The sequence below is a fragment of the Melanerpes formicivorus genome, unplaced genomic scaffold (genome assembly GCF_026170545.1).
Source record: "Melanerpes formicivorus ecotype bairdi unplaced genomic scaffold, bMelFor1.0.p_v2 SCAF_2, whole genome shotgun sequence".
NCBI lineage: Eukaryota > Metazoa > Chordata > Aves > Piciformes > Picidae > Melanerpes > Melanerpes formicivorus.
The window spans coordinates 2,502,745-2,574,833 of record NW_027142354.1 but is presented as its reverse complement, the minus strand read 5'-3'; positions in this window follow the sequence as shown (position 1 = coordinate 2,574,833).

Below are 72,089 nucleotides of genomic sequence, written 5' to 3'. Positions count from 1 at the left end.
TTTTTCCCTGAGTAATGACTCTAATATCCTGATTTTGCTCCAGTAAAGGGTTTGCTGTTGGTTTTACCAGGCACAGTATACCAGGCACATGCATACCATGTAGGCTGTCATAGAATCATAGAAGCATAGAATCAGTAAGGTTGGAAAAGACCTAAGGGATCCTCGAGTACTGTGTCCAGTTCTGGGCCCCTCAGTTTAGGAAGGAGGTTGACTTGCTGGAACGAGTCCAGAGAAGGGCAACAAAGTTGGTGAGGGGTTTGGAACACAAGCCCTATGAGGAAAGACTGAGGGAGCTGGGGTTGCTCAGCCTGGAGAAGAGGAGACTCAGGGGTGACCTTATTGCTCTCTACAACTACCTGAAGGGAGGTTGTAGACAGGCGGATGATGGTCTCTTCTCCCAGGCACCCAGTACCAGAACAAGAGGACACAGTCTCAGGCTGCGCCAGGGGAGGTTCAGGTTGGATGTTAGGAAGAAGTTCTATACAGAGAGAGTGATTGCCCATTGGAATGGGCTGCCTGGGGAGGTGGTGGAGTCGCCGTCATTGAAGGTGTTCAGGAGGAGACTTGATGGCTTGCTTGGTGCCATGGGTTAGTTGTTTAGGTGGGTTGGATTGGTTGAAGGGTTGGACATGATGATCTTGAAGGTCTCTTCCAACCTGGTTTGGTTTATTCTAATAAAGGTTTATTCTATCCTGTCACCCAGCACCTCATGACTACTAAACCTTGGCTTCAAGTGCCATGTCCGATCCCCTCTTGAACACCTCCAGGGATGGTGACTCCACCACCTCCCTGGGCAGCCCATTCCAATGGCTAACAACTCTCTCTGTGAAGAACTTTCTCCTCACCTCAAGCCTAAACTTCCCCTGGTGCAGCTTGAGATTGTGTCCTCTTGTTCTGCTGCTGGTTGCCTGGTAAATGAGACCCACCCCCACCAAGCTACACCCTCCCTTCAGGTAGTTGTAGACAGCAATAAGGTCTCCCCTGAGCCTCCTCTTCTCCAGGCTAAACAATCCCAGCTCCCTCAGCCTGTCCTCGGAGGACTTGTGCTCAAGGCCTCTCCCCAGCCTCATTGCACTTCTCTGGACGCATTCAAGTATCTCAATGTCCTTCTTAAACTGAGGGGCCCAGAACTGGACGCAGGACTCAAGGTGTGGCCTAACCAGTGCTGAGTGCAGGGGCAGAATGACCTCCCTGCTCCCACCGGCCACACTATTTCTGATGCAGGCCAGGATGCCATTGGCCTTCTTGGCCGCCTTTGCAAACTGCTGGAAGTGATGTTTCAATCATTCACTGAACGGTAGATCAAAGTCTTTTAAGTTTGGGGTTGTGTTTTCTAGGTCAAAAAAAAACAAGAAAAGAAGAAAACCCAAACCAGAAATATTGCTCAAGGAACTTCTTGATGCCTCAAGGACATCCGGGTTAAAGTCTGTGACAGGTGAACCAGGAGCATGACTAAGTAGCTGCAGACAGAGAAATTAAGGCTTTGAATAACAATCCTTGCTATCCTTATGGAAAAAAAACCCACACTTCTGCATATTGATGTATTTGCTGCAGTCTTCCAGAGCTTGGAAGAAATTGCAAGCCATGGCATTTGTTTTGACTTAAAGCTATCTGCAGTACATTTTACATCATAGGGTCTTGTATCCTAAATGGCAACTCTACTTCTATTTTCTCATACAAAGATTCAGAGAAAGAGTAATGTGAGTATTGGTCCATAATGTCATAATGCCAGCATGTCAGTCCTGGTAACATTGAGGCAGGTGAGCACACAGCAGGAGAAGGAGCTGGATAAGGTTGTTCACAACCCTGCTCAGCTTTTGTGATGGGTTAATGCCCATCCTGGAAGCAGTGGGGTAGGGCTTGCAAGTGCTTTGCCCTCCCTGCAGGTCATTTTCCCCCTGGGAAACTGAGTCTGTTCCACTCCCCCTCCCTGCCCAGATAGGGTGTAAAAGGGAGGACATTGCAGCCATTAGCTCTCTTTTTGGCTCCTGCCTTTCCTGGACAAGAACTACTGCAGCTGCCTTCCTGCTTCTCTGCCATGTGGTCGGGCCTGATCCTTCTCCCTGCTACATCCACAAGGACTTCAAAGGACTGGTTTTGTATTTCATACTTTTTTTTCCCCATCCATCCTTATCCCTTACCCTTGTGAACCCTACCTGTTATTGTTACAGAGATAGATAGATAGATAGATAGATAGATAGATAGATAGATAGATAGATAGATAGATAGATAGATAGAGGAAAATTCTTTACCTCTCTACTTCCAAGCTGACTCCAAATTATTTCGTGGTGGATTTGCTCCTTCCCTTTCTTTTCCCTCTCTATAGGGAAGGAGGAGGGGGGAGAGCGGGTGGGATTCTCAGCCTTGCCCCCATCTGAGCTCTTAAGTCCCAGTTAAGGCTCAAACCACCACACCTTTGTTGCTAATAGGAAGGGCTGGTTGTTACATAGCCTGTTAAAGCCTGGGACATCAGCATGTTTTGAGGGCACTATCATCTGGCCATGGGATTTGACATTTGACACCCAGCAGGGCTGTGTTCCAATCTGTAAACATCATTGATACTCATTGTGCTGCTTTAAGATGCTAGAGAACAGAAGTTAAAACCCAACCTTAAGGTGAAACAAGTGGAGTCTTTCAGCAAAAGACAGAGTCATAGAAACATAGCATTGTTTTGTTATGAAAAGACCTGGAAGATCATTGAGTCTAATCATTGACCTAACACCACTGTGGTTCTTGAACCATCTCCTGAAGCCTAGTATGATATCCGCAAGAAAGACCCTATGGTCTCTAGCTGAAAGGGTGACTATTTTTATGAACAGTTACATTTATCCCCTGAAGAGTTCTGTTTCACTTGAACACACTTGGGAGTGAGTGTCTTGAGGCTGTATTTAGTTTAAAAGATTTATCTCATGATGAAATGAATCTCATCTGCTGTCGCCCCTAATACAAACGACTTTATTTTTCCTGATACAGGCAAATTGTAAGTCAGGCAGAATGTCCTTTCCATTCATCTTATGACCTATGGTAACTGAAGATTACTTTCTGGGAGCCTTTTTTGATTAAAGCCCTGATGTGGATTAACCCCCAGCCAGCAACTAAGCACCACGCAGCTGCTCGCTCGCTGCCACCCTGCAGAGAGGTGCAGGAGACAAAGGGGGAAAAGAAAAAGTAAAACTCGTGGGTTGAGAAAAATGCAGTTTACTAGGACAGAAAAGGAAGAAAATAATGATAATTATTATAATAATAATGGTTAAAAAATATAAAAATATCTATACAGAACATGTGTTGCACATAGCAATTGCTCAGCACCTGCTGACTGATCCCCAGCCAGTTCTCAAACAGCTTCCCTTCTAGTGTATACACTGGGCCATCATATGGTCACTTTGGGTCAGCTGCCCTGCTGTGTCCTCTCCAACATCTTGTGCCCCACCAGTCTTCTCACTGACAGCACAAGGACCTGCAAAGTCTTTGACTTAGTATCATAGTTTCATAGTTTCATTCAGGGTTGGAAGGGACCACAAGGATCATCTAGTTCCAACCCCCCTGCCATGGCAGGGACACCCCACACTAGATCAGGCTGGACAGAGCCTCATCTAGCCTGGTCTTAAACACCCCCAGGGACGGGGCCTCGACCACCTCCCTGGACAACACATTCCAGGGTTTCACCACTCTCATGGGGAAGAACCTCCTCCTCACATCTAGCCTGAATCTCCCCATCTCCAGCTTCATTCCATTCTCCCTAGTCCTATCACTACCTGAGATCCTAAGAAGTCCTTCCCCAGCCTTCCTGTAGGCGCCCTTCAGATACTGGAAGGCCACAATTAGGTCACCTCGGAGCCTTCTCTTCTCCAGACTGAACAGCCCCAACTCCCTCAGTCTGTCCTCATAGGAGAGGTGCTCCAGCCCTCTGATCATCCCTGTGGCCCTTCTCTGGACACGTTCCAGCACCTCCAGATCCCTCTTGTAATAGGGGCTCCAGAACTGGACACAGTACTCCAGGTGGGGTCTCACCAGGGCTGAGTATAAACATGCATCAGGAATAGTGTGGCCAGCAGGAGCAGGGAAATCATTCTGCCCCTGTACTCAGCACTGGTTAGGCCACACCTTGAGTGCTGTGTCCAGTTCTGGGTCCAGAAGTTTAAGAAGAACATTGGGACACTTGGACGTGTCCAGAGAAGGGCAACAAGGCTGGGGAGAGGCCTTGAGAACAAGCCCTATGAAGAGAGGCTGAGGGAGCTGGGGTTGCTTAGCCTGGAGAAGAGAAGACTCAGGGGTGACCTTATTACTCTCTACAACTCTCTGAAGGGAGGTTGTAGACAGGAGGGGGTTGGTCTCTTCTCCCAGGCAACCAGCACCAGAACAAGAAGACACACTCTCAAGCTGTGCCAGTGGAAGTTTAGGCTTGAGGTGTGTTGTTAAATAGATGTTCTAATCACCCTGAGCAATGCTTCCAGGACAAGGTGTAAGCAGGCGAAGACCTTTGTTACGTTATGCAGAGGGTAAGGAGAAAGTTCTTCACAGAGAGAGTCGTTAGCCATTGGAATGTGCTGCCCAGGGACATCGTGGAGTCTCCCTCTCTGGAGATACTCAAAACTCGCCTGGATGCATTCCTGCGTGATCCTGCTCTGGCAGGAGGCTTGGACTGGGTATCTTTCAAGGTCCCTTCTAGACACTGAAATTCTCTGATTCTGTGAAAACAAATAAAGGTATCTCATAAAGGTATCTCTTTATAGACATTCAGTCCTTAGGTTAGGTTAGGTCAGAATGGAATGGAATGGAATGGAATGGAATGGAATGGAATGGAATGGAATAGACCAGGTTGGAAGAGACGTTCAAGATCATCGTGTCCAACCCATCATCCAATACCACCTAATCAACTAACCCATGGCACCAAGCACCCCATCAAGTCTCCTCCTGAACACCTCCAGTGATGGTGACTCCACCACCTCCTCGGGCAGCCCATTCCAATGGGCAATCACTCTCTCAGTGTAGAACTTCCTCCTAACCTCCAGCCTAAACCTCCCCTGGCGCAGCCTGAGACTGTGTCCTCTTGTTCTGGTGCTGGTTGCCATCAGCAGAGTTATTGCTAATTTTTATTAAACTTGCATGCATGACAGCACTTGTGGCCAGGTTAGAATTGTAAAAATGTAAAGAGGAAAGTGGATCTTGGATATACAGCAGCACAGGGCTCCTGCTCCACCTGTGCCTTCCTGCTAAAGAAATGTTTCATGTGGTTGCCAATAAAAGCACTCAGCTCCCCGGGAAGGATTATTTCTTCTTTGTAACTATCAACAAAAATTTAATGCAATATTGATACCTCTTTATGTCTTTAGTGTCATAGGATAAGAGAAATCACCAGAGCTAAATTAGTGCAGTTCAAATGGCCTGATTCAGAAAAATTGTTTCCTTTTTTTTCTGCTGACTTTTCCTCTTTTCATGCTTTATGATCTCTCTGTTGTAGTACCACTGACTCACAGATCACTCATGGATCTGCCACCAAGATGTTTATAACCTAAGAAACAGAGCTGTTTGTGTAATTCTCTCTGCCATGCATCAGCTGGACTATGTCCAGACTGCCCTCTTTAAGGGCAAACACATTGAAAAGAAGGATGAAGAGAAGAGAGAGAAGAGAAGAGAAGAGAGAGAAGAGAAGAGAAGAGAAGAGAAGAGAAGAGAAGAGAAGAGAAGAGAAGAGAAGAGGAAGAGAAGAGAAGAGAAGAGAAGAGAAGAGAAGAGAAGAGAGAGAAGAAGAGAAGAGAAGAGAAGAGAAGAGAAGAGAAGAGAAGAGAAGAGAAGAGAAGAGAAGAGAAGAGAAATGAAATTGAATTGACCAGACCAGGTTGGAAAAGACCTTTAAGATCATCAAGTCCAACCTATCACCCAACACCATCTAATCAACCTAAACCATGGCACCAAGCACCCCATCCAGTCTCTTCCTAAATACCTCCAGTGATGGTGACTTCACCACCTCCCTGGGCAGCCCATTCCAATGGCCAATCACTCTTTCTCTGAAGAACTTCATCCTAACATCCAGCCTAAACCTCCCCTGGTGCAGCTTGAGACTGTGTCCTCTTGTTCTGGTGCTGGTTGACAAGTGGAAACACATTGGAAGGAAATGCTGACAATACAAGTAAAAACAGAGAGGGAACAAAAGTCACAGGCATCAAACACTTTGCCTACAAATGCTCATTTTTAGTAAATACTCTTTCAGTTTGACTCATTTAAGAGATCCCAGCTGAGCCACAGATTGCAGCAGGAGCTTTAATTGTCAGCAAGCCTCTGGACACCAATGTGGACAAGGTAAAAAACTACCTGAACTACACCTTGAACTAGATTCAGCCCCCCAAAGATGGGTGAGATGAATCCAACCCCTACAAATTAAATTTTGTTCCTTTTGTGACCTAATTTGGTAGTAAAATCAGGTTCCTTGGCTTTTGTCACATTTTCTGTCTGAACAACATTTCTTGAAACATACAAAGTGGATTTGTTCACGCTTCTCTGTTTCTGGAGTACTATGGAAAGTGAGGTTATACCTTAAATCTCGGAAGAAGAAGGTGTCTTCCTTAAATGTTTGAAACAAGTTCATAGAATCATAGAATCAATAAGGTTGGAAAATACTTCGAAGATCATCAAGTCCAACCTGTCACCCCTGGACTAAACCATGAACTAACCCATGACTTCCAGTGCACGTCCAGTGCCATGTCACCTCCAAGGATGGTGACTCCACCACCACCCTGGGCAAGCCCATTCCAACAGCTAACAACTCTCTCCGTAAAGAACTTTCTCCTCATCTTGAGCCTAAATTCACCTGGTGCAACTTGAGACTGTGTCCTCTTGTTCTGGTGCTGGTTGCCTGGGAGAAGATACCAACCCCCACCTGGCTACAACCTCCCTTCCAGGTAGTTGTAGAGAGTAAGAAGGTCTCTTCTGAGCCTCCTCTTCTCCAGGCTAAGCAACCCCAGCTTCCTCAGCCTCTCCTCATAGGGCTGTGCTCCAGACCCCTCCCCAGCCTTGTTGCCCTTCTCTGGCCACGTTCCAGCAGCTCAACATCTTTCCTAAACTGAGGGGCCCAGAACTGGACACAGAACTCAAGGTGTGGCCTAACCAGTGCTGACTACAGTGGCACAATGACCTCCTGTTCCTGCTGGTTACACTATTTCTGATACTGGCTAGGATGCCATTGGCCTTCTTGGCCACCTGGGCATACTGCTGGCTCATGTTCAGGCCTACTATCAACCACTAACCCCAGGTCCTTTTCTGCCTGGCTGCTCTCCAGCCACTTTGACCCCAGCCTGTAGCACTGCATGGGGTTGTTGTGGCCAATGTGTAGAACCCAGCACTTAGATGTGTTAAATCTCATGCACTTGGACTCTGCCCATCTGTCCAGCCTGCCAAGGTCCCTCTGCAGAGCTCTCCTACCCTCGAACATCAATACCTGCCCCCAGCTTGATGTCATCTGCAATTTACTGATGACTGACTCAATTATCCTTAGAACACGTTTGACTTGAGAGGGACAGTGTTTTCATAGTCATTACAATTAAATTCTGCCCAGTTCTGCTATCAGTTGCAGATGGCAAAGCAAAGTATAACCCTTAGCATGTGTTTGAATGTCTTAAAAATTCTTCACAGTCACTATCTCTGCAAGAATTTGTCCTTTAGTGCATGGTGACCCAGCAGCATTTTTACATCTCTATCATTTCAGAACAGCTGAAGTGAAATGGTTGGATTTGATTGTAAATAGAATAGAACAGAACAGAAGATTAGAAATAGAAATAGAAATAGAAATAATAGAAATAGAAATAGAAATAGAAATAGAAATAGAAATAGAAATAGAAATAGAAATAGAAATAGAAATAGAAATAGAAATAGAAATAGAAATAGAAATAGAAATAGATAGAAATAGAGTAGAATAGAATAGAATAGACCAGGTTGGAAGAGACCTGAGATCATCGTGTCCAACCCATCATCCAACACCACCTAATCAACTAAACCATGCAACCAAGCACTCTATCAAGTCTCCTTCTGAACACCTCCAGTGATGGCGACTCCACCACCTCCTTGGGTAGCACATTCCAATGGGCAATCACTCTCTGTGTAGAACTTACTCCTCACCTCCATCCTAAACCTCCCCTGGAGCAGCCTGAGACTGTGTCCTCTTGTTCTGGTGCTGGTTGCCTGGGAGAAGAGACCAACCTCTGCCTGTCTACAACCTCCCTTAAGGTAAATATATAAGCTAAAATCTTCTAGGGAAATCCTGAACTTTGCACTTGAGAATAGCTATGTTTTGAGCATCAAAGTTCTACATTTGAGGTTGCCTGCAAGAGAAATTTGCAGTTCTAATTAAGGCTGATGAAAACGACAGAGATACTACACAGCACAAAGAAACTTGGCTCCAGATGGTTTTAAGAAGAAATTAGGCAATTAGTAGAGAAGACAGAGTTTGCTCCTGATGCAGGGAAACAAACCACACAGTACATCTGTAACTTTAAAGCAGATAAATATTAAAGTTAAGGAAAGACATATCAAAAGAGAAAAGCAATGGTTTGAAGAAAAGCAAGACCCATTCCTCTGCCAAAGCCTACCCCTGCCTGGTAGTCTAATTAAAAAGCATTCCTTGACTTGAACACTTTCTTAAATGGAACATTGTGGGATCTTTCTTTTTCTTTCAGTAGAATACAGTCAGAAAAAGGGATTAGAATGTTTTAATCAATGCTTGAAAGAGTCCAACAGAGGGTGGAATGGAATGGAATGGAATGGAATGGAATGGAATGGAATGGAATGGAATGGAATGGAATGGAATGGAATGGAATAGAATAGAATAGAATAGAATAGAATGGAATAGAATAGAATAGAATAGAATAGAATAGAATAGAATAGACCAGGTTGGAAGAAACCATCATTGAGTCCAACCTATCATCCAACACTATCTAATATAAGGATGATGAAGTGACTGGAGCAGTGTCCTGTGAGGAGAGACTGAGAACCCTGGGGCTTTTCAGTCTGGAGAAGAGAAGACTGAGAGGGGATCTAATAAGTGTTTATAAATATCTGAGGGCTGAATGTCAAGAGAGAGGGGACAGACTCTGCACAGTTGCACCCTGTGATAGAACAAGGGGTAATGGATATAAACTACAACAGAGGAGGTTCCACCTCAAAATGAGGAGGAACTTCTTCACTGTGAGGGTCCCAGAGCACTGGAATAGACTCCCCAGAGAGGTTGTGGAGTCTCCTTCTCTGGAGACTTTCAAGACCCATCTGGATGTGTCCCTGTGTGACCTGTGCTAGATTCTATGGTCCTGCTCTGGCAAGGGACTTGGCCATGAAGATCTTTGGAGGTCCCTTCCAACCTCTAAAGTCCTGTGATCCTGTGAGGAGACATCAGCCACAGAGGGCCATGGCTGCAAAGTGACCCTTCCCTTTTCTCTCCATGTGTCTACTTGGCCTGATGCTGCCACTTTAATGGCACCACTAGATTCCATGGTTCTGCTCTAGAAAGGGGCTGGACTTGATGATCTCCAGAGGTCCCAGACATCCTATGATCCTGTGATCCTGTGCATGCACTACAAAGTCCTTACCATTTTTGTCCAACATTAGGTTGCAAATAGAAACTGTGGTGTCTTTCACATCACACCATGCTTCACCAATACCACAATACCACATTGCTCTGTGTCAAAGGATGACAACAAAATAGGAGAAACCTCTAAAAACTTAAATGAAAATTTGAAAGTCTGAATTTAGAAATGCCCCAAAAAATTGTCCAGAAATTGAGCTTGAAAATTTCAGAACATCAAAGTGAAAATAACATTTGACATCCAGCCAACATGGATTTAGGAAGGGCAGATCCTGCCTCTCCAACCTAATTGCCTTCTATGATCAGGTGACCCGCCTGGTGGACGTGGGGAGGCCTGTGGATGTGGTCTACATGGACTTCAGCAAGGCCTTTGACACCATCCCCCATAGCAAACTGTTGTCTAAGCTGTCAGCTCGTGGCTTGGACCACAACACTCTGTTCTGGGTTAGGAACTGGCTGGAGGGCCAAGCCCAGAGAGTGGTGGTGAATGGTGCCACATCCAGCTGGCGGCCAGTCACCAGTGGCATCCCCCAGGGATCAGTGCTGAGCCCTGTCCTCTTTAACATCTTCATTGATGATCTGGATGAGGGGATTCAGACAGTCATCAGCAAATTTGCAGATGACACCAAGTTGGGAGCAGATGTTGGTCAGTTAGAGGGTAGAAAGGCTCTGCAGAGGGACCTCGACCGACTGGACAGGTGGGCAGAGTCCAACAGGATGGGATTCAACAAGTCCAAGTGCGGGGTTCTGCACTTTGGCCACGGCAACCCCATGCAGAGCTACAGACTGGGGTCAGAGTGGCTGGAGAGCTCCCAAACAGAGAGGGACCTGGGGGTGCTGATTGACAGCCGCCTAAACATGAGCCATCAGTGTGCCCAGGTGACCAGGAAGGCCAACAACATCCTGGCCTGCATTAGGAATAGTGTGGCCAGCAGGAGCAGGGAAGTCATTGTGCCCTGTACTCTGCATTGGTTAGGCTGCACCTTGAGTCCTGTGTCCAGTTCTGGGCCCCTCAGTTTAAGAAGGACATCGAAACACTTGAACGTGTCCAGAGAAGGGCAACAAGGCTGGGGAGAGGCCTTGAGCACAAGCCCTACGAGAAGAGGCTGAGGGAGCTGGGATTGTTTAGCCTGGAGAAGTGGAGACTCAGGGGTAACCTCATTGCATTCTACAACTACCTGAAACGTGGTTGTAGCCAGGAAGGGGTTGGTCTCTTCTCCCAGGCAACCAGCACCAGAACAAGAGGACACAGTCTCAGGCTGTGCCAGGGGAAGTTTAAGCTCGAGGTGAGGAGAAAGTTCTTCACTTCATTGGCCATTGGAATGGGCTGCCCAGGGACGTGGTGGGGTCACCGTCCCTGGAGGTGTTCAAGAGGGCATTGGACATGGCACTTGGTGCCATGGTCTAGTCATGAGGTCTGCGGTGACAGGTTGGAGTCAATGATCTTTGAGGTCTCTTCCAACCTTAGTGATACTGTGATACTGTGATGCTGTGATACTGTGAAAATGTCAGGATTGCTTGTGAGAAGGGAGTGGATGTGACTAACCTGAGATGAGCAATGACCACTTGGAAATTTCTATTTCTTTCTTTTTGTTTGTTTGTTTTGTTTTATTTATGAGGCCACAATTTGTAACTATTCAAATATATTATAGAAACTGTTGTGTTTGTTTTTTTTATAACCAGTAGTAAACCAAGGTGGGTTTTTGACTTTTTGGAATTCATTTTAAGCAAGAGTAAAAGTTGCTTCAAGTGCATAGTCCTGTTTCTGCTCTGTAACTGGACAATAGCAGTCATGCTTGGTAGAGGAGGACTCATTTTGAGAGGAAGAGAGTTGATGTGAAATAAAAGAGACAAGTGCAACTCTCCACGGCTGTTTGCCCTTGGGTTTGTCCTTTTCTCCTTCTTATGAACAATGTGACTCAGCTTAGCCCAGAGGTTTCCCAGCCTCAGGCCAGCTGACAATTCAAAATTAAGACAAATCAGCAGTAACATGGGTAAAATCGACAGGAATAACTTACTTACTGCTTTTCCTCACATAAGAACACATGCACATACAGTCAGTTATCATCAGGGTTCAACAAAAGGAGTATTTCTTTCACAGTGTGTGTAATTATATAATTGTAATAGCTGAAAAGGTGAAAAGTATAAATGAGTGCATGAAAAAAAAATCAAACACATCACATCTTGAAGCATGATTTCACACCATCCATACCCTATTAACTCATGATGCTCCTAGCATGCATATTGCTCAAAGAAAATCTTGGAGAGGAGTACATCCTTCTTGCTCTGTTATCTTTCCCCAGGGTTTCACAGAATCACAGAGTGTTAGGGTTTGGAAGGGACCTCAAAAGATCATCCAGTCCAAACACCCAGTTGGAGCAGGATCACCTAAACCAGATCATAGAATCACAGAATTGTTAGGGTTGGAAGGGACCTCGAGCATCAGCCAGTTCCAACTCCCCTGCCATGGGCAGGAACACCTCACACTACATCAGGTTGCTCAGAACGTACATTTATAACAGTGAGAAACTGCATACTCACAGTCATGAAAGTGCCTGAACTGCAGGTTAACTGTCAGTCATCACACAAGGGAGGGATGAAGTCAAACTCCCATCCCTGGAGGTGTTTAAGAAGAGACTGGATGGGGTGCTTAGTGGGGTTTAGTTGATTGGATGGTGTTAGTTAATAGGTTGGACTTGATGGTCTTGGAGGTCTTTTCCAACCTGGTTAATTCTATGATTCTGTGTGATTCTGTGAAGTAGTCACCAGAGCTTCAGGTATGTCAGTTGGGGCTTTCAATTAACACAAATGTCAACCAGAGAGAGGCTCAGCTGCCAGCTCTGACCCCAAATGCCCAGTGTAACTCATGATGAGTCTGTCCTGGAAAATCTTTTGCTGATGGGGAAGATTTAAAATGTCCTTATTGTGCATCAAGCCAGTCCAGCAGGCCACAAGTCTTCCCTTCTACCTTATATGTTCCAAATCATCTAGGTGAAGGGGTCCCTCACCTGAGGAGATGCAATGAGCTCCTGCCTCAGAAGAAAGCAAGCAGCAGTCTACCTGTCGTGCAAGACTGAGTCACTATCCAGCTTTAGATCCTAGCTAAACATGGGGGCTTTTGAAGTCGGATCACAGCCAGATCCTGTAGCAGTGAAGCTTTCCTTATAATGCTGGGTTTGATTACCTGCAGTTTTCCATTTGTGTTTTTTTTTTCCCAAAGTCTTTCAGATATACAGCTGTATTTTAGATCAGTCAGTGGTTTGCTCCATTAGTCTGCAGGGTTTATATAAAACCCAATTCATCTCTAATTATAAATGCCAAACTCCTGTTTTTATGAAGCTTGGTTCAAAGCTGGGTCTCTTGGTGCAATTAGAAGATAAAAAAACCCTGAGCCTCTGCTAGGAAATGTTGGAACAACATTTAACTGCACATGGGGGAGCCTACATTCTTTCCCACTCAGCACTTTTGCACACAAGTACTCTGTAAAAGTGTTTGTGAATGTTCTTATTCAAAGCTTCGTGGGTTTTTTAGTGGTCAGGAGCACTATGAGATAGCTTGGCCACCTCAAACTTCAAATAGATGTGTGAGAAATGATAATAAACAAAATCAGAGGGGAAAAAAAAAAAAAGAAAGAGTTTGGAAGGGTCCTCTGAAGAGAGAAGAGAAGAGGAGAGGAGACTCGAGGAGAGGAGACTCGAGGAGAGGAGACTCGGGGAGGGGAGGGGAGGGGAGGGGAGGGGAGGGGAGGGGAGGGGAGGAGACTCGAGGAGAGGAGACTCAAGGAGAGGAGAGGAGACTCGAGGAGAGGAGAGGAGACTCAAGGAGAGGAGACTCAAGGAGAGGAGACTCAAGGAGAGGAGAGGAGAGGAGACTCAAGGAGAGGAGACTCAAGGAGAGGAGACTCAAGGAGAGGAGAGGAGACTCAAGGAGAGGAGACTCAAGGAGACTCGAGGAGACTCGAGGAGACTCGAGGAGACTCGAGGAGACTCGAGGAGAGGAGAGGAGAGGAGAGGAGAGGAGAGGAGAGGAGAGGAGAGGAGAGGAGAGGAGAGGAGAGGAGAGGAGAGGAGAGGAGAGGAGAGGAGAGGAGAGGAGAGGAGAGGAGAGGAGAGGAGAGGAGAGGAGAGGAGAGGAGAGGAGAGGAGAGGAGAGGAGAGGAGAGGAGAGGAGAGGAGAGGAGAGGAGAGGAGACTCGAGGAGAGGAGAGGAGAGGAGAGGAGAGGAGAGGAGAGGAGAGGAGAGGAGACTCGAGGAGAGGAGAGGAGAGGAGAGGAGAGGAGAGGAGAGGAGAGGAGAGGAGAGGAGAGGAGAGGAGAGGAGAGGAGAGGAGAGGAGAGGAGAGGAGAGGAGAGGAGAGGAGAGGAGAGGAGAGGAGAGGAGAGGAGAGGAGAGGAGAGGAGAGGAGAGGAGAGGAGAGGAGAGGAGAGGAGAGGAGATATTAACCAGGTTGGAAAAGACCTTTGAGATCATCAAGTCCAACCTATCACCCAACACTGTCTAATAAACTAAACCATGGCACCAAGCGCCCCATCTAGTCTCTTCCTAAACACCTCCAGTGATGGTGACTCCACCACCTCCTTGTCAGCACATTCCAATGGCCAATCTCTCTTTCTCTGAAGAACTTCTTCCTAACATCCAGCCTAAACCTCCTCTGGTGCTGCTTGAGGCTGTGTCCTCTTGTTCTGTTGCAGATTGCCTGGGACAAGAGACCAACTGCTCATGCAGATTCGACTCTCACAGTTGTTCAGGGCTGTTTCAAGTCAGCTTTCAAATATCTCTAAGGATGAATACTTCATAGCCTCTCTGAAGCAAACACCAGGATGTCCCTCCTTGGTTATCAAACCCTACAGACATCAAAATGAAGCTGAAATTCAGATGCTTCAACAACTCATGCAGATGATTAACAGGAGAAGAGTCCTAAATGTCTAGAAGCATTTAATCAGTCATCTTTAAGATTATTTATTTTGATTTTGGGAGATGCAGACTACCTGTTTATAGTTTGTTGCAAAAAAAGAATTCATAGTGTTTGCATTCTTTACTGTGCTACTCTGTTCAACATTCCAGGACTATGTCTGGGTGAAAAACCAAAGCCAACAAGAAGCAGCATCAGCATTATTATTTTTGGAAACAAGTAGAAATCAGAAAGTAGGATCAGGAATGTCACACCAAACCTCAGAAATACACTTTCAACCCATTTTCCATCAGATACTTGCAAACATAGAATCATAGAATCAATAAGATTGGAAAAGACCTCAAAGATCATCAAGTGCAGCCTGTCACCCAACACCTCATGACTACTAAAGCATGGCACCAAGTGCCACGTCCAATCCCCTCTTGAACACCTCCAAGGGTGGTGACTCCACCACCTCCCTAGGCAGCACACTCCAACAGCTAACAACTCTCCCTGTGAAAGAGAGAAAGGTAAACTAAGCCTCCAGTATGCAGTGTTGTTCTCCAGCTAGTTAGAACACCAGCTCCTTAAAAATCATACCAATAAATGTTTTCTAGATATCACAAATGTGTTCAAGGTCATCTGTACCTCTCTTTGCCCTGAGGCCTTCGCTTACAATTGCAGTGCTTTTCTTCCTAAGGGATTCCCCCAGCTCTCCAGCTTCTTGCACATTGGTGCAATTTTAATGCAGTCACAACAGATTTCCTTCAGAGACACCAGCCCTGAAAGGGGAGCCCAGCACTATAGCCATCTTCAAGCCACATGCAAAGGTGCAATTTTTGATTTGAGGGACTGGACAAAATCTACTCCAAACAGAAAACCCAGAATGGCCAGCAGCATAGATGCTGATGGTCAAGACATCTTCAGCTGAGTCATTCCCTTGACTCTCTCATGCTACTAGTGAGAGGACAAGAGGGCATGGTATGAAGCTGCACTAGGGGAGGCTTAGGTTGGATATTAGGAAGCACTTCCTCACAGAAAGGCTGATGAGGCACTGGAATGGACTGCCCAGGGAGGTGGCAGAGTTGTCATCACTGGAGATCTTTAAGAAAAGATTGGATGTGGCACTTGGTGGCATGGTTTAGCTGATGTGGTGCTGTTAGATCTTAATGGACTTAATGATCTCAAAAGTCTTTTCCAGCCCAAATAATTCTGTGACTCTGTGAACTGTCTCCTAGTGTAGGCAGAGAACCTGAAGGTTTCTCAGACTTGCAGTCTAGGCAAATATGGCTCTGTGAATACCATCTATTTGACAGCAACTTTGTGGCCATCAGTTTTCTGAGGTCTGGCAGGGAGGTGGTAGAAGTGCCTCTGGAGATTTGGAGGAGAGTTGTCCGGAGCAGATAAGGCACATTGGTTGAACATGAGCTTGATCTGATACCTTGCCACAAGATCGTATCGATCCATTCAGCTCCTGTGCCTGGCACAGCACTCAGGAGTCCTGCCCGTGGGTTGAACTGCACAGAAGACAGTGTCTGTCTTTTTTTTTTTTCTTTTACCATTTTGTACTGCTTTTACAGGTGTGCTGTTTCAGTGAGGTTCCTGAGAAGCAGCAAGGCTGAGGAGGTGAATATTTGTTGGGCGCAGGACCGGCTCGGTGAGAAAACGCAGAGATGCTCTGCAGATTTGCACCAACAGCCACCAGCCTCTTTAATGAGCGCAGCCATGGCTTTAAGAACCTTTCTTTCTCTCTTTCCCATGCATTTTCCCAGAGCTCATACTAACCCCTGCATTATCTTATACAAATAGAATAGAAATAGAATAAACCAGGTTGGAAGAGACCTTCAAGATCATCGCATCCAACCTATCATCCAACACCACCTAATCAACTAAACCATGCAACCAAGCACCCCATCAAGTCTCCTCCTGAACCCTGCCAATGATGGTGACTCCACCACCTCCCCGGGCAGCCCATTCCAATGGCCAATTACTCTCTCTGTGTAGAACTTCTTCCTAACATCCAGCCTAAACCTCCCCTGGTGCAGCTTGAGACTGTGTCCTCTTGTTCTGGTGCTGGTTGCCTGGGAGAAGAGACCAGTCTCTGCCTGTCTACAACCTCCCTTCAGGTAGTTGTAGAGAGCAATAAGGTCACCCCTGAGTCTTCTCTTCTCCAGGCTAAGCAATCCCAGCTTCTTCAGCCTCTCCTCATAGGGCTTGTGTTCCAAACCCCTCACCAACTTTGTTGCGCTTCTCTGGGCTTGTTCCAGCAAGACAACTTCCTTCCTAAAGTGAGGGGCCCAGAACTGGACACAGGACTCAAGGTGTAGCCTAACCAGTGCTGAATACAGGCAGAGAATGTCCTCCCTGCTCCTGCTGGACACACTGTTCCTGATGCAGGCTGGAATGCTATTGGCCCTCCTGGCCACCTGGGCACACTGTGGGCTCTTGTTCAGCCTACCAACGACCCGTACACCCAGGTCCCTCTCTGCTTGGCTGCTCTCCAGCCACTCTGACCCCAGCCTGCAGCACTGCATGGGGTTGCTGTGGCCAATGTGCAGAACCCGGCACTTGGATGTGTTAAATCTCATGCTGTTGGACTCTGCCCATCTGTCCAGCCTGTCGAGGTCCTTCTGCAAAGCCTCTCTACCCTCCAGCAGAGATCAACTCCGGCCCCAGCTGTTCTTCCCAGTTGTCCTTTCTCTTGGGGCTATTTAGCTTTCAGGCTAAAGGCCTTATCAGAAGGCTGCCCACAGCCTCGTAATACACAAAAATTTTTTTCTTTAAAGAGCTGAAACCAAGAAGTTATCCTTATTTCCCAGAGAGACTAGGGACATGGATCTGTCACCTAATAGAGACATGACTTCTGCTCCTGTATCTCATCAAAGGACCTTAGCACAAGGGCCAAAACTATTGAAGCAGTGGCTGGCTTATCTAGGGAAAATTTTGCTCACCATGAGGTCGCATAACTTTCTTTTTGATGTGTAGGGTGACTGGCAGCCTTTCACTTCAGATGCCACATATTTCAATGTTGGGCTTGAATGCAGAGGAGCCCTTGAAGGTAGGGAATAAAATGTTCAAACCCCATCAGTATTTTTCGGTGCTTCAGCATTCAACATTGCAAAGCATTCCAGCATGCTTTCATATATCTTCACCAATTATTAAAGGTTAGAACTATTTTTCAGTAGTCTGCACTAACATTTTAATGTGGGCTGGTAAATATAGATGAAAAATTCACCTTTTATTTTGCTGTAGTAGAAAGCCTATTTTTAAATCATTGAGGGATTTTTTTTAAGATGAAATATATCTTCAAAGATTTTTTTTTCTTCATGGTAGTTTCATGACAATATTTTAAGAGACTTAATAAATTAGGCTACTAAAGATTCTCTTACACTCTCATTACCAAGTCACAGAATGACAGAATCACAGAAGTGTCAGGGCTGGAAGGGACCTCAAGGATCATCCAGTTACAACCCCTCTGCCATGGGCAGGGACACCTCACACTCGATCAGGTTGCTCAGAGCTGCATCCAGCGTGGCCTTAAGAACATCCAGGGATGAGGATTCCCCCACTTCCCTGGGCAGCCTGTTCCAGTGTCTCACCACCCTCATGGGGAAGAACTTCTTCATTATATCTAATCTAAGTCTCCCCTCCTCTAACTTGGATCCATTCTCCCTAGTCCTATCACACCCTAAAAAGTCCCTCCCCAGCTTTCTTGCAGGCCCCCTTCAGGTACTAGAAGGCCACAATAAGGTCTCCTCAGAGCCTTCTCTTCTCCAAACTGAACAACCCCAACTCTCTCAGTCTGTCCTCATAGGAGAAGAGCTCCAGCCCTCTGATCATCCTTGTGGCCCTTCTCTGTACACATTCCAGTACATCCAGATCCTTCCTATAATAGGGGCTCCAGAACTGGACACAGTGCTCCAGGTGGGGTCTCACCAGAGTGGTGTAGAGGGGGAGAATCACTCAACCTGCTGGCTATGCTTCTCTCGATGCAGCCCAGGATGTGATTTCCTTTCTGGGCTGCAAGTGCATACTGCTGCCTCATATTGAGCTTCCCATCTAACAGCACCCCCAAAGCTCTTTTCTTCAGGGTTGCTTTCAAACCAGTCGCTGCCCAGCCAATATTATTGCCTGGGATTGCCCCAACCCAGATGCAGGACCCTGCACTTGCTCTTGTCCTTTGGTTTCTCTAGTAAAAATATTAACTGGTATCTTCTAATAAAAGCTGCTGGCATTAAACCAAATACCATCTTGTCAAGGACACAGCTGTTTTTTTTTTAAAGAGGTGAGAGTGACTTTTAGAAGAAGTCTTGACTTTTATGGCATTCATTTTGTTTTTAAATGACTACTGCCAAGCTTGGTGTCTGCAGAATACTCCTCCTGAGATCTGATGTTTGATCCCAGTGAACAGGAGATTGCTATTTTCATTCCTAAACAGAAATGTAATCACATTATCGTAAAAGTCACACTGCTGTTGGCTGTGTTGCAGAGGCCCCATGGACGTTCTCTTGACCCTGAAGGCAGCATCTAATGTAAAAGATTTCCAGAGAGCTGAAGTCAGCTCCCTCTGCTCGTCTCTGCAGGATGAAAGCGACAAAAATCCCACCGTAATTATACTTCGGCATCAGCGAAACCATAATCTGAGCTGTCTTAAAATGCTTGTTTTGTTTTAAGGCCACAGTAAAACAGGGAAAATAACTGCCAGCAAACAGAGAGGAAAAGTTCATCATCTTGGTTACTGGTGTGAAAATCTTAGACTCGCTCCAATAAAACCAGTGGAAATATTTCACTGCCCAGCGCTGCAGCTGCAATTAGAATCGGGACCCAAGATGGAATAGCAACAGTAAAACCAGCATTTAGAATTTTTAGCCTTCTTTTCTAAGGAGGGGAAGCTCACACAAACATGCTGTGTCTGCCTCCCTGTCTGCCCCACTCTCAGTACTCTGGAGGCCACTAGTCGTTTACAAGCCTTAATGATGCTATGAAATGTTCCTGCTGCACTGAGCAGGTCTCATTCTTGCTTGTCTGCTCAGACAGCTCGTGGTACTTGTCGCAGTCCAGAGAGGGAAGGAGACTCAGTTCTTTTGAATATTCCTCTGTCAGGAAATTAAAGGTACAAACAAGGCCAAAATATCAACAGCCCTTGAGGCTATTTATTAACAGAATAAAGTGGATGGATCAGAAGGGGGAGAGAGAGAAAACAGAGAGTGAGAGAGAGGAGAGAGAGCGAGAAGAGGAAAGGAATTATATTACCACACCCCTCACCCCCCAAGACAGTTTGGGTCTGTGGAGGCAGGCTGCTGCAGCTTTGGCATGGGGGGAAGGTTGTCCTTGTTGACTGCGCTGTCCTCTGAGCAGCCTTTTCAGCTCCATGAGTTGTAGCAGGCAGAACTTAGGACACAGAGAGAGGATTCCTCTTGGTCTGCTTCTTCCAGGCTACATGGTGATGTCTCTGTCATTTTTTTCTCTCTGTTTTTCTTCAGAGCAGCATTGCCCTGGGCTTTTCCTTCTCTCGTGTTTTCCTTCTTAGCAACATTGTCCAGGGCTTTTCCTTGTCCTGTGTTTTCCTTCTCCTGTGTTAGGGGTTTGGAACACAAGCCCTATGAGGAGAGGCTGAGGGAGCTGGGGTTGCTTATCCTGGAGAAGAGGAGACTCAGGGGTGACCTTATTGCTCTCTACAACTACCTTAAGGGAGTTGTAGACAGGCAGAGGTTGGTCTCTTCTCCCAGGCAACCAGCACCAGAACAAGAGGACACACTCTCAAGCTGCGTCAGGAGAGGTTTAGGCTGGAGGTTAGGAAGAAGTTCTACACAGAGACAGTGACTGGCCACTGGAATGTGCTGCCTGGGGAGGTGGTGGAGTCACCATCATTGGCGGGGTTCAGGAGGAAACTTGCTAGGGTGCTTGGTTGCATGGTTTAGTTGATTAGGTGGTGTTGGATAATAGGTTGGATGCGATGATCTTGAAGGTCTCTTCCAGCCTGGTCTATTCTATTCTATTCTATTCTATTCTATTCTATTCTATTCTATTCTATTCTATTCTATTCTATTCTATTCTATTCTATTCTACCCTACCCTACCCTACCCTACCCTACCCTACCCTACCCTACCCTACTCTATTCTATTCTATTCTATTCTATTCTATTCTATTCTATTCTATTCTATTCTATTCTATTCTATTCTATTCTATTCTATTCTATTCTATTCTATTCCTTCCCCCAAGACTGTAGTTGCACAGTTTTTAGGTATGTATATTCCACAGAGTATGGATAGCAGTGGCCTCTGCCTAGTATTTCCAGGGCAGCTGCAGCCTGGTGAGCAGTCTTTATCTATGCACCTTCCAGAGAGTCGTTGTCCAGTGGCATCTGCCCCAAAACACATCAGCTATTGTCTGGGCAAGCAGCAAAGGTGATTTTGTCTTTGTTGAGTCACGTCAAGAGAGACAAGATTTAGTCTCTCACAGTACTTCAGGCAACAAGCAGACACTTCTGCTAACAGATATATAGCTTCCTCTGTTGCAGATAATAGATATATTTCCGCAATACCTACGTCTGTTTCTGACTCCTCTAAGAGTGGAAATTAGTTTATTTCCCAGGCCAGACACCAGAGGATTATTATTTATCAGCAAACTGCAGGGCCACCCGCTCCACATGATTTCACCGAGGCGATTTTCCGCTGCAATGTAGTCAACAATTGCTTTAAGCAAAACACTTTTTGTATTGAACAGTGTGCTGGGTTGAGGCAGCCCCCTTCCCCACCACTGGCAACAATAAACACTCAGACAAACGGATTGCAGAAGTGATGGAAAGTTTAAATAGAAAGCAGTGAACTTTTACAGAAAGCCAAAAGCGCAGTGACAGAGAAAGATCCCAAAACAGACCCAGAGAGATCCCATCCCCACCTGAGGGTACACCCAAGAACCCCAGGGCTCCTTCTTCCCTCTCCCACTGCTAGGCTAGTCTCAGCTGGCCAGATCTGAGACTGCCCATCCCCCCGTGGCCTTGGGCCTAGCCAGGTCCATGGCTGGGAGACATCTCCCCCAGTTACCGGCTGACGGAGGAGGAAGAAAAGAGAGCGAGTTAGACTCCGCGCTGGATCTTATAGTGGTGCAAAGAATTGTGGTAGGAAATACTACACAATTTCCTGTGTCCACCCCTCTGGGCTGGACTTCTGGACACAGGAAGTAAATATTGCAGGGGGGCACCCAGCTCACACTGTAACAAACAGGCTTTGTTCTGTGGTTTCTTTTCAGTCCAAAGAATCCAAGTCCTTTTTCTGTTTGGTTTCACACACTGTCCTCATCACATTGTTCACTTCTCTCCCTGCCTGGCACAGAACAAATCATCACACGTTTTTGCTTGATTCTCCTCCTAGAGGCTGCTGCCCTGGCACTGCTGACCAGGTGCTTGGAGCAGATGGAAAGGATGGACAGAAGCACAGAATCAGTGCATTAGCGGTTGGAAGGGGCCTCCAGAGATCATTGGGACCAACCCCCCTGCCAAAAGCAGGATCACTTAGGGTAGTTCACACAGGAATGCATCCAGGTGGGGTTTGAAAGTCTCCAGAGGAGACACCACAACCTCTCTGGGCAGCCTGCTCCAGTGCTCCATCGCTCACTGTAAAGAAGTTTCTCCTCATATTGAGGCAAAACCTTCTATGTTCAATCTCGAACCTGTTGTTCCTTGTCTTATTATTGTGCACCACTGAAAAGAGCTTGGCCCCCTCCACTTGACACCCACCCCTCAGATATTGATAGACATTGATCAGATCCCTTCTCAGTCTTCTCCAGACTAAACAGCCCCAGGTCTCCCAGTCTTTCTTCATAGGGGAGATAGTCAAGTCCCCTAATAATCCTTGTGGCTCCTGAAGCAGTATACCCTGCCTGAGGAAACCAGCTTCTCATCCCATGTGAGGGATAAAGCCAAGCTTTCGGAGCTTGGGACCTGATTTAGTGTAGCAGGCTTTGTGCAAGCAGCGCTCCCTTCAGGATCAAACAGATAAGGCTAATTTGAGTATAGTCATATGTACTCATACACCTTATTACTAGTAGTAGTATTATTAGTATTATTATTTCTCTGAGGCATCTCCCAGAGCTTGCTTTGTGTTGCAGTTGGCTTAATGAGTAGCTCTGATACATTGCGCAAGCACAGGTGACACAACCCCTAGACAGCTGGCACAAAGAAATACTGTTGCTAGCAGTCTTCCCTGCTTCCACAACCACAGGAGCAGGTTTCTCCAAAAGGCTACATGTCTCAGATCAGTCTCCAGCAGCTCTGCTCCTGTCAGAAAGGACCAGCACTTTCCACTTTAAAGATTGAAATCTCATCACAAGCAAAATTTCTCAGAGCTCAGCAAGTGCCATAAATCTCGGCCTGCTTTACCCCAGCGGGTGCTAACATTGTTTTTAACACCTCTAGCACTGTGAGGAATGCAAGCAGGCAGCTCTGTAGCAGCATGGTCTGGTTAAAGATGTTCCTACCCATTGCAGGGAGACTGAAGCAGATGACCTTGAAAAGTTCCTTTCCACCTAAAGCATTCTACGATTCAACTTCATATGAGCAAAAAACATGAGCTCTTTCAAAACTGACCCCCAGATTAGATGGGGATTTGTGCCCTCTATGGAAGATAGGATAGGATAGGATAGGATAGGATAGGATAGGATAGGATAGGATAGAATAGAATAGAATAGAATAGAATAGAATAGAATAGAATAGAATAGAATAGAATAGAATAGAAAGAATATAATAGCAATGCATTGCATTGCATTGCATTGCATTGCATTACATTGCATTGAATTAACCAGTTTGGAAGAGACCTTTGAGATCATCGAGTCCAACCCATCGTCAAACGCCATCTAATCAACTAAACCATGGCACCAAGCACCTCATCAAGTCTCTTCCTAAACACCGCCAATGATGGTGACTCTACCACCCCCCTGGGCAGCCCATTCCAATGGCCAATCACTCTTTCTCTGAAGATCTTCTTCCTAACATCCAGCCTAAACCTCCCCTGGTGCAGCTTGAGACTGTCCCCTCTTGCTCTGGTGTAGTGTTAAATCCTCGCCTCTGCTATCACAGTATTCCTGTCAGCTAAAGCATCTTTTGGCATGCCACAGCAATTATGCATTTATCAGCCAAATCTGTTTTCAGTTGAGAGAGGAAAAAAAAACATAGATGACAACCAACCAACCAGATTTTGCTTGGGAGCTTCAGAGTGTTTTAAATAACAGGGTGATTCCTGGGAACATATTGATGAGCAATTGCCACCTTTAAATCATGCACTGTATGTTACTGCTCCCATGAATAATGCAGAAGCCAGGCAGCATTATGAAATGAAACTGCACTCCATCACTATCTGACCCAAGTAACCTGGAGATACTGGGATCATTGGGAGAAGGGGGAAATACAGTGACAATCCTCACCCAGATGCCCATCACAGGGCCATGTGTCGATAGCAAGGGGGAATTCTCACCATCGAACATGAAATGTTGACAGTGAAGAGGTCTGAGTTAGTGCTACTAAGTGGATGCTGCTTTTTATACTCACTGAAAAGAAATAGGCAGTTTCAGGGTATAGATTCTGCAGTTTAAAGTTTACTTTACAATCATAGAATCACAGAATTGTTGGGGTTGGGGTTGGAAGGGACCTCAAGGATCATCTAGTTCCAAGCCCCCTGACACGGCCAGGGACACCTCACACTAGATCAGCTTGCTCAGAGCCACATCCAGCCTGGCCTTAAAAACCTCCAGGGATGGGGCTTCTACTACCTCCTTAGGCAACTTGTTCCAGTGTCTCACCACCCTTCATGGTGAAGAACTTTTTCCTCACATCCAATCTGAATCTACCCTTTTCTACCCATTTTTTCCATTCCCCTTAGTCCCATCATTACCTGACACCCTAAAAAGTCCCTCACCATCTTCCTTGTGGGCTCTGAAAATGTGCTCCTGTCACCCACAATGGGAGAAGGCTCTGAAGAAAGGGCTTGCACTGCTTTTCCAGAGTGTTTTCACAGAATCACAGAACATGAGAAGTTGGAAGGGACCTCCACAGATCATTGAGTCCCACCACCCTGCCAAAGAAGGATCACCTAGGGTAGTCCGCAGAGGAATACATCCAAGCAGGTTACTCCCCTAAAATGATCACTGTGTTTTCCTTCCTTGGAGACTTAAGGGAAATATCCTAGAACCACTGGGTTAGGATTTGATCTTTTTCAATGAAGAACAAGAGGGTGAAGAAAAACTTCATCCTCAGCAGGAAGAGCTGTCCCCACATCATGATCTGACCAACAGTTCCGTCTTCAGGTGAGAGTGGGATAGCAAGTTGTGTACATCAGAACGCTTTGGCATAGAGGCTTTTCACTCGTGTAAAATTCACAGCATCACAAAACGTTAGAGGCTGGAAAGGACATGAATAGAATAGAATAGAATAGAATAGAATAGAATAGAATAGAATAGAATAGAATACAACACAACACAACACAACACAACACAACACAATACAATACACTACAATACAATACACCAGGTTGCAAGAGACCTTTGAGATCATCACATCCAACCTATCACCCAACACCACCTAATCAACTAAACCATGCAACCAAGCACCCCACCAAGCCTCTTCCTAAACACCTCCAGTGATGGTGATTCCACCACCTCCCTGGGCAGCACATTCCAATGGCAAATCACTCTTTCTGTGAAGAACTTCTTCCTAACATCCAGCCTAAACCTCCCCTGGTGCAGTTTGAGACTGTGTCCTCTTGTTCTCGTGCTGGTTGCCTGGGAGAAGAGACCAGCCCCCAGCTGTCTACAACCCCCTTCAGGTAGTTGTGGAGAGCAATAAGGTCTCCTCTGAACCTCCTCTTCTCCAGGCTAAGCAACTCCAGCTCCCTCAGCCTCTCCTCATAGGGCTTGTGTTCCAAACCCCTCCCCAGCTTTGTTGGTCTCCTCTGGACACATTCCAGCAAGTCAACATCTTTCCTAAACTGAGGGGCCCAGACCTGGACACAGAACTGGACAAGGAGTGGCCTAACCAGTGCTGAGTACAGGGGGACAATGACCTCCCTGCTCCTTCTGGCCACACTGTTCCTCATGCAGGCCAGGATGCCATTGACCTTCTTAGCCACCTGGGCACCCTGAGAAAGATCATCCAATCCAACCCCCCTGCCAGAGCAGGATCACCTAGACCAGATCACACAGGAACTCATGCAGGTGGTTGCCAAATGACTTCAAGCATACTACTAAATTTTGCCTGTGGATGGAGGAGGGACAAATGGTTTTCTAGAGAGTGATAGTCACTGACATTTATATCATTGAGCAAGCTATTGTTTCCTGATGTAATTGCAGTAATGAGAAAGGGGAAAACGTCAGAAGGTCAGATGACCCTATCAAGTAAAACATTGTCAAAAAGCAAGTATTTTACAATCAAGTAGCCAATTATGCCAACATGAAAATAAAAATGTTTAAAGGACAGAGTAATTAGAGCTGGAATAATTATAGGCTGCAGTAGGAATTCTGAAATGTGAAAATGTGCAAAAGCCTCAGCCTGCAACAGGTTAGCATAGTGCTAGAGATCAGATCAGATTAACAAAAAGTAACCTTCTCATTCAAACAATGGATCATTTTTAAATAGAAGTACAACTGTTGGACTTGATGATCTTGGAGGTCTCTTCCAACCTGGCTGATTCTGTGTAGGCAACATGAAAGGCCAGGACTTTTGTACTGCCTTAAAGAAGTTCTGGTTCAGGTCCGTAGGTACAAATATTGTCCTTCTGAGAACACAGGAAGGAGCACCAAAAAGGAGAACAAGGGGCTGGACGCACAGAAACTTCATAACCCTGAGTGCTAAAGACAAGACTTAGAAGGGCAATTGACTTCATTTTTCAATCTTACCTCCTGGCACTCTCTGGAAACTCCAAGCCACTTGATTTTCCAGCAAAGCATACAACAGAGTACCCAGGAGCCCTCTGCACCCCATCCAGTCTCTTCCTAAACACCTTCAGTGATGGTGACTCCACCACCTCCCTGGGCAGCACATTACAATGGCCAATTACTCCTTCTGGGAAGAACTTTCTCCTCACCTCAAGCCTAAACCTCCCCTGGTGCAGCTTGAGACTGTGTGCTCTTGTTCTGGTGCTGGTTGCCTGGGAGAAGAGACCAACCCCCACCTGGCTACAACCTCCTTTCAGGAAGCTGTAGAGAGCAATAAGGTCTCCCCTGAGCCTCCTCTTCTCCAGTATTTCCCAAAACACCTACTGCATGCACCCCTTCACATGTAACCCCCCTGCATCATACATTGTATGTTCATTATAGCCTCAAGCTGCAACTGGGTAGGTTTAGACTGGACATTAGGAAAACAATTTTCCCAGCAAGAGTGGTCAGGCCTTGGAATGTGCTGCCCAGGGAGGTAGTTGAGTCCCCAAGCCTAGATGTGTTTAAAGGTGTTTTGGATGTGTTGCTTGGGGATATGGTTTAAGGGTGAACCTTGTGGAGTAGGGTTCTTGGTTGGACTTGGTGATCCTGAGGGTCTTTTCCAACCTGAGTGTTTCTGTGATTCTGTGGTTTAAATGAGGTTCTTCACTTCTCTGGGTGGAGAAGTGAATATTCAGTAGTCTATTAAGCCTGCACTCTGTCCTAAAAGCTAAGAAGCTCAGGCTGTGTTCAGTGTCTGCCATCTTCAGACAGCCCCCTACTGATTTTACAGCAAGATCCCAGGTGAGGCACTTAGCAGAGGCCCTTTGTGATTTACATGCACAGAGATAGGGTGAAATGTCTGGTTCTTTGCTATTTCAATTCTTCCTTTGTAAAGGCTATATCTCCTTTCAAGCCCATCACTACTGACATAGAACAACACTGCTGCCATTAGCAGGGCAGTCCCACATCATTTATTCAGCTCACTAACCATGGACTGACACTGTTTTGAGAGCACCACAGGCCCCATCAGTACAGCACCATCCCTGTTCCTCTCCTCAAACAGCTCCTGACAAGTCTAAATTTAGAGCACAGCCAGCCTGCCTTATCAGCTCGACACATAAAAGCTGCTATCAGTTTAATTAACATTTGCACCACACTGCTGCAGCAAGTCCCCTGGACACAGCAGTAATGGCAATCACATGCAGGCAGCAAACACCCAGACGCCACAGGAAGCCCATGCTTACCTTTCCCTGACATTTGCAGAGGGACACTTGCAGCCCCTGTGCCCTGTGCATCCCCCTCCCCATGCTTGGTGCTCCTCTTGAGCCTGGCAGAAAGGACATGGGGGTGATGGTCTCACCAGACTCCTCTCTGGTCACTCCAGGGATGTATGGTACAATTGCAACCACTGGGGACTCTGTGGCCACTGCACCATGGTAGCACAGGCGAGAAGTGATGGTGGTGCCAAAGTCACTTTGAGAACAGAAAGCCACATAGAATAGAATCTTAGAATCAACAAGGTTGGAAAAGACCTCAAAGATCATCAAGTCCAACCTGTCACCCAACACCTCCAGGGATGATGACTCCACCACCTCCCTGGGCAACACATTCCAATGGCTAACAACTCTCTCTGTGAAGAACTTTCTCCTCACCTCAAGTCTAAACTTCTCCTGGCGCAGCTTGAGACTGTGTCCTCTTGCTCTGGTGCTGGTTGCCTGGGAGAAGAGACCAACCTCTTCCTGTCTACAACCTCCCTTCAGGTAGTTGTTGAAAGCAATAATGTCACCCCTGAGTCTCCTCTTCTGCAGACTGAACAACCCCAGTTCCCTCAGCCTCTCCTCATAGGGTTTGTGCTCGAGGTCTCTCCCCAGCCTCATTGCCCTTCTCTGGACACATTCAAGAGTCTCAATGTCCTTCTTAAATCCTGCAGGAGGAATCAGGATGATGATCTCGGCACTGAGGAAGATTCTAATTTTGAAAGAAATATTGTATGTCTCCATGGGGACACATTGGTGTCTGGAGGTATCCAGCCTGGACTCATCCTGGTGCTGCAGCATCATATAATGTGCAGGCAGGGCAAGGACAAGACGTAAGCAGTGCCATGATATGAATTAACATTTGCTGCTCAGGTTTTGGTCTATCACATAGCTCATCTCAAAGTATGATTTGTACTCAGAGTGGTTCCACTAAACTGGCAGCATCAGCCAAGTAGACACATGGAGAGAAAAGGGAAGGGTCACTTTGCAGCCATTGCCCACTATGGCTGATGTCTCCTTGCAGGACCACAGGACTTTGGGGGTTGGAAGGGACCTCCGAAGATCAGCAAGTCCAAGCCCCCTGCCAGAGGAGGACCATAGAATCTGGCACAGGTCACACAGGAACACATCCAGATGGGTCTTGAAAGTCTCCAGAGAAGAAGACTCCACTCTCTGGGGACCCTGTTCCAGTGCTCTCTGGCCCTCACAGTGAAGAAGTTCCTCCTCTTGAGGTGGAACCTCCTGTGCTGTAATTTATATCCATTACCCCTTGTCTTATTACAGGGTGCAACAGAGAAGAATCTGTCCCTTTCCCTTTGATATGCAGTCCTCAGATATTTATAAACACTTATTAAATCCCCTCTCAGTCTTCTGTTCTCAAAACTAAACAGCCCCAGGGCTCTCAGCCTCTTCTCATAAGGCAGTGCTCCAGTCTCTCAATTATCCTTGTAGCTGTCTGCTGGATCCAGCAGATCCCTGTCCCTCTTGAACTGGGGAGCCCAAAACTGGTTACAATATTCTAGGTGAGGTCTCACCAGGGCAGAGTAGAGGTGGACAGAACCTCTCTCTGTCTGCTGGACACACTCCTCTTAATGCACCTCAGGATCCCATTTGCCTTCTTGGCTGCAAGGACACATTGCCGACCCATGGATAACTTGCTGTCCACCAAGACTCCCAAGCCATGCTCCACAGGGCTGCTCTCCAGCAGATCACCTCCTAACCTGTACTGGTGCAGTTTATTATTCCTTCCTGGAACATTATCTCTTGCAGTTTCACAACAGGGTCTGTTTCTGCTTGTTGGCATTTGCGACAGCTGCAGTAACCTGGAAATTCTGCATTGTTGAGAAGAAAGCTTTCAGCTATTTCAATGTAGGCAGGGTTTTAAGCTAATAGCATGTTATTATGCATATAGTGCAGGAGCAAAACAATGTTCCCTGTTCCATGTGTTTGGTCCAGTCTTAAAACCACAGTCAACCAAACAGAAAGACACAGTGGGGGAAAAAAAAAGTCTGAATTTAACAATTAGCTCAGGTGGAGTGCTTGCACCAGGCCTGGTGATTCAATTCAGTGGGAGTGTTAGTGTGGGCACACAAAATACAGCATCTGCTTTGTGTTTCTCCAACTCAGAAATGGGAAAAAAGAGTGCTTAGCTGGTGCTCCAACCCACTGTGGTGGCATGTTCTTGGCTTTCCCTGCTGTAAGCTCTCTACTCTGCCCTGGTGAGACCACACCTGGAATACTGCGTCCAGTTTTGGCCTCCCCAGGTCAAGAGAGACAGAGATCTGCTGGAGAGAATCCTATGGAGAGCCACAAGGGTGATTAGGGGACTTGAGCATCTCTCCTGTGAGGAGAGACTGAGAGCTCATCACAGGGACTGTGGTAAGGAGGGAGGCTGTTTACCAAAGTCTGGAGTGACAGGAGGGGGGGGGGGCAGTGGCTTCAAGCTAGAGAAGAGCAGATTTAGACTGGATGTTAGGAACCGGGTCTTTACTATGAGGGTGGTGGAACACTGGAACAGGTAGCCCAGGCAGGTGATTGGGTCCCTTATCCCTGGAGGTATTCAAAGTAGGGCTCAACAGGGCTGTGGGCAGCCTGGTCTAGTTGAGCATGTCCCTGCTTACTGCAGATGGGGTTGGACTAGATGACCTTCAGAGGTCCCTTTCAAGCCAGACCATTCTATGATTCCATGATTCTATTCTAAGCCTGCTTACAGCAGGGACCTTTGCGAGGTTGAGGGCCAAAGAAAGAGCAGGGACTGCAATTTTCAAGATTTCAGAATAACTTAATGGCCAGTGGTGTTATAGCTGTGGTTTTCAGCAGCAACCCTCCAAGGTGCAGTAAGGAGCACATAGAGAGAGCTGGAAACCACATCCGTGGTGCTTTCAATTATGTAGCACGGTGAGGACCATGTGCGGACATCTGGGAGAGACATTAAAGGCCAGCAGCAGACCACAGGCCCAACTAGTTTAGAAAGCAGTGATGTAATTTGTGGCATGGATAGCGGGTTTGCTGCAGCCTTGAAACCTTTCAGAAAGCAAATAACATTTTCTTTTGTGGATAGACCTCACAAATCTTTCCATGGAGCACATGTTATACGAGGTACAGAGTAATAGCCCTTCAGGGAGTCATCACTCAAGCATCAAGCAACTTTTGATGCAGCACACAAAGTTTTTATGCCAGAATAAATAAATAAATTGGAAGGCTAAGTGCATATTTCTGATAATGCACATACATTGATCTTTTACCTATGATGTTTGTTAGTAGCTGCTGAGAGAGCACCAGCATAGGTGTTCTATACTGTACAGTATACTTATGAGGAGAGACTGAGGGAGCTGGGGCTCTTCAGCTTGGAGAAAGGAGGCTGAGATAACCTCATGAATGTTTATAAAGATGTAATGGGTGAGTGCCAAGAGGATGGAGCCAGGCTCTGCTGGGTGACGCCCAACGACAGGACAAGGGACAATGGGTGGAAGTTGAGGAATGGGAAGTTCCATGGAAACATGAAGAAGAAGTTTTTTACTGCAGGGGTGACAGAACCCTGGAACAGGCTGCCCAGGGGGGTTGTGGAGTCTCCCTCTCTGGAGATATTAAAAACCTACCTGGATGTGTTCCTGTGTGATCTGCTCTAGGTGATCCTGCTCTGGCAGGGGGGTTGGACTGGACGATCTTTTGAGGTGCCTTCCAGCCCTTAACATTCTGTGATAGTAAGTGCACACCTGGGAGGGATGGAAAGTTTTACTCTCCAATTTTAGTAATCCCTTTCCCTTTCACTCTGAAAATTAATTGGCTTTGAAGAGATGCTTTAATGAAGGCCACCTTTAGTCCCGAATACGATGTTGTGGTCTCAATCCATATTGCCAGGCTCTTTGGGGTGCTGGATTGAGGAGATTTCTTTTCCATCTGAACTCTGATACACAAATTGAGGGAAAGACTTTTCTTTTTTAGCACCAATTACAAAGGAAAATGTCATTGTTTAACAGCTTGCCTGAAAATCCTTTGCAAAGGCCAAAAGGCTTTATAATATTAGGGGAATTTTTATGTTGCTCAGGATTTTATATAGAATGAAGTAAAAAGAGGCTCTGCAGGGAAATGCTGTTGATTTACTTAACATTGGCACAGTTTCACCAGATGTGGGACAGCTCATTTTTTCTGCCTCACTTTCAGTTTAGTTATTGATTCAACTTTTAAAAAGCTGTGGAAGGGGAAGTGTGGTAGTTTTCTGAGGGAGCTGGGGTTGCTTAGCCTGGAGAAGAGGAGGCTCAGGGGAGACCTCATTGCCCTCTACAACTACCTGAAGGGAAGTTGTAGCCAGGTGGGGGTTGGTCTCTTCTCTCAGGCAACCAGCACCAGAACAAGAGGACACAGTCTCAAGCTGCACCAGGGGAGGTTTATGCTGGATGTTAGGAAGAAGTTCTTCACTGAAAGAGAGATTGGAATGTGCTGCCCAGGGAGGTGGTGGAGTTGCCATCCCTGGAGGTGTTTAGGAAGAGACTGGATGGGGTGCTTGGCTGCATGGTTCAGTTGATTAGATGGTGTTGGATGATAGGTTGGACTAGATGATCTCAAAGGTCTTTTCCAACCTGGTCTATTCTATTCTATTCTATTCTATTCTATTCTATTCTATTCTATTCTATTCTATTCTATTCTATTCTATTCTATTCTATTCTATTCTATTCTTCTCTATTCTATTCTTCTCTATTCTATTCTTCTCTATTCTATTCTATTCTCCCCAGGTAGGTGGAGGAATCTCCTTCTCTGGAGATTTTCAAGCCCCATCTGGATGTGTTCTTTTGTGATCTGTGCTGAATTCTATGGTCCTGCTCTGGCAGGGATTGGACTCGATGATCTCCAAAAGTCCCTTCCAACCCCTAACATCCTGTGATCTTGTGATCGCCTCTTGTGAAGGTTGAGAGAGGAGGCTGCCTTTCCAGCCAGAGGAACAGTTTCCTCTCCCATACTGGATCTGGGGAAATGAGGCAGATTTATGCAGCTGTCACCGCATCAAAGCCTTGCGTGCCTCTAGTTGCGAGGCACTTGCGTGGTGCACCGTGCCAGGTTGGCTGATGTGATGGGAAGCCTCCACGCAGCCAGACTCATGATAGGCAGTAAAAGTTCAGACAGCTGAATTCACTTATTACATTTTAGATAGGCTTTGAGAAATTGAATGAGTTCAAATGGTTGTTCTACCATTTGGAAAGCTGTAACATGTTACTGGGTGCTCTCAAAGTAACATTTCAGAGTCTAAAAATAGTCTGCATATACCAACCCTTCTGCTTCCCCTGGAGTGCTGAGAACATTCAGTACATATTAAAGCAGGCATTAAAAATAAGCTGAAATCCCTTTCTGTGATTTCCCTTTTGAAATTACCAGAATAACATTTTATAGATGTTTTTCTTGTGAGGAATCAGACAACACCAGGGAATGAAAAGGTGGGGATATACCTTGCCATCAGCCGCATGACTGACTGCTGGGCTGGGCTTTGGTGATTCCTTTGCTGCACCCAGCCATCAAACCTCATTCTCAGCCTGACTTTTTCTTTGCACCGAGATATTGTTTTCCAAATACTTATGCATCCTTCAGACAACTTCATTTTCTTGTTAATTCTTTAGGACTCTGTTTTCTTGCTAATCCTTTTACTCTCTTCTCTGTTCTTTTTCTCATGAATCACAGAATTTGCAGAAACTGAAGATGGCAGTTTCAATGTTTAATAAAATATATATGTCCTTGCATTATATAGAATAGAATAGAATAGAATAGAATAGAATAGAATAGAATAGAATAGAATAGAATAGAATAGAATAGACCAGGTTGGAAGAGACCTTCAAGATCATCGTGTCCAACCCATCGTCAAACACCACCCAGTCAACTAACCCATGCAACCAAGCACCCCATCAAGTCTCCGCCTGAACACCTCCAGTGATGGTGACTCCACCACCTCCCTGGGCAGCACATTCCAATGGCCAATCACTCTTTCTGTATAGAATTTATTCCTAACATCCAGCCTAAACCTCCCCTGGCGCAGCCTAAGACTGCGTCCTCTTATTCTGGTGCTGGCTGCCTGGGAGAAGAGACCAACCTCTGCCTGTCTACAACCTCCCTTCAGGTAGCTGTGGAGAGTAATAAGGTCACCCCTGAGTCTCCTCTTCTCCAGGCTAAGCAACCCCAGCACCCTCAGTCTCTCCTCATTGGGCTTGTGTTCCAAACCCCTCACCAACTTTTTTGCCCTTCTCTGGACTCCTTCCAGCAAGTCAACCTCCTTCCTAAACTGAGGGGCCCAGAACTGGACACAGTACTCAAGGTGTGGCCTAACCAGTGCAGTGTACAGGGGCAGAATGACCTCCCTGTTCCTGATGGCTACCCTGTTCCTGATACAGGCCAGGATGCCTTTGGCCCTCCTGGCCGCCTGGGCACACTGCAGGCTCATGTTCAGCCTACCATCAACCAGTACCCCCAGGTCCCTGTCTACCTGGCTGCTCTTCATCCACTCTGACCCCACCCTGTAGCTCTGCATGGGGTTGCTGTGGCCAATGTGCAGAACCCGGCACTTGGATGTGTCAGTCTCATGCCCTTGGACTCTGCCCATCTGTCCAGCCTGTCGAGGTCCCTCTGCAGAGCCTCTCTACCCTTCAGCAGATCAACTCCTGCCCCCAGCTTGGTGTCATCTGTAAATTCACTGATGATGGACTCCATGCCCTGTGATTAGAATAATTACAGTATTTTTGCCATTTTATCCACCACCATTTCTCAGTTTTCATAACAGTCACATTGAGCACACACCCTTCTTTTTTCCCTCTGATATACATCCAGTTCAGCACTGCTCCCCTTGGCTGCTATTAGAGCACTTCTGCAGGAGTGAAAAAGCACTTTGTGAAGAAATGTTCCAGCTGATATTTCGCACAGAAGTTCCCACCAGTTGCTCCTAAAGAAATTGGGCTGTCATGAGTAAAAGGGAAGTTCATGAATAAAAGGGATGTTCTTTCTCAGGTTAATATGTGATTAATAGCAGGAAGCCAAAGACTGGGCTTTAATGATCAGGTTGCTGGCAGGGTGCATAAGATTCCATCCTGGAACCATTCAATACATCCTATATGTATATACATAGGCCATTTTCCATGGGTGTGAACAGATTGGTTCAATGTCCTGATGGAAGAGAGGTAAGGAGCAACCCCTGCTACACAGCCTGTAGATACTACAAAATAAATCAGGATAGTCAAATCTAAAGCTGACTGCAGAAACTGCCTCCAGAACACTAAATAAGTGGGCAAATAGGCTTGCAGGTGAAATTGAGTGCAAATAAAAGCAAAGTCAAGCACAAGGAGAAAATTAGCTTGTCCACATATACCCATCCACTGCCTCTGATTTATCCCTTATGAGCCAGGGAAGAGCTCTCCATTTCTATGTGGCTAACTGCCTGAAAATATCAGCCACTACTTGGAGACACTTAGAAAAGCAAGGGGCTATTAGGCATGGGGCCAGGAGTGTGACTGCTGCAATGGAGCGCAAAGTGTGTGTGTATTTGGATTTTATACCTTTTATTAGCCTAGGTAGTGTAGCTAGAAAGAGTAAACAAATGTTCAGGCATGCAAACCTTGTTCTGCATCTCAGGAAGAGAGAGCAAAATGGGAAACCTCATTATGCTGCCATACAGAAGCATATAAATGCATCTTCAATATTGCTCGCAGTGACAGTCACCCCAGCTTAAAAATGCAATAAATTCCCAAGCTGCATGAGATAAGAGATATGGAATAGCTTCTTTTGAGAGCAGAAAAATGTGCCTTTAGATTCTTCAGCATGATGGGAAAAAGAAAAGAAGATAAGACATGGGACTCAGCTAGAGGAATACAGAAGATCTGTTTCTTCGGTGAAAATTAGGAGGGGGAAAAAACATCTAGAATAGACGAGTTTGGAAGAGACCTTCAAGATCATCAAGTGCAACCTATCACCCAACACCATCTAATCAACTAAACCACGGCACCAAGCACCCCATTCAGTCTCCTCCTAAACACCTCCAGTGATGGTGACTCCACCACCTCCCTGGGCAGCACATTCCAATGGGCAATCTCTCTGTGAAGAATTTCTTCCTAACGCCCAGTCTGAACCTCCCGTGGTGCAGCTTGAGACTGTGTCCTCTTGTTCTGATGATGGTTGCCTGGGAGAAGAGACCAGCCCCCACCTGGCTACAACCTCCCTTCAGCTAGTTGTAGAAAGCAATAAGGTCTCCCCTGAGCCTCCTCTTCTCCAGGCTAAGCAACTCCAGCCCCCTCAGCCTCCTCTCCTCACAGGGCTTGTGCTCCAAACCCCTCTCCAGTTTTTTTGCCCTTCTGTGGACGGCCTCTTCTCATGGGCAACCAGCAACAGAACAGGAGGGCACAGTCTCAATCTGTGCAGGGGCAAGTTTAGGCTGGATGTTAGGAAGAAGTTCTTCACAGAAAAAGAGATTGGCCACTGGAATGGGCTGCCCTGGACGTCCCTGGAGGTGTTTAAGAAAAGCCTGGATGAGGCTCTTAGTGCCATGGTCTAGTTGATTAGTTAGGGTTGGGTGATCATTTGGACTTGATGATCGTGGAGGTCTCTTCCAACCTGTCTGATTCTGTGATTCTGAGATGCAGCTATCTTGTTTAAGGCAGTTTGCCAGGAGACCTTATGTCTTTCCTCTAACCACTGCAAACTCCACTGGCAAAACAACTCCCTCAGCAGCATAAACTGTGCAAAAGAGTCCTGGCTTGTGTGTGTGCACTGAAGCTGATGCAGGCAGCTCTTAAAAAATCACCACATATAAGCATATCCTAAGCATGCAAATGAGAAAACTTTAATTTCCCCTCTATTTTTATTTTTACTGCAGACAAGTGTTGGTCAGCTTGCAGAGTTACCTATTTACTATGAATAGAGGAGCCTTCTGGAAATATTGAGTTGCTGTTGGGCACAATGTGAGTTATATTACTTTGAATTACACACTCTGGGGAAGAGGCATTGATAGAAGGTTTGTTTGACTGCTGTGGTAGTTTTACATTGTGCCTAGAATATTTTCCACAGCTCCTGAACAGAAAGAAATATAGACTAGACTAGACTAGAATAGAATAGAATAGAATAGAATAGAATAGAATAGAATAGAATAGAATAGAATAGAATAGAATCATGGAGTTTAGGCTTTTGCATTTCTAACCTGAATCCTGTCCATTGCATTTTTTTATCCACTCTGCAGTGCAAACTGGCAGTTTAGAATAGAATAGAATAGAATAGAATAGAATAGAATAGAATAGAATAGAATAGAATAGAATAGAATAGAATAGAATAGATTGGAAGAGATCTTCAAGGTCATCAAGCCCAACCTATCATCCAACACTGTCTAATCAACTAAACCATGGCACCAATCACCCCATCCAGTCTCTTCCTAAACACCTCCAGTGATGGTGACTCCACCACCTCCCTGGGAAGCCCATTCCAATGGCAAATCAGTCTTTCTGTGAAGAGCTTCTTTCTAACATCCAGCCTAAGCCTCCCCTGTGGCAGCTTGAGACTGTGTCCTCTTGTTCTGGTGCTCCCACACCTGCAGTGGGTAGTAAAGTGAATTAATCTTATACCTGTTGGACAGTTTCAAATTCCCATTTCTTGAAGTGTTGGGGTGGGGTTGGGTGGTTGGGTTTTTTTGTTTGGTTTGGGGTTTTGTGGATTTTGTGGGGTTTTTTAGAATCATAAATTTGTTAGGGTTAGAAGGGACCTCAAGGATCATGTAGTTCCAAGCCTCCTGCAATGGGCAGTGACCTCTCACACTGAATCAGGTTGCTCACAGCCACAGCCAGCCTGGCCTGAATAACATCCAGGGATGAGGCTTCTACCACCTCCCTGGGCAACCTGTTCCAGTGTCTCACCACTCTCATGGGGAAAAACTTCTCCCTAACATCCTATCTGAATCTACCCATTTCTACCCATTGCACACTGGCAGATTTCTTGCAAAGATATTGCAAAACAGAGAGAGTTTATGAATGGATGATGAAAAAGCACAGCCAAAGCATTTATCTTCTGGGGGCAGATAAGATAATCTTCCCTAACAAATTCAAATGATAGATGTCACTGAAGACTATTCAAAACCACTGTCAAAGAGTCATAACATCATTAATGATGCTGCAAATATCAGGTTAGGTTTCAAACACGGAACAGCAATGATTAGCTCTGAAACTCTACGTGTCTAATTTACTTCTTCAAAAGCTAACTGCAGGAATCTGAAATAGAGAACAGCTGGTAAACACAAAGTCTCCACAGATAGAGACAATTTTTCCACTAATCCATCATTATAGAAGCCAGTACCACAATCTTTTCCTTTTAAATACACCCTGACTCATGTTCACCGCCTTTCTTACCATCATTGGCTTGATAAACTGACTGAGATTTATCACTAATTGTGTCCACAACGAATAAACTACCAGAAAGTGGCCAAGCACTGCTTGTGTGACTCCAGTGCTGTTGTTGAGGTCATGAAAGCGTGACACTAGGTGTAAATCAGCTCTTCACCTCTCCTCTGCCGTGGCAAAGGATGTTGCTTTTTTCAGTACAACCTTGGCTTTTCTCCTGCTCATGTGAGAGGAAGTCATGAATTTTATTTAGCACTCTCTTCTCCTGCAGCTTTGCTGTGTGAGGAAAGTGAAGGAGCACTTTCAAAGGCATGCTTGTGTTGGGAACAATAAAATGAATCCACTTGCTCTGCATGCGCTTTGCAATGTTCCTGCTACCTTCTTGCTGAAGAGTGAACAGTCCTTAGTTGTCCACTCCAGAGAGGTGATTCATGGACAGTAATTTTCTCTCCTTAGCTTCAGAGTGAGAGAGAAATTATCCTTAAGGGATCACAGGGACGTCCCTGAAGATACCCAGGGAGTTTATGTGAAGCATCCCACACTGTCTCAAGTCTCATCAAAGACAAGAGAGGGCTGGAGCACCTCTTCTATGAGGACAGACTGAGGGAGTTGGGATTGTTCAGTCTGGAGAATAGAAGGCTCTGAGGAGACCTTATTGTGGCCTTCCAGTATCTGAAGGGGGCCTACAAGAAAGCTGGGGAGGGACTTTTTAGGGTGTCAGGTAATGATAGGACTAGGGAGAATGGGAAAAAAAACTAGAAATGGGTAGATAGAGATTGGGTGTTAGGAAGAAGTTCTTCCCCAGGAAGGTGGTGAGACACTGCAACAGCTTGCCCAGGGAGGTGGTAGAAGCCTCATCCCTGGAGGTTTTTCAGGCCAGGCTCTATGTGGCCCTGAGCAACCTGATCAAGTGTGAGATGTCCCTGCCGATGACAGGGGGCTTGGAACTAGATGATTGTTGAGGTCTCTCCCAACCTTGACAGTTCTATGATTCTCTGATTCTATGATTTATGGATTCAGCTACTATAGCACCAAAACATGATTCCCAGATAGTTTAAGCTGACTGTACTCTGGAAGATTAAGTCAGTGGATGAGACCAAGCATGAGCTGGTGGAAGAAGCCAGGAGGAGCTTTTGTTCATCTGTGTGGCATCAAAGAGTTACTGACACAGCAGGGTCAAGGTATTGTAAAGCTCAAGCCCCAAGACTGCAAGACTCAGCTTCCCTCACATTTGTACTGTAATGTATGTCACCCACTTTCCCATTGGTTATGAACTGCACCACATATTCTTTATCCATGTTTTAACTTATTCTTGCTTTTATCTCTATGGCAAGAGTGCATCTGCAGTCCAGCCATTAATTACATCCCACGTTCAATGCAGGTGGATCTTTCCATGGAAACTTGCACAGAGGAGGCTCACCACAGCACAGAAAGATATCTGATCTGTGTTGCCTCATATGGTATGGGAGATATGCCTCCTCAGAATTGTCACTGTAACCTGGACTCCCTGCTATCTAGAGCAGAAAGAGGCTTGAGTCTAAGGAATTAGCTCACACACACCCAGAGGGGACCAGTGACCCTGCACTTGGATGAGAGTTATTTTCCCCAGTTGCCTGTCTGTCAAATGCAGAAAGCAGCAAGTAGGAGATATGCTGCTTGCTGCAAGGTACAACCCAGCAGCTACAGTGAGTGCATGTCTCCAGAGTAGCTCCTGCTGAGCTTAACATTGTGGAGATATTTTCTTTGTGAAGCCCCTGCATTACCATCCACAGTTTAATTCTAATTTGATAGGACTCCTCTGTCGTGCTTGACCAAGCACTTTAGAACATTGTGCTTGACATAAACTTCCCCTAAAGACACTGACACTGGGACCAATCTCCCTTGAGAAAGTGGGTGTAGGTGACACAGGTCCATAGCCACTGAGGGGTTTGGATGCCTAACAATGCAGCCTTGGTCTGTGGAATCCTGCCTATACTACTAAAGCCTTCCACCTCTCCTTTGACTTGGGTGCCCAAGTGTGGTGGGTTGAAATAACCTCCCAAGACAAAATTTGCCAGACTAGCTCAGATAGAAGCAAATGAAGCTGTATTTATAATCAAAGCTACAATCTAGAAATAGGAAATGCAATGAACATGTACAAAGTATACAATGTTTACAGGGATTTACACTTAATAAACAACAATAGAACCCCCCAGGATAAAAAGAGGGAGTTGCCAACAGCTTCCCCCTCCTTGCTCCCTTCCCCCACCCTATACATGGTAAAAGAGAGAGAAGAGCAGTGAATAGCTTGTTAGTACTTAGCCACAACAAGAATGCAGCCAAGTCAGAAACAGCCAAGCAAAAGCTACCAGCTGGCATCTGCTAGAGCAAAGAAGCCAGAAAGACAGCAAGAGTTAGTGTAGACAGCTAGCGGAATGGAATGGAATGGAATGGAATGGAATGGAATGGAATGGAATGGAATGGAATGGAATGGAATGGAATGGGATAGAATGGGATAGAATGGGATAGAATGGAATAGAATAGAATAGAATAGAATAGAATAGAATAGAATAGAATAGAATAGAATAGAATAGAATAGAATAGAATAGAATAGAATAGAATAGAATAGAATAGGTTGGAAGGGACCGTCAAGATCATCATGTCCAACCCATCATCCAACACCACCTAATCAACTAAACCATGCAACCAAGCACCCTATCAAGTCTCCTCCTGAACACCTCCAGTAGATCCATCCCCTTCTGCATCTGTCCACAGGCAGCAGTGATCTGGCCCAGGACCATGGGTTTCTAGATGTGCCAGCACATCAGTAGAAAGGGCAATAGTTGTCTGAGTATGACTGGTCTGGTCTTTCTTTCACAGAATCACAGAATTTCAGGGGATGGGAGGGACCTCAAAAGATCAACTAGTCCAAGCCCCCTGCCAGAGCAGGATCACCTACACCAGATTACACAGGAATGCAAGGGGGGAAATTCCATGGTCTTTGCCCTTGCTTTTCAAATGTATTGACTTTCTTTTTTCTTCTTTTCTCTTACAGTTTCCTTTAAAAGGAGAGAAAAATATTTAGGTATTTTCTGCCATTATCCTTTTCATGCAAGTGCTTCCTAGGTTTATTTTCCATTTACTGAAGCAGGATGTAGTTGCAGTTTGTTTAAATCAAGTAGAATAGAATAAACCAGGTTGGAAGAGAACTTCAAGATCATCAAGTGCAACCTATCATCCAACACCACCTAATCAACTAAACCATGGTACCAAGCGTCCCATTCAGTCTCCTCCTAAACACCTCCAATGACACGACTCTACCACCTCCCTAGGCAGCCCATTCCAGTGGGCAATCACTCTCTCTGTGCAGAACTTCTTCCTAACATCCAGCCTAAACCTCTCCTGATGTAGCTTGAAACTGTGTCCTCTTGGTCTGGTGCTGGCTGCCTGGGAGAAGAGACCATCCTCTGCCTGTCTACAACCTCCCTTCAGGTAGTTGTAGAGAGCAATAAGGTCATCCCTGAGCTTCCTCTTCTCCAGGCTAAGCAACCCCAGCTCCCTCAGTCTCTCCTCATAAGGATTGTGCTCCAAACCCCTCCCCTGCTTCGTTGGCCTTCTCTGGACACTTTCCGGCAACTCAACCTCCTTCCTAAACTGAGGGGCCCAGAACTGGACACAGGACTCGAGGTGTGGCCTAACCAGTGCAGTGTACAGGGGCAGAATGGCCTCTCTGCTCCTGCTGGCCACACTGTTCCTGATGCAGGCCAGGATGCCATTGGTCCTCTTGGCCACCTGGGCACACTGCAGGCTCATGTTCAGCCTGCTATCAACCAGTACCCCCCAGGTCCCTCTCTGCCTGGCCACTCTCCATGTCACATTATGTATGCTATAAATACTATACTATAAATAACATATCCTTTATTTCCCTAGGACACATAGGTGTTGTACATTAACATCAGCCTCAGAAGCTGGTTTCCAGCAGCTTGCTATAATTGTGTAGGGTGAGTGTTCAATAGGGAAAAGGACCCTGAGGGGTGGGATGAGCCCACTTGTAATTGTGGCTCTTATGAGCTGACAGAGGTTTGATTTATTGAAGTAACTCTGAGGAGCTTTAGCAGTCATGGGACCACTGAAAAGGCAGCACCTTTTCCCAAGCTCCAGCTTTTATTGTGTGTCTCTATTTACTGTGCATTATATGCCACCATGAGTGCCAACAAATCTGCAGTGCTCACTCCTTCAAACACTTCAGAAACGAGCTAACCTGCAGTTTACTCCTAGGGTCCCAATGTTGTATAAAGGTGTAGTGGGTTGAAATTACCCACCCCAACATAAAATTGCCAGACCAGCTCAGGCTAAAGCAAATGAAGCTATATTTACAAGCACAACTACAATCTAGAAATAGGAAATGAAGAGGACACCAGATGGGGGGCAGGTGTTGATCTGTTAGAGGGTAGGAGAGCTCTGCAGAGGGACTTTGCCAGGCTGGACAGATGGGCAGAGTCCAAGGGCATGAGATTGAACACATCCAAGTGCCGGGTTCTACACATTGGCCACAACAACCCCATGCAGTGCTACAGGCTGGGGTCAGAGTGGCTGGAGAGCAGCCAGGCAGAAAGGGACCTGGGGGTGCTGGTTGATGGTAGGCTGAACACGAGCCAGCAGTGTGCCCAGGCAGCCAAGAAGGCCAATGGCATCCTGGCCTGGATCAGGAACAGTGTAGCCAGCAGGAGCAGGGAGATCATTTTGCCCCTGTACTCAGCACTGGTTAGGCCACAAGAGAAGGACAAGAGAAAAAAGGGGAAAAGCAGGGAGTAGCTTATTAGTACTTAGCCACAACAAAGAAATGCAGCCAAGGTCAGCAAGCCAGCAGAAGCACCAGTTAGTATCTGCTAAAGCAAAGTAATCAAAAAGTTAATTAGTTTACAGAGCTAACCTTATGTTAGTTATCAGACCAATGGATCTCTGGATGAGGCTCTGGCCAGCCTGATCTAGTGTGGGGTGTCCCTGCCCATGGCAGGGGGGTTGGAACTAGATGATCCTTGTGGTCCCTACCAACCCTGACTGATTCTATGATTTCCCCTTTCACATCCATGGCAATTTAGTTACCTTCTACCACTTTCCTACTCAATCTGTGGAAAGTTACCCTAGGCACAGCCTAAAACTACCACAAAGGGAGAAGTAGCTTGGGAGGGAGCCATAAAAGAGGCAGCAAAGCAAGACCCCCAGCAGCTCTGTGTGCCAGTTCCTGTGAGGTTCTGCAGGCCTGACCATCATTTATCCTTTTCACTTGGTCAAATTCTCTTTGGGAAAGTGAATCCTATGCACGAAGAAATATTGCTGTTGTGGTTACCTTGCTGTAGATGTCAAGAGAGAGATCCCATTTATTATTGTTTAGGCTTATATATTGCTTACTCTCTTTCATCAATAGCTGTGCCAGTGCACACAGGAACAAAAATAAATCCTAATGAACACTGTAACAACAGAAAGCAGTTGTGATGAAGCACAGGACATGCTCCAAACAATGAAGAATGACTGAGGGAAATCAAGCAAAACTGGCAAATGCCTACTAACTGACCCAAAAGTACTCCATGAGGGTATGGAAGAACTCAGCTCCACTAGAAATGCACTGAAGGAAAGAATTTCAGGGCTCCTTTGTGCTCCAGACAAACCACACAGGTACTTTGGACTTAGGATGTGACAAACTTGTAATGATATGCAGGATCTTGCAGCGAGTCAGTAATGGTTCACTAAAGAGTAGTAGATAGCAGGGTACAATTCCCCTGTCCCCCTGAAATATTCAGCATTTCTCCATGGGCTCCCCAGAGGCAGGATGTATCTTTACACATAAGACCCCAGTTCAGTGAAGTACTTAAGTGGATACTCAATAGTAAACAGAAAAACCAAGCACACACTGCTGCACTGGAAGGCAAAATCGGCTTTGAACCATGCTGCAAGGCACTCCCTTTGCAGCAGCACTAATTCGGCTGTTGTGGCTCCAGCTGCCAGCTCTTTCTTCTCCACCCCCAGGATTCACAAAACTTCCTGTAAGGTCCGATGCTAAAGCACGAGCATGAAAGGAATCCCTCCGCAGAAGGTCAGAACTCCATCCTGGCTTGCCTCGCTTTATTGCCCGCTGTAACTCCTGTGATTTCTCCTTCTGGCAAAACTCCATTGTCTTAAAATAGCCCATCTCTGAGAGGGCAGTCATTAGAGTCAGCAGTTTATTTTGAACAGAGAGAAGTACCAGGCATTTCAGGAGCCCGACAGCTGCTTCTTTTCAACCCTGCAATCAAGACAAATCTTCTGAGCACATTTCTCTGCCGAACATCTCTCTGGCTGAACTGATGCTCCTGTCATTTCCCTTTCATGTTTCCAATTAAATGAAAGAATTTTGCACGGAGTTTCCTGTAATGACATTTATTGTCACATCTTTTTCCTCCTCCTTCTCTTTTTTTTATGGGTACTAATATAGCTGTGTGGCAATGACACGCGAGTAGAGCTGAGCTCAGGTAATTAATGCACTATGACAGAAGCTTTCTTTATCAGTCTTTCCATCTCTTATGCTGTGTTCCAGGGAGTATTCTCCACTGTGTTGTAATCTTATCATAATAATATATATAATAATATAATAATAATAATAATGGTACTTCCTACAGTAGGAAACACAGAATACAGAATTAACCAGGTTGGAAAAGACCTCAGAGATCATCAAGTCCAACCTATCACCCAACACCATCTGATCAACTAATCCAGGGCACCAAGTGCCTCATCCAGACCCTTTTCAAACACTTCCAGTGATGGTGACTCCTCCACCTCCCTGGGCAAAATACATTGGAATAAACTCTCAAGGGAGGTGGTGGGTTCCCCTACATAAGACAGTTTCAAGGCCCAGCTTGAAAGGGTGCTGAGCCATCTCATTTAAACTATATTGTTAATAATAATAATAATAATAATAATAATAATAATAATAATAATAATAATAATAATAATACTAATACTAATAATAATAATAATAAATCATCAGGTTGGAAGAGACCTTCAAGATCATCGCATCCAACCCATCAACCAATCCAACCCACCTAAATAACTAACCCATGGCATCAAGCACCCTATCAAGTCTCCTCCTGAATACCTCCAATGATGGTGACTCCACCACCTCCCCAGGCAGCCCATTCCAATGGGCAATCACTCTCTCTGTGTAGAACTTCTTCCTAACATCCAACCTAAACCTCCCCTGGTGCAGCCTGAGACTGTGGCCTCTTGTTCTGGTACTGGCTGCCTGGGAGAAGAGACCAGCCTCCACCTGTCTACAACCTCCCTTCAGGTAGTTGTAGAGAGCAATAAGGTCACCCCTGAGTCTCCTCTTCTCTAGGCTAAGCAACCCCAGTTCCCTCAGTCTCTCCTCATAAGGATTGTGCTCCAAACCCCTCCCCTGCTTCGTTGCCCTTCTCTGGACACATTCCAGCACCTCAACATCCTTCCTAAACTGAGGGGCCCAGAACTGGACACAGGACTCGAGGTGTGGCCTAACCAGTGCAGTGCAGAGGGGCAGAATGACCTCCCTGTTCCTGCTGGCCACACTGTTCCTGATGCAGGCCAGGATGCCATTGGCCCTCTTGGCTGCCTGGGACACTGCAGGCTCATGTTCAGCCTACCATCAACCAGAACCTTTTAGTCCCTCTCTGCCTGGCTGCTCTCCAGCCACTCTGACCCCAGCCTGTAGCACTGCATGGGGTTGTTGTGGCCAATGTGCAGAACCTGGCACTTGGATGTGTTCAATCTCCTGCCCTTGGATTCTTACCCTGATAGGTTGGACTACATGATCCGTAAGATTCTTTCCAAACTGGTATACTATGAATCTATGAAAAAAATGCCCTTAAGAGTTGATAGGTGTTTGTGCCAGGTTACACCCAGCCAAGGAGGGGGTGAAAAGAACCTAGCCCCCAAGGGGACAAAGAAACCTGACCCAGGTAGGCAGAGAGATTTGGTCCCCCACTCCCAAGGGGAGGGGTCCCCAGGTCAAAGTCTATTTCACTACTTTCCTTTTACTCAAATGCCTTTTATATTTTGTTAAACTTACCTTTTTACTTCCTAATCGATTCAAGACTGTTTCTTACATAATTTTACCCCTCTTTTCTCCTGCCTCATTTGTGTTCCCCTGCTGGGAAAAAGGGAGAGGGGAGGCAACCTAAATCTGTTCCATTTGGGCACCACAACAGAGTTTTAAGGAGATTAAGTCATTAGGGCCTTTGCTAGGGGAGCACAGCATTATCCACACATTTACAGCTTAGCAGGTACCTAAATGCTTTAAACAAGTGTGGCTGAAGAAAGGAAATGTATCACCCCCCTAAAGCGCGGCATAATTAGAACTGAAACGTCCATATGCCCCTTCCAGGGCATGGAGAAAAATATGACCTGCTGTCTCACTCTAGCTTTCTATGCATGTACAGGATTTCAGTCCCTGCCCCCCATGTGTCCTTTTGCAATCCTCCATCTCGCTTCTCAGATGCTTTCACAGCCACTGCTGATGTATTCTGTGAAAAGCAAAGGCACTATTACTGAGACACAGCATCTTCCCTGGGATGACTTCATCTCTTCACCTCCAACTCACCCCACTTTACCTCATTTCCAACCAGCACTTTAAAGGAAACTCAGATTGGAAAGCTGGTTTTCAAGTGCTTTTCCTTTTTAAGGTTGTTGCTGCTCAGGAAATTTTCCTTGCCGCTATGGTGTTGACTCAGAGCAGCGCAGGGCAGATGGAGGGAAGGAAGCAAGGACACCAGCTCAGTACCAGGACTCCTCTGCACCACAAGGACAAGCCAGCTGTAGTGTTCATAGCCATGCCTTAGGGAAAGCCAGTGAAAGATGTAAAATAAAGTATCATAGTATCAGTCAGGGTTGGAAGGGACCACAAGCATCATCTAGTTCCAACCCCCCTGCCATGGGCAGGGACACCCCACACTACATCAGCCTGGCCAGAGCCTCAGCCAGCCTGGGCTTAAACACCTCCAGGGACAGGGCCTCAACCACCTCCCTGGACAACCCATTCCAGGGCTTCACCACTCTCATGGGGAAGAACCTCCTCCTCACATCCAGCCTGAATCTCCCCACCTCCAGCTTCATTCCATTCCCCCTAGTCCTATCACTGCCTGAGATCCTGAGAAGTCCCTCCCCAGCCTTTCTGTAGGCCCCCTTCAGATACTGGAAGGCCACAATTAGGTCACCTCGGAGCCTTCTCTTCTGCAGACTGAACAGCCCCAACTCTTTCATTCTGTCCTCATAGGAGAGGTGCTCCAGCCCTCTGATCATCCTCGTGGCCCTTCTCTGGACACCTTCCAGCTCCTCTTGTAACAGGGGCTCCAGAACTGGACACAGTACTCCAGGTGGGGTTTCACCAGAGCTGAGTAGAGGGGGAGGATCACCTCCCTTGACCTGCTAGCCACACTTCTCCTGATGCAGCCCAGGATCTGATTGGCTTTGCGGGCTGCAAGTGCACACTGAGAGCTCATGTTGAGCTTCTTGTCCACCAGCACCCCCAAGTCTCTCTCCTCAGGGCTGCTTTCCAGCCAGTCACTGCCCAGCCTGGATTTGTGCCTGGGATTGCCTTGACCCAGATGCAGGACCCTGCACTTACTCTTGTTGAACCTCATGAGGTTGGCTTGTGCCCACCTCTCCAGCCTGTTAAGGTCCCTCTGGATGGCCTCCCTTCCCTCCAGTGTGTCTGCTGCACCACACAGCTTGGTGTCATCAATAAACTTGCTGAGGGTGCACTCAATGCCACTGTCCATGTCCCCCACAAAGATGTTGAACAAGCCTGGTCCCAGGACTGATCCCTGAGGGACTCTGCTTGTCCCTGGCCTCCACTGGGACATGGACCCATTGACAGCCACAAGTGTTTCCTTTTAGTTGTAAAGATGCAAACATCTCTAGCCAAGCAGGAGATTTTAAGTGTCTGTGTTACAGCAGAGGCGTAAGGACAAGCAGAAATGCCTCTGCACCTCCTCATTACTTTGCCCCCAGTTCAGCTCCTGTAAGTGGCACAAGAACATACAGCATTGACAGTCTGCTTGCTGTCACTCTCTCTGCATGGTTGCATATGAAGATACAATGCAAACAGTGGATTCACCTGACCCTTAGAAGCCATTCATCAAAACCCAGAAGACTTCTTGGAAAAGGTTTGGGGCTTTTTCATCTGTTTCTATTACAATGACTTCTGAGCCTGAACACTTGTTTGTGTTGGTTTTTTCTAGTCTACTAACTCTCCTTTTTTTCCTCAGCTACTGTCAGAAGTTTGTGCCAGTGTCATTTGGCAGGCCTGGCCCTTGGAGGGAGCTGCTCCTTCTCCTGATGACAGCTGCATTGGCCTTTTCCACTGCCAAGGCTTTTGAAGACGTGAAGACAAGGCAACTGGCAGCTGTGTTGGAAAAGATTTATTCAGCAGTTTGTTGCCACGGAATCACAGACCCATGTAGGCTGAAAGGGGCCTCCAGAGGCTGCCTGATGAGACCCCTGCTTAAAGGTGGGCTAGTGAGAGCAGATTGCTCAGCCAAGCTTCAAAATCTCTCAGGATGAAGACTCAAGAGCCTCTCTGGGCTGCAACATCCTATGCTGCTATTTGACCACTTTCACAACAAAATATCTTTCCTGATTTTGATGGCAATTTGTTCAGTTCCAGTTTGTGCCCACTGCACCTTGTTGTAGTCCTGTCCACTGCACTGCTAAGAGCTCAGCATTATCTTCTCTATACCACTTCATCTGATGGCCCTTTGTGGGGCTTACTCCAGCAGTTCTGCATCTTTCCTCTTCTGGGCAGCCTGAAACTGAACCCAGGGCTCTGGATGTGCCCTTCCAGAGCTGAGCAGAGTGGAAGACACACCTCCCCTGGCCCACAAGCAACACTGATATAGTCCAGCACACTGCTGGCTCCTGTCCCAGTCACTGCCCACCAGGGCCCCCAGAAACCTTTTGCAGAGCTGCTCCCTGTGGGAGTTTCAGGATATGCCTGGAAAATTTTCCATGGATCTTGAACAGAAAGTGATAGACTGGAAATAAATTAACATTGGACATAAAAAGAAAAAAAAATAATAATAATAATAATTAATAATAATAATAATAATAATAATAATAATAATAATAATAATAAAAAAAAAAAAACAACCAACCAGGTTGGAAGAGACCTTCAAGATCATCGCGTCCAACCCATCAACCAATCCAACCCACCCAAACAGCTAACCCATGGCACCAAGCACCCCATCAAGTCTCCTCCTGAACACCTCCAGTGATGGTGACTCCACCACCTCCCTGGGCAGCCCACTCCAATGGGCAATCACTCTCTCTGTATAGAACTTCTTCCTAACATCCAACCTAAACCTCCCCTGGTGCAGCCTGAGACTGTGTCCTCTTGTTCTGGTACTGGCTGCCGGAGAGAAGAGACCAACATCCACCTGGCTACAACTTCCCTTCAGGTAGTTGTAGAGAGCAATAAGGTCACCCTTGAGCCTTCTCTTCTCCAGGCTAAGCAGCCTCAGCTCCCTCAGCCTCTCCTCTCAGGGCTGTGCTCCAAACCCCTCCCCAGCTTTGTTGCCCTTCTCTGGACTCGTTCCAGCAGGTCAACCTCCTTCCTAAACTGATGATAAAGTCTAAATTGGGCAGATTGCCAACATAAAGTTAGTTGTATAAATTGACTTTCTCTCCTTTGCTTCCTTGGCTCTGCCAGCTGTCAGCTCTGGCTTCTGCTGGCTTTGCTGACCTTGAATGCATTCTTGTAGTAGTTAAGTACTAACAGCAACTCTCTGCTTTTTCTCTTGTCCTGTGTACAGTGTGGAAGGGAGCAGGGAGGGGGAAGCTGTTGGTAACCCCATGGTTTTGTCCACGGGGGGAGTTCTTGTGTTGTTTATAAATTGCAAATCCCTCTAAATATTGTCTAAATATTGTCTAAATATTGTACATATTCATTGCATTTCATACTTAGATTGTAGTTATGCTTGTAAACACAGCTTCATTTGCTTTCTAACTGAGCTGGTCTGTCAATTTTATGTAGGGAAGGGGGGTGGGGGTGTGGAATTTCAACCCACCACACTCCCCAGCCAGTCAGCCTGCACTGGTGTATGGGGTTGTACCTTCCCTGGTGCAGGGTTTTGCACTTCCCAGTGCTGAGTGCCATGGGATCCCTCTCTGCCACACGGGGCTGTGTGGCAGCTGCTGGGATGTGTGCAGAGTGCATGATTCCCTAGCTGGCCAGCTACAAGCTGCAAACTTGTTTTCATATGTGAGCCAAGAAAAACATCCTGCATGAGGCAGGTCATTTGGACATGCTGGCACCTCTTGTAAGAGAATGATTTTAGCTTATATATGGGGCTGGGCTGAGGGAGCTGGGGTTGCTTAGCCTGGAGAAGAGGAGGGTCAGGGGAGACCTTATTGCTCTTTACAACTACTTGAAGGGAGGTTGCAGCCAGGTGGGGGTTGGTCTCTTCTCCCAGGCAGCCAGCACCAGAACAAGAACAAGAGGACACAGTCTCAAGCTGCACCAGGGGAGGTTTAGGCTGGATGTTAGGAAGAAGTTCTTCACTGAAATAGAGATTGGCCATTGGAATGGGCTGCTCAGGGGGGTGGTGGAGTCACCATCACTGGAGGTGTTTAAGAAGAGACTGGATGAGGCACTTGGTGCCATGGTTTAGTTGATTAGATGGTGTTGGGTGATAGGTTGGACTTGATTTCTGAGGTCTTTTCCAACTTGGCTAATGCTGTATTCTGTATTGGTTGAATGAAAGACCGGAAAGGGTATTTGAACAGCTACTTCGAGCAATAGTGCAAGACTGGGGGATAGGGATTCTGTTAGGGACTACAATGTCTTCTGTTAAGGGCTTCTGGGACGACTTCTGTAAGGGACACTCCAAGACTGTCATGCTGGAGATTTTGAGAGGACTTCAGTGATTCTCTACTCCCTGCATATCTGGAATTTCTTTATGAAGCAATAAGGGAGTTTATGCTTCACCATTCATCACCCAATGGCCCCCTGTTAACAGGGACTATTATAGTGGTGGTGTGAGGGGTGCTGCACTGAAGAGTCAGCTCTGGAAGTTAAACTTCCAGTTATGAGAGATCAGCCAGTGCTGTCACTGCAATCCTATCTGCATCTACCCCCACACCACACAGGTCTATCACCCCTGACAGTGAGGTCTCAGTCTGACCAGCAGCACCAAGTAGCTCATGCTCAACCAAAACCCCATCTACTTTTAATGCCCAAGTGCTGATTTACAGTTGCTAGTGTCGTAGGAGGGATGTAGTTGAAATGTAGAGTATTCAGGGTGGGTGGTGAATCACTGAGCTGCCTTCAGAAGCTTCCTTTAGGCAGCTGTTCTTCTGCCTGCAGTATTTACTTCCAAGGATATTCCACTTCCTTCCAAGGATACCCTATTGCATTTCCTTTCTTTTTGGCTGGAAGGACAGTAAGTACTTACAATCTGTTGCTGCTCATTGTACCACTGGTAGCCAAAAAAACACACCAAAAATACCCTTAATCTGTGCATAATGATTACTAGCAGTATTGCACTGCCTGGAAGGTTTTATCAGAATGAAATTCAAGTAGGTCAAGAAGCTCACACAAATAATGATGCCCTGAGAGTTTACTCTGTTTTGGAAACACCTGCTTCTTGCTAAGAGTGACCTGCTCTCTAGTTCTTAACTTATGAGATCAAACAATGCAATAACAAAGGGCCATGAGGGGAGCAGTTCAGTACAGGCAGCAATGAGGGGTAAAACAAGGTTCTACACATTGGCCACAACAACTCCATGCAGAGCTACAGGCTGGGGTCAGAGTGGCTGGAGAGCAGCCAGGAAGATAGGGACCTGGGGGTACTGGTTGACAGTAGGATGAACATGAGCCAGCAGTGTGCCCTGGTGGCCAAAAAGGCCAATGGCATCCTGGCCTGCATCAGGAACAATGCGGCCAGCAGGAGGAGGGAGGTCATTCTGCCCCTGTACTCAGCACTGGTTAAGCTACACCTTGAGTCCTGTGTCCAGTTCTGGGCTCCTCAGTTTAGGAAAGATGTTGAGTTGCTGGAATGTGTCCAGAGAAGGGCCACAAAGCTGGGGAGGGGTCTGGAGCACAATCCCTATGAGGAGAGGCTGAGGGAGCTGGGGTTGCTTAGCCTGGATATGAGGAGGCTCAGGGCACACCTTATTGCTCTCTACAACTACCTGAAGGGAGGTTGTAGCCAGGTGGGGGTTGATATCTTCTCCTGGGCAGCCAGCACCAGAACAAGAGGATACAGTCTCAAGCTGCACCAGGGGAAGTTTAGGCTGGATGTTAGGAAGAAGTTCTTCATGGAAAGAGTGATTGACTATTGGAATGGTCTGCTCAGGGAGGTGGTGGAGTCACCATCACTGAAGGTGTTTAGGAAGAAACTGGATGAGGCACTTGGTGCCATGGTTTAGTTGATTAGGTGGTATTGGATGGTAGGTTGGACTCAATGATCTCTGAGGTCTTTTCCAACCTGGTTTATTATTCTGTTCTGTTCTGTTCTGTTCTGTTCTATTCTATTCTATTCTATTCTATTCTAATCTCAGCTAAGCATATATATATATATATAATTTGTTCTTTAAAAACCAAATCAACAACCAGGCACAAAGAGAAAGGGCTTGGTTTTGGTTGGGTTTTGGTCAGTGGTTTGGCTTTGTTTTGTTTTGTTTTGTTTTTTCCAGACATGACTTAGAAGAGCCTTTTCTGACATGGTTTTGCCCTGCTTTCCTATGCTGTAGCACCATTATCCTCACTGAGTTTGACTGATCTTTATTTACCCCAGTTCAACAAAGACCAGACCCACTGAAGGCTGAGCCTGAAGTACATTTAATGACACTTTGGTCATCCCCTAAGAATATCCTAGACCAGCTCACAAGGGCTTAACAGCCCAACAAAGGGGAAGTTAATATTGATTAGACTAATGGAAGAAAAGCTACTGCCATGAGTCCATGTTCCCTTCAGAAGATGCTATTCCTGAACCTGTCAATCAGAGATTTGGGCAGAATTTTCTGCTGCAGATTGTCTGGATTTCATGGCAGCTAGGCTTTATCTCTGTTTAAAAATGATACAGGTCAGGGTCAAATGCCCAAAATGGGAACTAGTGCTTCACAGTTTGTATCTGCCAACACTGAGTCTCTTCTTTGCTTCCCTGAATCAACATGGCTGCATCCAGTGTGCCTGTGGGAAACCAGTCCTAGTTTGCATTCTCCCCACCACATAGACCAAACCTCTCTGGATATAGAATCATAGAACTGTGAGGGTTGGGAGGGACCTCAAAGATCAGCTAGTTCCAAGCCCCCTGCCATGGGCAGTGACACTTCACACTAGATCAGGTTGCTCACAGCCACGTCCAGCCTGACCTGAAAAACATCCAAGGATGAGGCTTCCACTACCTCCCTGGGCAATTTGTTCCAGTGTCTCACCACCCTCATGCTGAAGAACTTCTTCCTAACATCCAATCTCTATCTACCCACTTCTAGTTTTGCTCCATTCCCCCTAGTCCTGTCATTACCTGACACCCTAAAAAGTCCCTCCCCAGTTTTCTTGTAGCCCCCTTCAGATACTGGAAGGCCACAATTAGGTCTCCTCAGAGTCTTCTCCTCTTCAGACTGAATAGCTCCAACTCTCTTAGTCTGTCCTCATAGTAGAGGAGCTCCAGCCCTCTGATCATCTTTGTGGCCCTTTTCTGGACACGTTCCAGCACGTCCAGATCCTTCCTGTAACAGGGACTCCAGAACTGGACACAGTACTGCAGGTGGGGTCTCACCAGAGCAGAGCTCACAGTGAGCTCAGCTCACAGAGCAGTGCTGGCCATGTGCTGCAGAGTGTGTTGATCCTCTCTAATCACGTAATAATGCAAATAGCTAGGAAGACAAAAAAATGTAATTAGCTCATTAAGAAAACATTAAATCTCTGCTGTCAGGCCAGACATGATTTACTAGTTTCATCATTCACATCCAGCCAGGCATGCAACATGCAAACTTTCTTTTCATTTGGTTGTAGCTTACATAAAGCATATGAAAACCTCAGATGCACCATTAAACAGTGTGTAGTAAGCTAATAAGTAAGTAAGGCTTGGTTCCAGATTCTACTAAGTTCTTTTTCCAAGCTTAGATCTATGACTGCAGCCTCAAGGATGTATCTGGATTGATGCAGATGCTGTCTCCTGTCTGGTTGTCCCTGAGGCTGCAACACCCATTCCATTCTTTGCCTTGCTCCACAGGCACTCTTCTCCTCATCCTGCAAACCCCCAGCTCTCACTCTCCTGAGTAAAGCAAACACAGAAAAACCTTACAGCAACCTGTGATGGGTTATGCCCATCCTGAAAGCAGAGTGGGGAGGGCTTGTGAGAGCTTTGCCCTCCCTGGAGGGGGTTTTCCCCCATGGAAACTGAGTTAGTCTGTTCCACTCCCGCTCCCTGTCCAGCAAGCCTATAAAAAGGAGGACACTGCAGCCATTAGCTTTCTTGGCCCCTGCCTTAGCCTGGACGAGGACTGCTGCTGGCTCCCTGCTTCTCTGCCATGAGGTCCTCCCTGTTACATCCACACCTCTGCAAAGGACTGGTTTTGTATTTCATTTTTTTTCCCCATCTATCCTTGTTCCTCGCCCTTGTGAACCCTACCTGTAATGGTTACATATATATATATACACTTATTATTTAAAGAATATTCTTTGCCTCTCTACTTCCAGACCGACTCCAAATTATTTCTTGGTAGATTTGCTTGTTGTTGTTGTTGTTGTTGTTATTATTATTATTATTATTATTAATAATAATAATAATAATAATAATAATAATAATAATAATAATAAATACTCATACTACTACTACTAATAATAGAACAGTTTGGAAGAGACCTTCAAGATCATTTCGTCCAATCCATCAACCAATCCAACCCACCTAAACAACTAACCCATGGCACCAAGCACCCCATCAAGTCTCCTCCTGAACACCTCCAAGAGACCAACATCTGCCTGGCTACAACCCCCCTTAAGGTAGTTATAGAGAGCAATAAGATCACCCCTGAGTCTCCTCCCCTCCAGGCTAAGCAACCCCAGCTCCCTCAGTCTCTCCTCATAGGGCTTGTGTTCCAAGCCCCTCACCAATTTCATTGCCCTTCTCTGGACTTGATGAGGGGAGAGGGGGAGGGATTCTCAGCCTTGCCCCCATCTGAGTTCTTAAGTCCCAGTTAAGGCTCAAACCACCACACAAGCATAGCCTGGGAGGGTGTCAGAATGAGCATTCTTGAGTAATACAGATTTTATTTCAGTGAAATCTGAAATGGGTTAGGGCTGACCATTCTCTCACTGAACACAAGGATGAAAAGAGTGGAGAACCTACAAGAGATGGAAAGAGTGGGAAACTCACAAACCATCCGTTTATGATTTTACCTGGTCAAAATTCAGAATGTTGATATGGAGGGTAATTCTGACATTTACAAGGAAAAAAAAGTAATAGTCAAGTGTCCTGGAATTTATAGGTTTAGGTTGGATGTTAGGAAGAAGTTCTATACAGAGAGAGTGATTGCCCATTGGAATGGGCTGCCCGGGGAGGTGGTGGAGTCACCAGCATTGGAGGTGTTCAGGAGGAGACTTGATGGGGTGCTGGTGCCATGGTTTAGTTATTTAGGTGGGTTGGATTGGTTGATGGGTTGGACACGATGATCTTGAAGGTCTCTTCCAACCTGGTTTATTCTAAATTCTAAATATTCAACTGAGGTTGAGTTTTCTTGAGCAGAGGGACACTAACAAAAACCTCATGCTCCTTACTTTCCCTCCTTTTCTGCTAATGGAGATGTCTTCCTACAGAGTGTTTTGATTTCCCTAGAGATGAATTTCCTAACAGTGAAGAATGGTCTGCCAGAAAATGCACAACCAATTTGCTAATTTTAATGACACCAAAGAAAAAGCATCTTTCCAGCAGGAAAAAACCCACAAGGTTAGTTTAGCCCTCAGATTTCCCTGCAAATGTTTTTGCACTGCTCTCTACCTTAGTGCAATGCCAGATATTCTGATGGAAGCATCTCTCTGCTACACTAATGCTGGTAGAGCTCTTACAGTCAATGCCTGTTCAACCCTTGGTCTTCTCATTAATCTAGCTATTCATCACATCGGTAAATAATAAGGAAACCTCTCACTGGGGACTTGTTTCAAAGGGAGAAATTCCAATCCCTGCCATCTGGCTGTGCAGGAGGAGTAACACCGCTGCTGGCAGGCCACTCACAGAGGGAGAAGAGGTGTGCAGTGGAGGCATAGCTCAGGGCTCTCATCCTCTCAGAGTGCAGCTGTGTGAGAATTAGCAGTGCTTGGTCAAATGAAAACTATCCAGAGTTAGTGAAGCACCTTGCCCTGATCATAGTATCATAGTATAGTATCATAGTATCAGTTAGGGTTGGAAGGGAACACAAGGATCATCTAGTTCCAACCCCCCTGCCATGGGCAGGGACACCCCACACTACATCAGCCTGGCCAGAGCCTCAGCCAGCCTGGGCTTAAACACCTCCAGGGATGGGGCCTCAACCACCTCCCTGGACAACCCATTCCAGGGCTTCACCACTCTCATGGGGAAGAACCTCCTCCTCACCTCCAGCCTGAATCTCCCCACCTCCAGCTTCATTCCATTCCCCCTAGTCCTATCACTACCTGACATCCTGACAAGTCCCTCCCCAGCCTTCCTGTAGGCCCCCTTCAGATACTGGAAAGCCACAGTTAGGTCACCTGGGAGCCTTCTCTTCTGCAGACTGAACAGCCCCAACTCCTTCAGTCTGTCCTCACAGGAGAGGTGCTCCAGCCCTCTGCTCATCCTTGTGGCCCTTCTCTGGACACCTTCCAGCACCTCCATATCCCTCTTGTAATAGGGGCTCCAGAACTGGATGCAGTACTCCAGGTGGGGTCTCAACAGGAACACTGAATGCAAATGGGGCTGCAGCATAACTGTCAATAAAATCCTTCTGTTAATATCAGATTAAAAGCTCTGAGCACTAGGACACCACAGTAAAAGACAAGAAGAAGGTTTCCCACCATCCAGGGATAACAGATGAGGCAGCATGTGACAACATAACAACTGTAGGAGTGCAATACTTTCTGTAGGGAAGTGACACAGCTAGGTGGGGAGAAAATAGAGCGAGAGAATCTGCTGCCAGAAGGTTCAGCAACATCTGCAGCCCCTGGTGTGTGGTGCTAATGCATCCCTCCCCGTGTGAACCCTCAGCTTTGAAACCTTGTCCTCTCATCTTCGATCCTGAAAATCTTCAATGAGCAATGTGATCATTCACTTGCTTGCACTAAATTTTAGAGAGGCATTACATGAACTGAAGAAAAAGATATGTCAGTGTCCTTGGAATAAATAAACTACTCAAATGATTGCCTTTCTTTTTCTTTGCAGCTCACCTGCATCCTTGTAAGCTCCAGACAGGTAATTTCTTGAGCTAAGCACAAGGTCTAAGAGTGACTGAATAGAAAAACCCAACAAGTACTCCTGAGAATTCTGCCAGTTTCAAATCATGATCTGAATGTCGTGGTAGGGGTCCAGAGGGGGTTGGAGCACCACTGCTATGAGGACAGGCTGAGGGGGCTGGGGTGTTCAGCCTGGAGAAGAGGAGGCTCTGCAGAGACCTAATAGCAGCCTTCCAGTACCTGAATGGGACCTACAGGAAGGATGGAGAGAGACTGTTTACAAAGGCCTGCAGTGACAGGACTGGGGCAATGACTTCAAACTAGAGAAGGGCTGATTTAGATTGGATGTTAGGAATAAGTTCTTCACTATGAGGGTGGTGGAACACTGGAACAGGTTGCCCAGGGAGGTGGTTGAGGCCTCTTGCCTGGAGATATTCAAGGTGAGGCTCCACAGGGCTCTGGACAACCTGATTACATAGAATTACATAGAATTACATAGAATAAACCAGGTTGGAAGAGACCTTCAAGATCATCACGTCCAACCCATCAACCAATCCAACCCTCCTAAACAACTAACCCATGGCACCAAGCACCCCATCAAGTCTCCTCCTGAAAACCTCCAATGACAGCAACTGATCTAGTTGGGGACGTCCCTGCTGACTGTGGAGGGGTCAGACTGGGTGACCTTTGGAGGTCCCTTCCAGCCTGGACCATTCTATGACTCTGTGATTCTATGAAATTACCACAATCAAACACTACGAATCTGTAAATAGGTTTTAGTAATATTTTGGGGTGGGATTTTTGCATGAATACCATTATTAATAAAGTTATTGATATTCCACCGATTATCATTCCACCAATTATTAAATATTGATAAATTATCATAGAATCATAGAATCAATAAGGTTGGAAAAGACCTCAAAGATCATCAAGTCCAGCCAAGACCTCATGACTACTAAACTATGGCACCAAGTGCCACATCCAATTATAACCCCAAACCCCCCCAAATCTGGAGGCAATCCTTTTATACTTTGCAAAGTAAATGATGTTGGATTCTTTCTCCCTTTCTCTCCTGTGCCTTTGCAGTGCACATTACTAAGCAGTTCTCTGAAATTCCATTTCAGGTCCCATAACTTCTGTGGTAGTTTCAGGCTGTGCCTTTAAAATTTTCCACAGGTCTTGAGCAGAAAAGTAGTAAAATGTAAATAAATCACTACTGGGTGTAAAAAGGAAAACAAAGATAGTTCTAAACCATCCCATTGGAGAGATTTCTATCTGTTGGAGAGCTCTTGTTCCCAAAACAATTTTCCTCTCTTCTCTGCTCAGTTCTTCGCTCTGGAGAGATGCTAACTTGACTCTGTTTGACCTTGGCTGCATTGTTTTGGTATTAACATTCCCCTACTCCTTTCTCCACATGTAGGGTGGGGCAGAAAGGGAGAAGCTAGTAGGATGGGATAGGATGGGATAGGATGGGATAGGATGGGATAAGATAGGATAGGATAGGATAGGAATAGAATAGAATAGAATAGAATAGAATAGAATAGAATAGAATAGAATAGAATAGAATAGAATAGAATAGAATAGAATAGAATAGAATAGAATAGAATAGAATACTTTCATAGTTTCATTCAGGGTTGGAAGGGACCACAAGGATCATCTAGTTCCAACCCCCCTGCCATGGGCAGGGACACCCCACACTACATCAGCCTGGCCACAGCCTCATCCAGCCTGCTCTTAAACACCCCCAGGGATGGGGCCTCGACCACCTCCCTGGACAACCCATTCCAGGGTTTCACCACTCTCATGGTGAAGAACCTCCTCCTCACATCTAGCCTGAATCTCCCCACCTCCAGCTTCATTCCATTCCCCCTAGTCCTATCACTACCTGAGATCCTGAGAAGTCCTTCCCCAGCCTTTCTGTAGGCCCCCTTCAGATACTGGAAGGCCACAATTAGGTCTCCTCGGAGCCTTCTCTTCTCCACACTGAACAGCCCCAACTCCTTCAGTCTGCCCTCATAGGAGAGGTGCTCCAGCCCTCTGATCATCCTTGTGGCCCTTCTCTGGACATGTTCCAGCACCTCCACATCCCTCTTGTAACAGGGGCTCCAGAACTGGACACAGTACTCCAGGTGGGGTCTCACCAGGGCTGAGTAGAGGGGGAGGATCACCTCCCTCGACCTGCTAGCCACTCTTCTCCTGAATAGAATAGAATAGAATAGAATAGAATAGAATAGAATAGAATAGAATAGAATAGAATAGAATAGAATAGAATAGAATAGACCAGGTTAGAAGAGTCTTTTGAGATCTTTGAGTCCAACCTATCATCCAACACTAATCAACTAAACCATGGCACCAAGCACCCATCCAGTCTATTCCTAACCACCTCCAGTGATGGTGACTCCACCACCTCCCCGGGCAACCCATTCCAATGGGCAGCTTCCCCTGGTCTTTGACCAGCGAGTGTGTGTGTGCTGTTTATTACTTGTAAATAGCAGTAAATATTGTAAACACTGTATATTTTGTACATATTCATTCCATTCCATTTTAGATTGCAGTTCTGCTTGTAAATACGGCTTCCATTTGCTTCCAGCTGAGCTGGTCTGGCAAAGTTAATGTCGGGGGTGGAATTTCAACCCACCACAACTTCTTTCACAGTCACGTCTTGGGGGTGGAGGAGTTAATTGTGTGACCACAGTTTGACTGTATAATCATAAGACTGTGTGAACTGGGACTGCAGGAGAAATGCTGTGTGCCATTCAGGCTTCATAATAACAGAGGAAGTATTGGGAGCACTGCCGTGCTATCTCTGGGCAGCAGAGCGTTCGGGCAGGAATAGCTCTGCACGCCCACAGCAGGAGATGTCAGCAATTTTAAGAAGTGAAGAGCAGTTTTCATCTTACAAAAGACCATCTTCACAACTTTTTTAGCCATCCATAATGGTTGGAAATTCCAGCTGCATCTGGGATATTGTGTCCTGCTCTGGGCCACTCAGTTTGAGAAAGACAGTGAGCTACTTGAAAGAGTCCAGCATGGAGGTGTGAGGATGATGAAGGGAGTGGAGCATCTCCCTTATGAGGAGAGACTGAGGGAGCTGAGGGCTCTTTAGCTTAGAGAAGAGGAGAGTGAGAGGTGACCTCATCAATGTTTATAAATATATAAAGGGTGAGTGCCAAGAGGATGGAGCCAGGCTCTGCTCAGTGATGCCCAATGCCAGCACAAGGGGCAATGGGTGGAAGTTGAGGCATAGGAAGTTCCATGGAATCATGAAGAAGAATTTTATCACTGTGTGGGTGATGGAACACTGGAACAGGCTGCCCAGGGGGGTTGTGGAGTCTCTCTCTCTCTCTGGAGATATTCAAAACTCACCTGGATGCATTCCTGTGTGATCTGGTCTAGGTGATCCTGCTCTGGCAGGGGGATTGGACTGGATGATCTTTCGAGGTCCCTTCCAGCCCCTGAAATTCTGTGATTCTGTGGTCCATAAACATCAACTCTTACTCCATCCTAATGTGAGTTTCAAAATGTTTTTAAGGAATGGATTCAGCTTGGCCACTGCAAAATGTTGTCAGCCACCAGCCTATGAACCATGCTAATTGCTGAACTCTGCAAACCAGCTGTTCCATGGACAGTCACCTCCGGGGGCTTCTGCCCTAGCCTTTATAGAAGTTACCCTCTGGTTTTGCCAGGGTCTCCCAGCTCCACTGGGAGCATCTCCTTGGAGGTCTATCTTGTTCAGTAACATCAGCTCATCTTTCTTCTGTTCAGGATTTTTTTGGGGGGGAGGAATTGTTACAGCACCCCTTGAGGCAACTCCAGAAAGATATTCTCATCACCTGCTTCAGGCTCTTTAGAGGGAGCATTAACCCTGTCTTTAATCAACATTCGTGCCTAGACGGGCTGAAATATCATGGGCTGGTGTGGAGAACCAGGTCACCTGTGTGATCTTCTCTAGGTGATGCTTCTCTGGCAGGGGGGTTGGAGTAGATGATCTTTCAAGGTCCCTTCCAGCCCCTAACATTCTGTGATTCAGTGACCTCTCTGTCTTCAGAACTGTGTGAATACAGAGCAGCTCTCCACACCCCACCACAACTCACATCCACAGAGGTATGAAAGGCTGAAGTTCAGAAAGGAGTTTCTAAAGGCCCTCTGCCCTCTTTGACGAAACAGCTCATCCCTGTGGCTCAGGAGGTTTTGAGATATTATTGTAGAAGTCCTTAAAGACCAACAGCATTTCATTTGCTGTCAGATCACAGCTAAGCAGAAAACGCAGTAGGCAAAGGACTCCCTGCTGAGCCCTAAAGCTACATCTCATTTTTGCAGTGAGTTTCCCAAATCAAATCACAGGGTAATTTGGAGAAACTGAAAGCTGTGTAAAGTCTTGCAGGCAATTCTTGCTCTCAGATGCAGTGGAGCATCTAGCACTCAGCTCTGAGTGAGGAAAGGGTGTATACGGTAGCACTGCAGGCAAGGTTCCAAAGAGCAGTGCAAAGCAGGTAATACAAGTGCTCCTGGGCAAACACATCTCAAGTCAGGTGAGAACCTGAGCTGAGAAACACACTCCATTTAGGAGGTATAGCCATGTTTGGGAATGCAATTGCAGGTAAAAGAGTCAGGCAGAGAAACAAATGGGCTCCTGCTTGAGAGATTTGCAAATCTCATGCCCCATCTGCAGCAAGCCCAGCAAGCTAAAATGGATTTGGTCTTGCTGAGAAATCTGTAGAGAGATTATGTTTTCTTTTATTTCCCTGTGGATATCCATTTTCACTGCTTTCCCTCCCACCATCTACCAAAAGGATAGATAAGAATGATTGTTGATGAAGTGCAGTGTGAGCAACGTGCCTAAAAGAAGCTGCTGACTCCACAGTGATGCTGATGTGTGCCTATGAATTCTTCTTGCCAGATGCAGGTGTAACACCACTCTCTCTGCAAGGATTCATTTTCTGCATCAAAATTGTGTACGAAGACTTCAAAGTTTTCCAACTGGCCTCTAATTTGGAGCAAGTTAGGTTGCTTGCTTTGGATAAACGTTGATGCACCTCACTAATACCATAGGTGACTTTTTTCTAATAGAATCACAGAACATTAGAGGTTGGAAGGGACCTCCACAGATCATGGAGTCCAACCCCCCTGCCAAAGAAGGATCACCTAGGGTAGTTTGCACAGGAATGCATCCAGGTGGGTTTTGAAAGTCCCCAGAGAAGGAAGCCCCACAACCCGCCTGGGCAGCCTGCTCAGTGCTCTGTCACCCTCACTGTAAAGAAGCTTCTCCTCATGTTGAGGTAAAACATTCTGTGTTCAAGTTTGTATCCATTGCTTCTTGTCTTGTCACTGTGCACCACCAAAAAAAGATTGGCCCCCTCCACTTGACACCCACCTATCAGATTTTGAGAGACATTGATCAGATCCCCTCAGTCTTCTCCAGACAAAACAGCCACAGGGTTCTTACTCTCTCTTCATAAGGGATGCTTAAGTCTCCTAATCATCCTTGTGGCTCTCATTGTATTCTCTCCAGCAGATCCCTGTCTCTCTTGAACTGGGTACTGCACTGTTTTCCTATGACAGGCTCCAGACAGGAGAAGACCCTGATTCAGCATGCAGTTTGAGCACAACCTGCAGATGCCAAAAATCAGAAACACCCAACATGAAAAAGATTAGGGAACACTTAGTAATGAGAGACCTTGTTGCTCTCTGTGACTACCTGAAAGGAGGCTGCAATAAGGTGGGTGTTTATCTCTTCCCCCCACTATCAAGTGATAGGAGCAAAGGGCCCTTGACAGGCTCGACAGATGGGCAGAGTCCAATGGGATGGCATTCAACAAGTCCAAGTGCCGGGTGCTGCACTTTGGCCACGGCGACCCCATGCAGAGCTACAGGCTGGGGTCAGAGTGGTTGGAGAGCTCCCAAACAGAAAGGGACCTGGGGGTGCTGTTTGACAGCCAGCTGAACACGAGCCAGCAGTGTACCCAGGTGGCCAAGAAGGCCAGCAGCATCCTGGCCTGGATCAAGAATAGTGTGGCCAGCAGGAGCAGGGAAGTCATTGTGCCCCTGTACTCTGCACTGGTTAGGCCACACCTTGAGTACTGTGTCCAGTTCTTGGCCCCTCTTAGTTTAAGAAGGACATTGAGGCACTTGAACATGTCCAGAGAAGGGCAACAAGGCCTTGAGCACAAGCCCTCTGAGGAGAGGCTGAGGGAGCTGGGGTTGCTTAGCCTGGAGAAGAGGAGGCTCAAGGGAGACCTTATGGCTGTCTACAACTACCTGAAGGGTGGTTGTAGCCAGGAAGGGGTTGGTCTCTTCTCCCAGGCAACCAGTGACAGAACAAGAGAACACTGTCTCAAGCTGCACCAGGGGAGGTTTAGACTCGAGGTGAGGAGAAAGTTCTTCACCGAGCGAGTCATTGGTCATTGGAATGGGCTGCCCAGGGAGGTGGTGGAGTCACCATCCCTGGAGATGTTTAAAAGGGGATTGGACGTGGTACTTGGTGCCATGGTTTAGTAGTCATGAGGTGTTGGGTGACAGGTTGGACTTGATGATCCTTGAGGTCTTTTCCAGCCTTGTTGATTCTATGACAAGATGAAATGGCCTCAAGTTGCACCAGAGAAGGTTTAGATTGGGTATTGAGAAAAAAATTCTTTACTGACATAGTGACCAGCCATTGAACAGGCTGTCCAGGGAGGTGGTGGAGTCACAGTCCCAGGAGGTGTTCAAAAACCACATAGACACGACATTCTGGGACATGGTTTAATGGCCAGGGTGCTGTTGGATATATGGTTGGACTCTCTGATCTCAGAGATCTTTTCCAACTGAAACAATTCTATGACTCTATGATTCTCTTAAGTAATTTTGTTTTCTGATGACTGTCTTTGGAAGAAAAATAGCAAGAGAAACTACATGGCCATGTTCCTTGAGATGTAATGATATTACCAGGAACAAAGAGATGCTATTTATTGACCGTAGCTAGAAGGAATAAAGCTGTTCTTAAGCAGCTCTGCTCTCTTCCTGTTGATCTAACAAAGCAGTAGATAGCTGATCAAATATTCCTAAGGCTACTGGAAGGGCAGGCTGTGTTTTGTCACCTTTCTGCCCAACACAGACTGGAGACAGACTGAGGGAGTTGGAGTTATTTAGTCTGGAGAGAAGGCTCTGAGGAGACCTTATTGTGGCCTTCCAGTGTCTGAATAGGGCGACAAGAAAGCTGGTGAGGTACTTTTTAGGGTGTCAGGGAGTGATAGGACTGAGGGGAATGGATCCATGCTAGAAGAGGGAAGAATCAGGCTGGATATTAGGAAGAAATTCCTTGCCATGAGGGTAGTGAGGCACTGGAACAGGTGGCCCAGGTTGGTGGTGGAAGCCTTTCTAAATCCAGGCTGGCTGTGGCTGTAAACAACCTGATCTAGTATGAGGTGTCCCTGGTCATGGCAGGGGGCTTGGAATCAGATGATCCTTGAGGTCCCTTCCAACCCTGGCAATTCTATGATTCTGTGATTTTAACACCATGTAGGGAAATGACAAGGAGTGTAACACTGCTACTTGTGGTTAGGCACTCTCTGTTTTGAGTTTTCCTGGACCCCCTGGACTGCTGACACACAGCAGTGGCAGACATTTGTATGCTCTTTTATGTTATCACTTGTTTCAGGGGATGACCTGCAGCTTGGATTTTCAAAACTATCTGTTTAGGGCACGTTGAAGTCCACATGAATTGACATTAATCACCTAAAGTTGCAGACGCTTTCTGCAGAGGTACATAGTATCATAGTATCAGTCAGGGTTGGAAGGGACCATAAGCATCATCTAGTTCCAACCCCCCTGCCATGGGCAGGGACACCCCACACTAGATCAGGCTGCCCAGAGCCTCATCCAGCCTGGGCTTAAACACCCCCAGGGATGGGGCCTCAACCACCTCCCTGGACAACTCATTCCAGGGCTTCACCACTCTCATGGGGAAGAACCTCCTCCTCACATCCAGCCTGAATCTCCCCACCTCCAGCTTCATTCCGTTCCCCCTAGTCCTATCACTACCTGGGATCCTGACAAGTCCCTCCTCAGCCTTCCTGTAGGCCCCCTTCAGATACTGGAAGGCCACAATTAGGTCACCTCAGAGCCTTCTCTTCTCCAGACTGAACAGCCCCAACTCCTTCAGTCTGTCCTCATAGGAGAGGTGCTCCAGCCCTCTGATCATCCTCGTCACCCTTCTCTGGACACCTTCCAGCACCTCTTGTAATAGGGGCTCCAGAACTGGAGGCAGTACTCCAGGTGGGGTCTCACCAGGGCTGAGTAGAGGGGGAGGATCACCTCCCTTGACCTGCTGGCCACACTTCTCTTGATGCAGCCCAGAATCTGATTGGCTTTGCGGGCTGCAAGTGCACATTGAGAGCTCATGTTGAGCTTCTTGTCCACCAGCACCCCCAAGTCTCTCTCCTCAGGGCTACTTTCCAGCCAGTCACTGCCCAGCCTGGATTTGTGCCTGGGATTGCCTTGACCCAGATGCAGGACCCTGCACTTGCTCTTGTTGAACTTCATGAGGTTGGCTTGTGCCCACCTCTCCAGCCTGTCAAGGTCCCTCTGGATGGCCTCCCTTCCCTCCAGCGTGTCTGCTGCACCACACAGCTTGGTGTCATCAGCAAACTTGCTGAGGGTGCACTCAATGCCACTGTCCATGTCCCCCACAAAGATGTTGAACAAGACAGGTCCCAGGACTGATCCCTGAGGGACTCTGCTTGTCCCTGGCCTCCACTGGGACATGGAGCCATTGACAGCCACTCTTTGGGTGTGGCCATCAAGCCAGTTCCTTATCCATCTAGTGGTCCACCCATCAAACCCATGTGTCACCAGTTTGGAGACCAGGATGTGGTGCGGGACAGTGTCGAAGGCTTTGCTCAGGTCCAGGTAAATGACATCAGTTGCTCGCCCCTCATCTATTAATTTTGTCACCTGCTCATAGAAGGCCACCAGGTTGGTCAGGTAGGATTTGCCCTTGATGAAGCCATGCTGACTGTTCCAAATCACCTCTTCACTATTCTTCTGAGCCAGTAGTGCCTACAGGAGGATCTACTCCATGATCTTTCCAGGCACAGAGGTGAGACTGACTGGCCTGTAGTTCCCTGGTTCCTCCTTCTTACCCTTTTTGAAGATGGGGGTAATCGACATTAACTTCCACCAAGTGCTCTTTACTTTGTGCTGCAGTTGGATGTGGACTGGTTTTAAAAAGGCATTCTTTTTTCCCTCCATTTGCTGATGATTATATTGTATTTCCATTACTAATTTATCTAGCAGCGTTCAGCAAATGCAAATTAAACCAAGATGGATTACTCTTTTTAATGGAAATTTCACAGTCAAATTACCATGACAAGAAACTGAAGGTAGTGGTGCTTTCTACTTAGATCAAGTGTCATATTGCTGAGCAAGATGAAACATTGTACAGCAAGGAACATGCAAAGATATCCAAGACATTTGTTAATAAACTGTTTCCTGTTTCTTGTGCAGTTCCTAACTCACAAGGCCACGTTTTAAACACTTATGCCAAGGAGGCTTGTAGGCAGAATCCAGCAGGAACAACAGCTCCTCTTCCTCCTTGTATCTAACTGCTGGGGCCCAGAGACATCTCCTGCACTAATCCATGTAGTAGAATAAACCTTTATTAGAATAAACCAAACCAGGTTGGAAGAGACCTTCAAGATCATCGTGTCCAACCCATCAACCAATCCAACCCACCCAAACAGCTAACCCATGGCACCAAGCACCCCATCAAGTCTCCTTCTGAACACCTTCAATGACGGCGACTCCACCACCTCCCCGGGCAGTCCATTCCAATGGGCAATCACTCTCTCTGTATAGAACTTCTTCCTAACATCCAACCTAAACCTCCCCTGGTGCAGCCTGAGACTGTGTCCTCTTGTTCTGGTACTGGCTGCCTGGGAGAAGAGACCATCATCAGCCTGTCTACAACCTCCCTTCAGGTAGTTGTAGAGAGCAATAAGGTCACCCCTGAGTCTCCTCTTCTCCAGGCTGAGCAACCCCAGCTCCCTCAGCCTCTCCTCACAGGGCTGTGTTCCAAACCCCTCACCAACTTTGTTGCCCTTCTCTGGACTCGTTCCAGCAAGTCAACCTCCTTCCTAAACTGAGGGCCCCAGAACTGGACACAGGACTCCAGGTGTGGCCTAACCAGTGCAGTGTACAGGGGCGGAATGACCTCCCTGCTCCTGCTGGCCACACTCTTCCTGATGCAGGCCAGGATGCCATTGGCCCTCTTGGCTGCCTGGGCACACTGCAGGCTCATGTTCAGCCTACCATCAACCAGCTCCTTCTTGGGAATGTTGGAGGCTGTGACATCCCTGCAGGCAGTGTGGGTGCCATTTGGTCTGAAGTTATGCCCGAGATGAAACTCCACAGGTATTTCCTTGCTCCTCTTCCTTTCTGCCCTCCATTTCCTTCTGCTTTTTCCCCTTCCAGCTTTTACTCCTTTTCCTTCTCAGTTTTTGCCTCGTGGGTCTTTAAATCTTTACATAACAATTTCCCTGGAAATACCATGACAGCTCTGACATTTTAGTCAGCAGAAATCTGTGAGGCAGTAACCTTGTCTATTATAAACAAGAAAGCATGAAGGAGACAGATGATTTCACTTGCAACATTTCTCTCCATTTTGCTCAATACTGTAATAACAGGGTCCAGCTGAAAGTAAGCATTTTGTGCTTCCCAACATGCCAATGCATTGTGCAAAATGTATGGAGTTACACTACATCAATTTGTTGGAAGAGAGCGGTAAAAGAGTATTTGTCTCGTTCCCAATTAGTTTCTGAGAGGAAAGTATTATGATGGACTAAGAGAGTGTTATCAATGCTGACATTTACTCATCTAATGTCTTTTGCACTGCAAATGTGCACCATGAAATTGCAGATATGCAAATGCAAAATATGGCAAAAGAAAATTTCCTTCAAATGTGCCCAGTGTGAGAGGAGATAATAGCTCAGTGCAGAGGCACCAGCTGTAAAAAGAAATGATGAAGGTGAAGTGCGTGTCCAATTATAACTCTGAACCTGAAGGGCTTCCAAGTCCAGGCAGCTTGAGGCTGCCTAAAATTTAATAGCACTCCCCTAAGAAAGTCTAAATGAGCCAGCTGTCCTTAGGCAACTCCAAGCACAGGATGTCACCTCTTGCAGGAGTGTCTTTCACCTGCCATGGACGCTGGGTGGCTGGCTGTGTGCACACAGCCTGACATCTGCAGGGGAAAAGGATCATAAACCCAATGCATAACTCTGGGATATTCCATGAGCACAGTAAAAGCACCTTCAAAGCTCTACCTTGCTGGAATAGTGGTGAAAGATTCATCCCCAAAGAAATTCTGTGAGTAGGTTGCATCTGATGTACCCAGTTCCACTGGGTCCCAGATTACTGGAATTTTTAAAGGGTGGTAAAATGTTTAATGCATACCAGAATGAGTCTGAGATCGTGGTTTTGTGATAGTAGGTGATGGGGATTTACAGAAGCCACAGAGAGCTCTGGATCTCTTCACAGAATCACAGAATCACCAAGGTTGAAAGAGACCTCAAAGATCATCAAGTCCAACCTGTCACCACAGACCTCATGATTAAACCATGGCTTCAAGTGCCACATCCAATCCCCTCTTGAACACCTCCAGGGATGGTGACTCCACCACCTCCCTGGGCAGCCCATTCCAATGGCAAATCACTCTTTCTGTGAAGAACTTCTTCCTAAGCTCCAGCCTAAACCTCCCCTGGTGGTGCATCTTGAGACTGTGTCCTCTTGTTCTGCTGCTGGTTGCCTAGGAGAAGAAACCAAGCCCCACCTGGCTACAACCTCCCTTGAGGTAGTTGTAGACAGCAATAAGGTCTCCTCTGAGCCTCCTCTTCTCCAGGCTAAGCGACCCCAGCTCCCTCAGCCTCTCCTCCTAGGGCTTCCTTCAATTCCAACACAGTGTTTTGCGTCATCAGTGATTTGCCATCTGATTGAAACACTGTTGGGGTCCTATTTGATGAAGCAAGACTGGCCAGTCAGAACAAGGCAACTGGGTAATATTTCCCTTGGGAAAACAATGGATTAGGATGCTCTTTGATAATAATGTTGCACCTAGAAACTTCACATTCTCTCCATTGAAGTGTCTCTCCTGTTCTCTGAGCTGAAAGATATGGAAGAGTTATTAGGTCTGAAATTATTCTGCTAGGTACAGATCACCACAGTTCATGATGTGGGAGGCATTTAAAATGTCTTTGAAGAAGCAAATGTCTAAGTTCTAGGGTACCTTGAGAAGAGACAAGATAAAGAATAAAATAGTGTGAGATATCCTGTGTCAATATGAAGGTACAGGGAGAAAGCCTCTGTGCTTTGGCCTATGGGAATGGACCAAGATTTCTTTCTTTGACTGTGAGTTCCAATCAGGACATACCTTCAGCTTTCACAAAAGCTCCAAGACAAAGAAGCATCAGGTGCAAACCACACTGCATGCTCAAAAGTACCAACTATTTCTGTCCTGGTGGCACTGTGTTGGTTTAAACAGAAGTAATCTGTATTCATAACAGGCTTGGAGGAATCAGAATTGTTGCTTAAAGATAGGTTTCAGTGAACAGCTGAGGTGGGCAATGAAGCTGGGGAAGGGCCTGGAGAATAAATCTGATGCAGAGTGACTGAAGGAGCTGGGGATGGTTAGTTTGAAAAAGAGGAGGCTGAGGGCAGAGCCCATTGCTCTCTACAACTGTCTGAAAGGACCTTGTGGAGTGGATGGTGCTGGTCTTTCACCGGGAATTAGTGATAGAAAAAGAAGAAATGGCCTCAAGCTGTGACTGGGTAGGTTTAGACTGGACATTAGGAAACATTTTTTCAGGGCAAGAGTGGTGTGAGAGACTAAAAGTTTGTCTCTCTTGGTGTGAACTCAACAAAGATAAAATCACTTGCTGGTTGCCCAGACAATAGCTGATATGTGTTGGGCAGAGCCACTGGAATGACTCTTAGAAGGTGCAAAGATAACATTGCTCACTGGGCCACAGCTAGCCTACAATGACTCAGCCATTCACGCCTTCAGGACAAGATAATCTCCACCCATCAAGTACCCTGGAAAGGGTAGACAATGATGTGTAATGAGTGTGGGGGTTTGTCTGGATGGAGGCCGAGGAGGTGGAGGGCCCCCCTCCAGCCTCCATCCAAAATCTTGCCCAAACACACAGAAATACACAGAAAGATTTCCGGGGGAATGATACCTGGATATTTACCTAAGGATGATTTCCTGCCCCTGGAATTCCTGAGGGACAATACTTGGACACATACCTAAGGACTAAAAACGGTATAAAAGACTGGAGCCACTACTGGCTATTTTGGAGAAAAACAGGGAGAAAAACGGAGATGAAGGAAAACACAGGAGACGGACCCTGCCGCTGAGAAGGGAAAGCCGGGACAATGCTGCTCCGGAGAAAAGAGGCTGCCCAGAGGACCACATCTCTTCTCCAGCCAAAGCCTCAGCACCCTTTCTCTACAGACCCAGGCTGCCCAGAGGACCACAGCTCTTCTCCAGCCAGAGCCTCAGCACTGTTCCTGTACCAACCCAACGTCTCCCCAGAGGACCACAGCTCTTCTCCAGCCAGAGCATCAGCACCGTTCCTGTACCAACCCAACATCTCCTGCAGCACCTTTCCTCCACAGACTCAAACTGTCTTGGGGGGTGAGGGGTGTGGTAATATAATTCCTTTCCACTTCTCTGTCTCTTCTCTCTCTCCCTCTCTATTTTCTCCCTCTCCCCTTCTTATGTCCACTTTATTTATGTAATAAATAGTCTAGCTGTTGGTATTTTGGCCTCGTTTGTGCCTCTCATTTCACAACATGGGAACATTTAAAAGAACTGTGTCTCCAAACCGAGACAAGTGGTCAGGCATTGGAATGTGCTGCCCAGGGAGGTGGTTGAGTCCCCAAGCCTGGATGTATTTAAAGGTGATTTGGATGTGGTGCTCAGGGATACGGTTTAGGGGTGAACCTTGTAGAGTAGGGTTAATGGTTGGACTTGGTGATCCTGAGAAGCTCTTCCAACCTGAATGTTTCTGTGATCCTGTGACTTACACTGAAAGATCTCAAAGAACAAAGGGAACAAACTCACCTTAATTTCCCTTAGATGTTCATAACAGAAACCTAGGAGAGAGTCTCACATTGCTTGCCTTGGGGGCATGTGGGACATTTTAAAGACAGTGTAATTAACCAGTGGTATGAAAATGGACGTGAGCTGCGTAATTTCTAAGCACGTGACTTAATCCAATACTGCTGTAGTGCTCTTGTTCTTTCCACAGGAACTGTTTGTCTTTCCTCAAGGCATTGAATGACTTTGTGCAGAAGGAATTATTCTAGAGATTTCTTCCATATTTCCTCCCCTCTTCTGGGCTTTCAATTGATTCATGTTCCATGGCAGTTCTTGGATATTAAAATAGGAAGGAGAAAAATAGGTGCCAGGCTAAAAATAACGGCTGATGAAGTGTAGGCTAATATCAATGGTTTAATATCCTAGTTACTGAGAAAGCTGAGAATCCCCATGGATCAGCCTGCATTTTTACCTCTGCTCTGAGGACAGGGTTCAGTTTCTTCAATTATACAATTGAACAGAATAGAATTAACCAGGTTGGAAGAGACCTTTGAGATCATCGAGTCCAACCTATCATCCAACACCATCTAATCAACTGAACCATGGCACCAAGTACCCCATCCAGTCTCTTCCTAAACACCTCCAGGGATG